Source organism: Panicum virgatum, chromosome 7K, assembly GCF_016808335.1.
Source record: "Panicum virgatum strain AP13 chromosome 7K, P.virgatum_v5, whole genome shotgun sequence".
Lineage (NCBI taxonomy): Eukaryota > Viridiplantae > Streptophyta > Magnoliopsida > Poales > Poaceae > Panicum > Panicum virgatum.
The window spans coordinates 4,013,055-4,085,143 of NC_053142.1; the positions used below are offsets into that span (position 1 = coordinate 4,013,055).

At 44.9% G+C, this 72,089-nt stretch overlaps 2 protein-coding genes and 1 long non-coding RNA gene across 3 annotated transcripts; 1 reads left to right on the forward strand and 2 right to left on the reverse strand.

Moving 5' to 3' along the window:
- Window positions 1–19,906: 19,906 nt before the first annotated feature.
- LOC120639613 (magnesium-chelatase subunit ChlH, chloroplastic) lies at window positions 19,907–25,638 on the reverse strand. Its single transcript, XM_039915480.1, has 4 exons — window positions 23,857–25,638; window positions 23,615–23,697; window positions 21,186–22,988; window positions 19,907–21,078 (listed from the first exon to the last, which is right to left on the reverse strand). Exons 1-4 carry the CDS (start codon window positions 25,295–25,297, stop codon window positions 20,224–20,226), a joined length of 4,182 nt encoding a protein of 1,393 aa, XP_039771414.1. The 5' UTR covers window positions 25,298–25,638; the 3' UTR covers window positions 19,907–20,223.
- Window positions 25,639–27,822: 2,184 nt separating this feature from the next.
- LOC120639615 lies at window positions 27,823–31,448 on the reverse strand. The gene is made up of 2 exons (XR_005661518.1): window positions 29,911–31,448; window positions 27,823–28,118 (listed from the first exon to the last, which is right to left on the reverse strand). It is a non-coding gene; the product is annotated as an uncharacterized LOC120639615 (long non-coding RNA).
- Window positions 31,449–32,898: 1,450 nt separating this feature from the next.
- LOC120639616 lies at window positions 32,899–39,111 on the forward strand. The gene is made up of 2 exons (XM_039915481.1): window positions 32,899–32,979; window positions 36,640–39,111. The coding sequence occupies exons 1-2, from the start codon at window positions 32,918–32,920 to the stop codon at window positions 37,739–37,741; spliced, it is 1,164 nt and encodes a 387-aa protein (XP_039771415.1). The 5' UTR covers window positions 32,899–32,917; the 3' UTR covers window positions 37,742–39,111.
- Window positions 39,112–72,089: the final 32,978 nt, after the last annotated feature.

Sequence of the window (72,089 nt, forward strand, 5' to 3'; positions counted from 1 at the left end):
TGGAAAAATTGAGGGTCAGCATAACCTAAAAGGTTATATCACCCAATTTTACAAAGAATTACTCGGTCCTCCCGAAGAAAATAGTTTTTCTATAAGCGATAGGATGGATGATATCTCTCAAGTCAGCCCTCTAGAACATGCATTCCTCGTAGCTCCTTTCACTAAAAAGGAGATTCGGGATGCAATCTTTGAGATGGATCATAACAAAGCACCAGGACCCGACGGATTTCCAGGTGAATTATATCAGCAGTTTTGGGACGTCATTAAAGTGGACCTCATGCAAATGTTCCATGATCTGCATAAAGGTGTTCTTCCTCTCTTCAGTCTAAATTTTGGTGTCATAACGTTATTGCCGAAAACACAAGAAGCCAGCAAAATCCAGCAATACAGGCTGATCTGCCTCTTGAATGTGAGTTTCAAAATCTTCACAAAAGTGGCGACAATCTGTGTTAACTCGGTTGCTGATAACATAATTAGTCCTTCACAGATGACTTTTATGCGTGGCCAAAATATTTCAGAAGGAGTTGTCATCTTGCATGAAACGGTCCACGAATTACACCGCAAGAACCAGAGTGGGGAAATTTTCAAAATAGATTTTGAAAAAGCCTATGATAAAGTGAGGTGAAACTTCCTGTTTCAGACGCTTAGGCTGAAAGCCTTTTCACGCAAGTGGATTGAGTGGATTAAGTCTTTCATCTTAGGTGGAAGTGTAGCAGTAAACGTCAGCGATGAGGTGGGTCCATTGTAAGGATCACCGGGGTGTCCGACCCTAGAGGGGGAGGGGGTGAATAGGGTCGCTAATCACTTTCTATCCTAGGGCTCAATCTATTTGCATGAGATAAACCTAACACGTCCTACACATGCTAGTTATGACTAAGGTTTATCTATGCTACTCTCTACTTACCCCTAAAAGACTTACAACCTATAGCCAATCCTAATCAAACTAACTAGGAAAGTAAAGGTACGCAAGATTGAGTAAATGCGGAAACGTAATACGGTAAGTAAAGAGGTAAGGGAGAGAATATGCAAACTCCCGTGAAGACACCAAGACACACGATTTAACGTGGTTCGGTTAGGACACCAAGTCCCCCCACGTCCACGGCCACTTGTCCAACACGAACAAGTGTGATGCCGAGTCTCTTCGCTTGATCACCGTCTTGCGTTCGCCACCAAGGCTCCCGGCAAGCAAAGGCTAACTGACCCCAAGTCACAAAGACAAGGCCACCGCCACCGTCTCTCTCGAAGCGTCACCAACGGCACTGTCTTCACTATTGGAGCTTCTCACCAAGAGGGGTCTCCTTCCCCGCACAAAGTGTCGCTGCCGCTCCACACCAAGTCGGAGGGTCACACGACGAGTACACAAGATGCTTGCCGCAGCAAGACTTTTACTCAAGCTAGTTCTCTCAAGAACTAAGCCTAATCAAGCACTAAGCACTCTCACAAGTGTGCTTAAGCCTATATGATGTACAATGAAGCTCTATGGTGGTTGGAGGTGTTCTTCAAGTGTAGTAAGCTTTCAGCAACTCCAGCTCACACAAATGACCCGGCCTTGGGGGTATATATAGCCCACACACCCCAAAAGAGCCATTGAGAAAGGCTGAGAAAATTTCTTAACGTCGGTTAAACCGACGCTCCAGGTTTGCCAACACCGGTTCAACCGGTGAGTGTACTTTCCCTTCTTCTAGCCGTTACAGTCTTCCAACGGCTACTTGATCAATCGACCGACGCTCTTGAAATCACCGTCGGTTTAACCGGTGAGTGCAAGCTAAGAAACCCCTAAAAAATGGAGTCTCTGGACAACTGCACCGACGCTCAATTATGAGCATCGTTGGTTTAACCGGTACTAAACCCTAGCCTCAGCTTCTGGGTCCATTGCACCGACGCCTTCATTTTTCCCGTCGTCGGTTCATCCAGTGCATTCTGTTGACTTGGTCTCCTCTGAGCCCATTGCACCGGTGAGTGTAATTTGCCTCACGTCGGTTTAACCGGTGAGTGCAAATTACCTCTATCTTGGTCCTTTTGACCTGATTTCTTCGGGTTTTGTATCTTTTCACCCCTTGGACCTATAAGCCTGATAATGATCATCTTAACACACATTTTAGTCCAAGTGTTGTGCGTGTCATCAATCGCCAAAACATTATATTGAAATATGGCATGAGAGGCCATTTTCGCTACAATCTCCCCCTTTTTGGTGATTGATGACAACACAACCAAAGCAAGCAAGATGAATTGCAAGAATATGAAATTGATACCAATTTGAAAAGTTAGAAATTACTTAGCTTGTTCGGATGACATTTCAATGCTCATTTTAAAAGCCACCGGCATTTGATTAGCCCATAGGACGAAATGCTTCCGGCTTGATAGCAATTGTGAAACAATGGCTTGTGGCCAATGTAAGACAATTGTGTTGTTTGAACCATATGAGCAATGAAAATTTTGTACCTTAGTCCATGGGATCATCAAATTGCATTGCATTTTCAATTCCTCCCCCTTGCTAATGGCATCATTTACTCCAAACTATTAGCTTGCTTTTAGGGTACATTTCTCCCCCTTTGTCATCAAACACCTAAAAGCTTCATAACCACTAGGAACAAGGAGCATTAGTAGCAAAAGAAATTTACTAGTGATAGAGTGTTATACCAACTAACTTTGGCATATTTCCCTTTGTTTGAACAAGCTCCCTGTTTTTCAAAGCTTGTGGCACCTCCTATCTTGACACCAATTGTGATGCAAATTGTGACTTGTAGGGGTAGTGTTCAAAAGAAATTGAACTCAAGGAGATAGCTCTAGGTGACTACAACAAATAGCACTTGTAAAGCATGTTAGTCACAAAAACACAAGCTATAGAGTTAGCTCCCCCTAAATGTGTGCAATAGTGTTTGAATCACTTAACCAAATGTATGCACTTGTATTTCACATAATGGGGATCAAACTCTACAACTTGAAAACATGGCACCAATTTAAACAACATACCTTTGTTGAATTTGAGATACCACTTGTAAGATTTTATTTGTGGAAGGTGGTACCATTTTGAAGTGCATGTGCCATGCAAGAGTGGTGCATTTCACACCAAGATTAAGCTCATGTAGAATGCTTCAAGAATAAACATTAGTGCAAGCAAACTACCATATGAAATTTTTAGGAAGGCATATCAAAATAAAGATACCAATAGTAAAGATAAGATCATGCAATCCTAGAGAGGCATTGAGCTACAATGATGCATAAAGGATATCAAATGAAATTAAGATCATTCTTTTACCTTGCTCATTACCTCATATGTAGGGGAGGGGAATTTGGGTCACTAATCTTTCATCCATAACTTGGCTTTACTTCATCTTTGCATGATGCATCCCTACTCATGCATCCCAAACCTTGCCAAGCCTCCAAATTCCCCGATGCACTTGTTTGGTGCCTAAGTCTTAGGGACCCAAACCTTTTGAGAGCCATCCATGGTGTGAATAATATCCTTGGGCACCCAAATAGGCTGGTTCCATCCATATGTTCTCCACCCCATGACATGAGCCACCACCTTGCCATTCTTCTTCTTTTCAAGTATGTAGTGGTTGCTCTTTTGCTTGTTCTTGTGGGCGGGCTTGGTGTACATGTATGAAGCCTTCAAGTATGGAGATGTGTTTTTCTTGATCTCCTTAGCCTTCTTGTGTTCCTTCTTGCTCTTGTTCAAGTTCTTGGGCTTGTCATTTTCTTTGCCCTTTGCTTTGCCCTCTTTCTCCTTGCATTGGTAGGACTTGTGGCCTTCTTTGCAACCCTTGAAGCAAGTCATGGTTTCTCCGTTCTCAAGCTTCTTCACGCCCGCGGAGGTGTTAACTTGAGAAGGTTGGACTTGCTCTTGAGTGTACTTTCCTTTGAGCCGCCTCAAGTCCGCCATTAGCCTTTCTACCTCTTATTTGAGCTCATCATTTTCCTTAGCAATGAGATCATCACATGCTTCTATAATCACATCCTCATTTCAAGGGGTTAGATCACACGAGGTAGACGCATCTACCTTGACAATGGGAATAGCACAAGGAATATTGCAAGGAAAAGATTTATCCGATGATGATTCACTTTTAGATTCAAGACTCTCATATTTCATTTTAAGCTCTTCATGCTCATTGTCTAACAAATTGTATTTGTTTAGCAAGTTCTCATATCTTGAGACAAATGAAGCATGAAGTTTTTCTTTAGCCTTGAGAGTTTTGATTTCTTCATTTTGTTTAGTGAGATATTCTTGTTGATTATGGAGAAGTGTCATCATCTCACTAATTTCATCGGTTTCAACATTGGATTCATCATTGGAGGAGGAGTCATCACTTACATTGTTATTACCTAGTGCCATAAGACACATGGGAGGTGGTGATGATCTCCGAGGGCGATGGGTGGTGGAGCTGTTGGAATTTTTCTTGTGACTTGAGCTTTCACCACTTTTTTTGGGCTTGTAGATGGCAGAGAGAGCTTTAGATCTTGATTTGTTCTTTTTCTTCGCCATCTTCTCCATCCCAACCGCACTCCCTCTAATGAGTGTTTTGTACCCAAGCTCATAGAGCTCATGTACATGCTCGGCAATCTTGCGGTGATGGTATAGCACGGCCCTTGGATATTCTTCATCGCTTGAGCTTGATTCATCATCACTCTCATCCTCTTCTTCTTCTTCACTTGAGCTTGATGAGTATTGTCGCCTTGGTTGATTTTTGCATGAATGCTTGGCGGCAAGACTTTTGCGGCTTGAAGAAGAGGTGGACTCTTGCTCATTTTTTGTCATTCCCATACTATACTCGTGGGCAATGATTTGATTGATGACTTGGTTGGGTGTAAGCTTGACCAAGTCTTCTTTTTGCAAGCGTGTGTTGATGATGTCGTAGTCGGGCTTGCGAAGGCTTCGGAGAATCTTGCGGTTAATTTCCTCATCTTTAACTTGATTGAGACCTAAGGCATTAATTTCATTGACAAGAGTGTTTAATCGTGAGTACATGTCATGAGCATTTTCATTGGGAAGTTGCTTAAAGCTACTAAGCTCCTCGCCGAGAATATGATATTTTTGATTGGCAACATCCTTTGTGCCCTCATGATTCTCGACAATTTGCTTCCATAGCTTATGAGCATTTTCATTAGCAAAAACACAATTAAACACACTATCACATAACGAGAACAATAGAATTGATTTTGCAATGGCATCATATTGTCTCTCGGCCTTATTCTCATTTTTCATGCCTAATTCGGTGACACGCCAAACATCAAGCCCACGGGCTTTGAGATGTGCTTCCATAAGCACTTTCCATCGTGGAAAACTCATGCCATTGAAAAACGGAGCCCTATCGGTACTCATCCCTATCCCGGACATGATACTCACTCGACGGTGAAGTCGACGGGTTTCCTACGAGCTTTCTCACAAATTTACCAATGGAATTGGCTAAACCTCGTAAGAGGTATGAGACCAGGCTTTGATACCAATTGTAAGGATCACCGGGGTGTCCGACCCTAGAGGGGGAGGGGGTGAATAGGGTCGCTAATCACTTTCTATCCTAGGGCTCAATCTATTTGCATGAGATAAACCTAACACGTCCTACACATACTAGTTATGACTAAGGTTTATCTATGCTACTCTCTACTTACCCCTAAAAGACTTGCAACCTATAGCCAATCCTAATCAAACTAACTAGGAAAGTAAAGGTACGCAAGATTGAGTAAATGCGGAAACGTAATACGGTAAGTAAAGAGGTAAGGGAGAGAATATGCAAACTCCCGTGAAGACACCAAGACACACGATTTAACGTGGTTCGGTTAGGACACCATGTCCCCCCTACGTCCATGGCCACTTATCCAACACGAACAAGTGTGATGCTGAGTCTCTTCGCTTGATCACCGTCTTGCGTTCGCCACCAAGGCTCCCGGCAAGCAAAGGCTAAGTGACCCCAAGTCACAAAGACAAGGCCACCGCCACCGTCTCTCTCGAAGCGTCACCAACGGCACCGTATTCACTATTGGAGCTTCTCACCAAGAGGGGTCTCCTTCCCCGCACAAAGTGTCGTTGCCGCTCCACACCAAGTCGGATGTTCACACGACGAGTACACAAGATGCTTGCCGCAGCAAGACTTTTACTCAAGCTAGTTCTCTCAAGAACTAAGCCTAATCAAGCACTAAGCACTCTCACAAGTGTGCTTAAGCCTATATGATGTACAATGAAGCTCTATGGTGGTTGGAAGTGTTCTTCAAGTGTAGTAAGCTTTCAGCAACTCCAGCTCACACAAATGACCCGGCGTTGGGGGTATATATAGCCCACACACCCCAAAAGAGCCGTTGGGAAAGGCTGAGAAAATTTCTTAATGTCGGTTAAACCGACGCTCCAGATTTGCCAACACCGGTTCAACCAGTGAGTGTACTTTCCCTTCTTCTAGCCGTTACAGTCTTCCAACGGCTACTTGATCAATCGTCCGACGCTCTTGAAATCACCGTCAGTTTAACCGGTGAGTGCAAGCTCAGAAACCCCCGAAAAATGGAGTCTCTGGACAACTGCACCGATGCTCAATTTTGAGCATCGTCGGTTTAACCGGTGCTAAACTCTAGCCTCAGTTTCTGGGTCCATTGTACTGACGCCTTCATTTTTCTCATAGTTGGTTCATCCGGTGCATTCTGCTGACTTGGTCTCCTCTGAGCCCATTGTACCGGTGAGTGTAATTTGCCTCACGTCGGTTTAACCGGTGAGTGCAAATTACCTCTATCTTGGTCCTTTTGACCTGATTTCTTCGGGGTTTTGTATCTTTTCGTCCCTTGGACCTATAAGCCTGATAATGATCATCTTAACACACATTTTAGTCCAAGTGTTGTGTGTGTCATCAATCGCCAAAACATTATATTGAAATATGGCATGAGAGGCCATTTTCGCTACATCCATATTTTCAAACAAAGAAAGGATTAAGGCAAGGAGACCCACTCTCACCCATCCTTTTTAATATAGTAGCTAATATGCTCACACATTTCATTAAGAGAGCAAAAGTAGATGGTTTGGTTTGTGGTGTGGTGCCCCATCTGGTAGATGACGGGCTATCAATCCTACAATATGCTGATAATACTATCCTATTTATGGATAATAACCTGGAGCAGGCTCATAATATGAAGACTATTCTTTGTGCTTTTGAGCAGCTATCGGGCCTCAAAATTAATTTCAATAAGAGTGAAATCTTCTGCTTTGGCGAAGCGAAGAATTGCGAAAGTCAGTACATGGAACTATTTGGTTGTAATCCAGGATCTTTCCCAATCTGATATTTAGGTATTCTGATTCATTATAGAAAATTGTCTAATAGCGATTGGCTGAAGATCCAAGAACGGTTTGAAAAATGTCTCAGTAGTTGGAAAGGTAAACACCTTTCAACTGGAGGTCGTTTAACCCTGATTAATTCTATTCTTAGCAGCTTTATCCATGTACATGATGTTCTTCTTTGAAATCCCAAAAGGGGTTCGTAAAAAGCTGGACTATTTTCGATCTAGATTTTTTTTGGCAAAGTGACGAGCATAAAAGAAAGTATCGGCTAGCAAAGTGGGACATCCTGTGTCAACCCAAGGATCAAGGGGGACTAGGGATTCACAATTTGGAATTAAAGAACATAGCTTTACTCAGTAAGTGGCTATACCGCCTGTTAACAACAGATGATACTTGGCAGTAGATCTTACGCAATAAATACCCAGGGTCTAAGCCTTTGGTACAGGCCCAATGGAAGAGCAGAGATTCACTTTTCTGGGCGAGCCTGATGAAGGTAAAACGAGTTTTTCTAAGATTCGGAACATTCATTATAAAGGATGGGTCTCAAGTAAGATTCTAGGAAGATTCTTGGTTAAGAAATAGTCCTTTACGCGATCAATACCCAAAACTCTATAATATAGTCCGGAAGAAGCAGGATACAGTGGCTAATATACTAAGTACACAGATCCCGAACATCTCCTAGCGTAAAGATCTAGTTTTCAATAAGCTAGTGATGTGGAACAATCTTGTCTCACGGCTATCAACTATCGTTCTCAGCCAAGAAAGAGATGACTTTAAATGGAATTTAGACCAGACAGGTGTTTTTTCGGTAAAATCACATTATCTGGGTTTAATCAATCAAAACATTCCTAACCTAAATAAGAGAATATGGAAATTAAAAGCCCCACTCAAGATAAAAATATTTCTCTAGTATCTTAGACGAGGCCTTATTCTTACAAAGGATAATCTTGCAAAACGTAATTGGCAGGGGAACAAACAGTATTGTTTCTGTCATGAAAATGAAACGATACAACATCTGTTTTTTGACTGCCGATTCGCGAGAATGGTATGGGCTACGGTCTATGCGGCCTGGGGTATACCAAAATCTTATAATATGCAAAGAATGTTTGGGAGATGGCTCAATGAAATTCCTAAAGATTATAAGCCACCAGTACTTCTGGGCGCGGCAGCTTTGTGTTGGTCTGTTTGGCTATGCAGAAATGCTGTGGTGTTCGATAACAAAATTTTTTCCTTTTTGTAGGTTATCTACTCAACTACGCACTGGCTCCGTACTTGGTCTATCCTTCAGAAGCATACTTTGCAGGACAAGCTTGTAGCGGCCTCTCATTTCTTGGCACAGGTGGCCAAAGTTTTTTTTGCCCGAGCACATGGGTGGCGGTCTAGTCTTAGAATTGACAGTCATTAGTGTGGAAGGATATATATCAAACTCTGTTTAGGCTGTGTGTCGTTCAGACAGAGGTCGGTAAAATTTCAAGACCATGTATCACCTTGATGTATTGTGCTTGAAATAAATAAAATTTCCCGTTTCCAAAAAAAAAATTTAACCCACACCTTAATTCCCTATCCTACCTCATATTTCCAACAATCTAAATACCACCTACAAGATAAGATTGAAGCACTAGTGAGATTCTAGCATTCTATGAGTACCCATATTTGTTTTTTTAACCTTAAGGAGTGATACAGTTAGCAATGAAAGAAGGGGCTTAGGTAAATCGTAAATCTGAAGAACCAATTCCCAATCTTTTTGGTGAACTAAGCCAGACATGTTAAACGTATATCATAGATGCTCCATGGTCATGAGCCATATGCAAATCACATGCAGCTGAGAGTCATGGACTGCCTATACTTTAAATCATGTCTAATTTGAATATTTGAAGTTAATCCTCTACAATGGTATAGTAAGATTCTTCTTCAATCGTAGTTTCAAAATAAAGGGCAAAATCGCAATGTTAAAAAAATAAGGGCAAAACCACAATTACACTGAAATCAGGGGCAAAAACACCAAAAAACCATTATGCATTTGCTATATTTCTTTGAATGTGTTTAATACTATTAGTTCATGGTCAAAATAGTATGTTGGTGAATGCATTGTTGTCTGAGGTGGCAATTATTTGAAGACGGCTGGTTGTATGCTATGTATAGGCATGTTCACGTACGGGTTTGAAAATATAATGATTTATACAGACCATAGTATAGGTGGTTCTAGAAAAAATATTTGTTTTCCCCCTACTTTACGGTACAATTGTGATTTTATCTTTACTTTTATTAATTTTATAATTTTGCCCCTTGCTCGTAGTCAACTGTCAAAATAGGGGCAGAATCACATTGAATAGCGGTAAAATCACGTTGACTTGTGAATAGTAAGGGCAAAATCACAAAGTTAATGAAACCGAGTGTATAATCAGAACTGCATTGCAAAATAGGAATAAGAACACCAATTTCTCCAAAAACAACCCACATGTGTATCTGAAACTAATTGCTGTACAACGTACGTTTTCACATCAAGGAATCACAGTTTCACTTAAAAAATAACGCATACATATATGGATGTAAGGATCGATGAACTAATTGTGCGTATGCCTAACCTGGTGGCTTCCGAGAAGGTGATGATGGTAACGAACAAGAAGTCCTTCTGCTTCATCAGGGTGGAGAATCCACCGAGCAGAACGGTGGTGGCCCAAGCGAGTGCCAGCTTCCCCAAGCCGCTGATCGCCTTGTCAATGAACGCCCACCGCAGTACAATGACATGGTTAATCCTGGATTCCGGCAGCCGGCGTTCTTCAGGCACATTGGTCGTCGTGCCAGCAACTGCACTCTCCATGGCTTGGCCGCTTTCGTTCCTTGCTTACGGCTTAGGTGCTGGACTGGTTCTGTGATTCTGCTGTCATGGTCGACGGCAAGACAACAACATATATAGCATGCAAAAAGTAATTGTATTAGACCCTGTTTGGGACAGAATATATGCGGCTTTTGCAAATCTCAGGGCGTAACAGTGGCACACAATTGTCAGTTCTGAATGTACCCACTACTGTGATAGTGTGTCTCATCTACTTTAAGTTTTCACTAACAAGCAAGTCTTATTGAAGTTTTACCTCAGTTTCTGTGTTTACCAACCTGCATGATGAACCTTTGCCTATTAATCCTAATTTATGTGTTCTGTTTTGACGACATTATATTATGTTCACCGTCATCTTTCATACATTTCCAATTCTAGCAGTGGCAGTGAGAGCTACTAACGAGAGAGTTTATCTTTGATTAGCTAGTACTCCCTTCGTCCACAATGCAAATATAAGCATTTCTGGTTTTTCTAAAGCCAAGTTATTCTAAGTTTGGCCAAGACTATAGAAAAGACCAATAATAATCATGATATGAAATGATATATTTTGTCATATTTTACTTCATTGATATTGATGTTGTCACCTCCAACATTAATTACGGGAATATCCTCTGGTTTTGGGAGCGATGCCTACATAATTCTTCTACATGGGGCTTATACCTTTTAACAGCCTATACGTTTGGCTGGCTGCTGGTACTGTAGCAGCTGCTCTAATAGTGTGTTGCGAGAGGATGGGACATAATTCCCACAACGAAGAGGATTAGTTACTCCTATTTGGATGGACTATAATAGGACTAAAGTTTAGTCCAATGTTTGATAATAGGCTAAATATGGACTAATTATTCTAGACTAATCAAGGCTAATGGTTCTAACCACCAATTAGCCATAATGAATGCAATTATACATTAGCAAATTAGTCCATATTTAGTTATAATTAGTCCGTGCTAAACTTAAGGATAAAAGATTAGTCCTCGGATTCAAACGGGCCTATAAGTGTATTTGAAGAGAAACCGTACGATTCCAATGGACAATCTTACACGAGAAGTGCGAATGGTGTACGGAAGGATTGCCATTTCGCATGGAACTATAAGGACTTTGCTGTTAGTGCAATCTAAGGATTAGAATTTGCCAAAAGGAGCAAGTAACTTGTAATTCAATCCTGCTAACCACGTGAACCTAGAAGCTACTCTGAAGGTAGTTCATTGATTTTATTTTATTTTCCTCTCTCTTAAAACACTACTAGAATTCTCCGAGTTCCCTACCGTCTGAATATGACCATAAATATTGGTAGATTCCTCCAACGTACCATACCCTGAGAATCTAATGCAAATTAAAATAACGCTACATGTTGAATTCTAGAGTTCTAGGGTTAGCCAAGATCGAGTCTGTGCACTAGATCGGGTACGGGAACAACAAGTTCTTGACTTGAATACACGAATACATAGAGGTTCTTCCCTAGTTCTAGTACATGAACGAGAGAGGGGTGAAGGAGTAGACCGGATCTGCTGGCGGCCGGAGGCGGGACGGAGGCGCTCGAGCTTGGGTCGTCATGGCTCCGATAAAACTTAGACCGACCCGGTTGCAACTAGACGCGAACCGGTTGCAATAGACTAACCCAACTGGACGCGAACCGGTTGGAACTGAGAGGGTGGATGTATTGACAAGGAAAGAACTTTTCCCTATTGGTGCAATTTATTTTCATGTGGGTATTGGCCGACTTGGAAACAATGGCCAGGTCTAGTAGTTTGCAATTTCCCGATGCGTGCTAATAATTTTTCTATGGGTTTTTTGTCAACAGGAAAATGAAGACCAGATCTGGTGGCTTGAAATTTCCTTAACGGAAATTTGTTTTTTTTATAGAAATACTTTAAGGGAAACCCCTAAAGCTTAATTAGATGCGGCACCCCGGGTTTGAACCCTGGGCGGGAGCCCCCCAACCAGTGACCTTCGCCACTGCACCGTGGATAAAAAAACCGACAGGTAAATTATTAATTCCTTGACGTTTTATCCTTGGCGGTTATTCCCTGTCGGTGTACACATAGCGAAATTATTTTTCCTTTTCCCTGTCGGATTTTTGTAATTCTCTGTAGGTATGTCCACCCTCAGGGAAATTCAAGTTTCCAGTAGTGAACCTGCTATAACCTGATCTGAGGGTAGCTTTTGATTTTTTTCTTTGTTTTAAACACAATACAGATTTAAACCATCCTACCTTATTATTGCTGCCCCTTGTGCAGGTTTCACTATGGCAACAGGACGGAGATACGGCTCACCCTCCTTCTCGGTGCATGCTAAGGAAAAGAGCCATCAGATCTAGTAGCTCAGTACCACAGCACAAATCACTTGGTGTAAAGGAGAAGTGGAGAAAGAGACCGTGGGATGTTCCATCGCTAGCTTCTCCTAGATGTCTCCGGAACTTCATATAGAGGTGATGGCAGCCCCCCGCTAGCCGTTTTTGCTATAATTATGCCCCACTAATTGGCAACAATAACCGTTCAATCAATTTGGGATCAAGATATTGATTGCGTACTTATTACATCTAATGACCACTATTTTTTTTGAACGTGCAGGAGAACTGTGCATCAATATATTAAGAAGAGGGGGGGATTTGTAAAGAATCCCAAAATGTTACAGATGTCAGGGCCTTTAACCCACCCTTTTTACAACTCGACAAGGAATCTAACCAAACTCTTAGACACCACTTGACCAGACCAGGAATACAGAACCCCACGCTTAAATGCCTGTAGGTGCTTGGGCAAGGAGAAAAGAAACTCCTCAAGCCCCAGCAAAAGACCACTACAGCCGCTCCTCATTAATAACTGAAACGATGTTGGGTAAACTAGGATTAGCTCCATCAAAAGCACACCGACGATGGTTCCATAGGGTCCAAGCTCCTAAGATGATAATGGAGTTTAAACCCTTCTTTCCTTGACATGAACCCTCTTGCTTATGTTTTCCCACCAATCAACAAATGATAGCTCCACTGCTTGCGAGGCAAGGTCCTGTAAGCCAAAACCTTGCAAGATAGTGAACCAGACTTGCCAAAAAAACAAATGAAACCAACAAGTGGTCGAGTGTCACAGCAGATTGGTCACAAAGTGGACAGACGGCCGGGTAAGGGAGGCCTTTTCTTGCTAGGTGATCATCGTCCAACATTTGTTATGGGCAGCTGTTCACATAAAGAATATGCACTTGCTAAGTTCCTAGCTTTTCCAAATTCGTTACCATGGACTGAAATGAGTAGAACTAATAAAAAGAGCTGCATAAGTTTATTTTGTAGAGTACCGGGCAGTAGAGGTGAATTGTCAAATATGTGTGTCTTCTATGTTCGGCTGCAGCTCCACATTATCGAGGAGCTCCCAAAGCTGTAGGTACTCCAGCAAAACATTTACTGTGAGAGCTCCTTTTAAATCTGAGACCTATCTCCTATTATTTAAAGCATAAAAAACTGTTCTTCCTTTTGCTCTTGCAGCCACATCATTAAATAGGTGCAACAAAGAGTGTTCAAAACTCTGACCAAGCAGTCATGTGTCAGTCCAGAAGCAAGTGTCTTGCCATTACCGACCAAAGACACCACAACTTCAGAAAAGAAAGCGTTGACCTCAGGTGGAGCTTTGATAGGTAAGAATTCCCAAGGTTTATCTGATTCAGTTTTTTGCAGCCAAAGTCATCTCAATCTCAGGGCCAGCACAAGACTGGAGGTTAGAGATGCCTAATCCACCTAAATTAGGTGGACTTGTAACTTTGGGCCAAGCAATTAAGCAGTGACCTCCGCTCACATCCTTTCTTCCCTTCCAAAAAAAAATCTCTTATGATCTTGTCAATGGCTTTCAAAGCCCAAGAAGGGAGGTCCAAAGCCATAACTAGATATATCAACATTGGTGTGAGAACGAATTGAACCAACACTTTCCTACCAGCTTTAGTGAGTAGGTCAAGTTTCCACAATGGCAACTTGTCAGCAATTTTGTCGATGATGGGTCAAATTTGAGATCTGGTAAGCTTGTGAGGTGAAGAGGAACTCCCGAGTTCTGTGTGAAAGCCATTCAACATGATCTGTGTGAAAGCCACACAGGTCTGACAGGGGAGGTGTGTAACAGAACCACCTAAATTAAACCGGTTTAAGTGCGCTAACTATCATCATAATGGTTAGTCAAGTTATAATGCACTTTAAACGGTGTAAATCCGGCAGTTTGTCGGGTCAAGCCCGATAAATTACGATGATTAAGGATCGAAAAATACTGAAAGTCTCACGCGAAGACGAGCACAGATGATTACAAGCAGACAGAAGTTTTCAGTTTTAAATTACAAAGCAGAGCTTTACAAAATAAGTTTAAAGTAATTATCAGAGTTCAACATGCAGTGGGATTTAAATAAAAGCTCAGTTTGAAAACAACGATATCTACGAAGTCGTGAGGACGTCACATCGAGCCCACTGATGTGAATCCTGATTAACTCTAACCATCAGCAGTTATACCTGAAAATATGGTAACAACAAACCCTGAGTATACTAATACTTATCAAGATTTACCCGACTAGTGGTATATACTTAGCCGACTCCTAGACATGCAAAGCTTGTTGGCTCTGTGGTTATTTTGCGAAAAAAACTACTAATAGTGGATCCTTACTTTCAATATTTTAACTCCAGTTTTAATGTAACAAAGAACAACTAAATTTGCAGGGACATCTACAGCAAGCATGGTTGATCACATTAATCTTTCCAGATAACCATCCTCATATTTTCAGCATTCCGATCTCATCCCAATTCTTACTACGATGTGACAAAAAGATCAAGTCTCTCATATCTGCGAGTCATGGCGAATTGATTTGATTTAACCTTGCAAGGTGGACCTAACTCACAAGACACATGCGAGCCACACTGGACCACACATGTCAACTGTTCATATCATTACCACGACATCTGAACCATATCTGCCAAAACCCGGGTGAAGGGCCCCTCTCGATGAACTAGAGAACCCAAAGGCGACATACAATCCAACACCCGCCATCATCCCACGCTTAGAGTAGCAGGTCACGATTCAAAGTATCATTGTAAATCAGCACATAGCTTACCAGTTTCGACTACCTCCTACATCCGGCATGTGGTTAGTACTATTCAATCCTCGATCAATACTGCCGACAACAGTGCTGTCATTAACCGACACAGGTGGAGTCTTACTTTCCATCCATTTCATACCTTAACCCAACTCATCTACGCCCGGTCTCCATTTTTCTTTCTTCAATGGTTCATTCTCAAGCACCTTTCCATAAGTAACAAGGACCTATATCTCGCGAGTGACAGAAAATCACTCGACTTCTACCGAATCCTAATGAAGCATGGCAGTACTAACGACCTACACATACTAGTATAGACCCTCGGTAACTTAGGGATCATGCATCTAAGGTTCCAATCAACTCCTAGAAACATAAATGAATAATATGTAAATAATAACATTGAATACTGAAATTAAGGGTTATGCTCCGGGGCTTGCCTGAGGTGACACTAAATCAGTGTTAGTACTAGCAGGGCCTTGGGCCCTTCCGACCTTGGGTCAGGTCTTCAGTTGCTCCAACTGGTCCTCTCTTCAGGATACGCGCACCAACACCGTCTTGTGGTTCGGCTCCAAAATTGCCCTCCGCTTCCACGCGTCGCACATCTAGCGTACCTAGATGATATGCAACGATACAAGTGCATGAACTTAAAGCAACAACACATGATGCATTTAAAAGGCATACAAGGCAAGCATAAGGTCATAATTACATGGGTGTTGATGATGCAATGTGATGCAATGCGATTTAAAAAAAAGACATGACTGGCAATCATTTACTGAGCAAACACAACAAATAAGTTCATAAAGAACATGGTTTGGTGGTGCAATATGAGAATTCAAATTCAATTCCTTTAAAAGGCATTACTAACTTGTTTAGGCAAAGCTAAGAAAAAAACAGAAAGCAAGAAGGAGCAACTGTAAAGAATTATTTACAACAACTATTAAGGGGAAGCTATAACTAGCAACTAAACAAAAGCAAAAACTTAACTTGCAGGCATGTTCTAGTAACAAAATTTACCAGCAAGACAAGATATTGATAGAGCATCCAACAAAATTTTTCCAATGTTTATTGATAACATAAAGTATTTATTTTGGCCTTAGTAAGACAAGTTGAACAATGAAAGATCGATAAACATGCATACAGATTATGGGCCTGGAAATTTTACTATGAAATACACATGCAAATACTAGGCTACTGCATAAATTTCATAATTTTTGGACATCAAAACTGCAGATATTAAACAAACAAGCTTAAACAAGCATTAATCATGATTATAACAATACATCACAGAAACATTAACCAAACAATAGGTTTAATATTTTTCGTAAGTACTACATGTCAAAACAAGGCTAACCCAACTGGTTTTATATTTTTAGCATGCTCCTAACTCCACTTATGCAATTAATCAGCTACAAAAGCATTTATCTAGCATAATTAAAAGTGCATAGAAAAAGTTATCAAACAACACATTTCATGATTCTATCATATAGAGAATAAAAATACGAAGCTAACAAAACTGGTTTATATTTTTAGCATTTTTTCTATCATTTTCTATGAATTTGCAAAGCTTTAAACGATTTGGTCCCTAGAAGACTATTCATATATGTCTATGACAGTGCAGAAAACCCCCTGGACTTGTCTTAATTGTTGCACGAGATCCTTCACACAAATTTGGTGCACAGGAGGCGCTCAGGAGCTTGGTTTTTGGGAAGGGAAGGGCATGTCGGCTGCAGGGGTGGGGTGGGGTGGGGAAGCACAAGGGGCTCACCTAGGGCCAATTTGATGCAATAGCCGGGGTCAGAGATGGTCGGTAGGGCGCCGACGGCGGTGCAGAAGCTCAAGCTGCGAGGGAGAGCTTGTTCTGGCGAGGGGGTGGCTGATACAGGTCGAGGAAGGGTCCAGGGAGGATGAGGGCGTTGAGGGGGACCTCACTGAGGGCTCGAACCGATAGGGAGGTTGCTGGAGGAAGGACTCGACGGCGGCCGGAGTTGGTCTGGCTGCAGAGCTCCTGATGGCCGGGGAAAGGGTCGATTCGGATGGGGTAGGGCACTCGTGGGAGAGATCAGCGAACGACGGCCGGAGTTGGCTAGAGCGAGTAGTGGAATCGGCTCTGCTTGGCTCGGTTTGAGCCGGAGGTGGAAGAAAGGAGGGGAAGGGGAACGAGGCCGCCCAGAGGGGATAAGGCTGGGGGTTAGGGTAGGGGCACTACCTGGCGGTCGCAGCGTGGCGATCGGGCATGGGCCCGATGGCGAGGCTCCATGCCGGCTCCTGTGCTAAGTACAGGAGAAAATGTGTGGAGGAGAAAGAGAGAGAAAGCTAAGACCGGGCCAATGAAGTTTGACTAGTGAAATCTTTAAATTTCTCATTGAAACTAAAAAATTGGCCCGACTGAAAGTTGCAGAGGATTTCAAGATGTTCAAGATTGTTTTTGGGCGGAAGTTGGTTTGAGCAACGGTCTAAGAGATAAAACAGTCAAATGAAAGTCATGGTTAATTTTAGACTCAGCTCAAAGAGGGTTCAGATATGTTTTGGATGGATTTTGAACTGCGGTTTTGAACATAAACAATGTTTTTTTAAAAACATTGGTCAAACATGTAATTAGTAGAAATTTGCACAAACATAATTACATTTGAAGACAGGTGATGACATGAAATTCAAAATGTAATTATGAATGCACAATTACCACTAATGACAAGGTTTATGTTAATGATCATGTTTAAGCATATGATTGGCGATTAATGCAAAATATTAACACCTGGGGTGTTACAAGGTGTGAAAGCAGGACTGCTCTGTCTTCTTCCAAGAACTGTATGGGTTGGACATTGCTTTTTTGGATGTTGGTTCGAAGTCCCGAGGCTTCCGCAAAAAAGCTACAGTATCTCCAATGTGATGCTGATGTCATTAGTTGAGGTTCGAAGGAAAATGACTACATCTTATGCATATAAAGAAACCCGATGTTGTAAAGCTCTTCTTGCCGAGGGTTGAAGGAGTTCATCTTTTGATGCCTTTTGAATCAAGAGACAGCATACATCCACTACTAATATGAAAAGAATAGATATATGCTATATCCGAACGTGGAGAATTACAGAGGACCAATAGGGCTGCACTACCTATGATCTACCTCTAACAAATCGTAGGATAACCCCTAGCCTAGACACCACATCTACACTATTGATTATTACTGTAGTCTAACTACTAATGGATCCCCGTAGCAAACTACAACACTCTGTATGAATACAGAGCGACGAATCCGCATGTAAGAGAACTGATCTCACTCGACTACAAGCACTACTAATATCTACTGTACCAAGTAAAATACTAGAGATAGGAACCACGAATACTTACTAAAACCAGAAGAATGTAGCAGCATCCATAGAGGTACAAGATGGGAGTAGAGTGCCGACACCCCGACACGTCGCTTGAACTACTCTCTCACTCTTGTAGAGGTACAATTTGCAGAAGAGCGCCGAAGACCGGCTCCCCTCCTGATTACTTCTACCCCTAACCTTTGCAAGGCAACTCTAAACTAAAGAGAAGGCTTATTGAGCACTTGACGGATGTCCTCTATTCTTACCGCCCCTCTCATATTTATAGAGGGGAGCAAAGGAAGCTTCTCAGCCGCGCTTCAACAGGGGAGGCACCTGGAACCGCCTTAAGGAAGCTTCAAGGAAGCTACACGTCGAAGCTCAAGGTCGGTGGCGCAGACCACTGGCCGGGTTCTGGCCTCGAATCGGCCCAAGTTTGGCTGGTTGACTATCATGTGTCCCCTAATCCCATTTCCACGTTCCTAAACTTCTGGTATGTCGGTTTACTTGTGCATGTGGGCCCTTTGATCCATGTGATGCCACGTGTCGTGCTCTGATTGGTCCATTTGCTTTGGACTGAGGAATGTGTTTCCTTGCTCATGGGGTGTGTTTTCTGCCTTATTTCACCTACATACAAATATTTATCAACACTTGTGGAAATAGTTAGTAATAAACCCCTACCACTAGATTGTTGTTCATCTTTTATGCATTTATGCATGATTTGATGGCCTGATTTGGTACTTAAAAGCCTTCGACACTAGGCTAATTTGTTGTGTGCCTAGGTTTTGCCGTGTGCTTCTTACCTAGGTACCCGGCAAAGGGAATCTTTGTGGTGTGCCCTTTTTGTGCCGTGTGTTTTCTTGTAGGCACACGACCAACATTATGTTTGTTGTGTGCCCGTGGTTTTGCGCACGGCAAACTAGCTGTTTCCCGTAGTGTTGACCTTTCACCGAGGTAATTGTAGAGTAAGGATGAAGGGACTTAATATGAGATACAATATAACACAAGTTTCTCTATCACCATCGCTCCAGAATTTGCTAAGCAATAGGTAATCTAATGATCAACTACAATATATCGAAAGAGTAGAAAATAATGAAAAGCCCTCAAATGTAACACTATTTATGATCTATGCAAAAAGCATCTTCCACCAGTTATGAAAGACTATTTATGATCTATGCAAAAAGCATCTTTCACCAGTTAGTTCCTTCTTCATGTCTACCTTCTCTTCTTTTATTTTAATTTCTTCACTTCTTTTCATCGCTCACCTTTATCTTCTGTTTTTTCTCCTTTGCACTATCTGCCCGTTCATATGCACATTGTACAGCATTTTTCATGATCAATAAAACTTAGGTAGCGACCTCATCAACAAAATTCTCCGGACTTCCTCAAGGAAAGAAAATAATAAAAAGGACAAGCTGCATCACAACTGATGATGAAGTATGTGAACTGGAAGAACAGGGGACATTTCAAAGCCAAGTGAAGTTGAGGCTAAAATATGCTCCATGCCTCCATCTTTGTTACTCGTTCTCCATAACAAAATTGAGAAAAGCGAGAATTAAGAAAAAAAGAACTCTCTACACAAAACAACTTCATTTCTTCAACTCATGCTTCTTCTTTTTTTCCCAATCACGGCCACCCTCTTTGTTAGACATTGTATATCGATCCTCCTGTATTATTACATGTTACAACTTTATATAAATCACACAGTGTACAAGTGTCTCAACTCAGTGAGACAGAAGAGAGCTCCGACGAGCTTGGAATGCTGGAGCCGATGAATCAATTTACCGGTCAATTCCCTCGATCTTGTCCTCAACCTCCGAGTAGAGCTCCCGGAGCCTCTCCAAGTTCTCCTCCGATGTCTCCCAGTAGCCTCTGCCGCTGGCTTCTAGGAAGGTCTGGACCAGCTTCCTGAACGAGTTGGGGTTGGTGTCCATGAGCCTCTTCCTCATCGCCTCATCTTCGATGAACGTGGAATTGGCCTCCTCGTAAACCCAGTTGTCCACCTGTCCGGATGTTGCGCTCCACCCGACAGTGTTTGTGAGCCGCTTCTCGATCTCCCTGACTCCCTCGTACCCACTCTTCATCATCCCCTCGTACCACTTGGGGTTGAGCAGCTTCGTCCTCGCATCGAGCCGCACCGTCTCCGACAGCGTTCTCACCTGCGCATTCGCCGTGGTGGTGTCCGCGATGTACGAGGAAGGCGCCCGGCCATCCTTGCGCAGGCCTTGCACGAGCTTGGTTGGGTCGGAGTCGAAGTAGTGGCTCACGTCCGTGAGTGAGATCTCCGACGAGTCGAGGTTCTGGAACGTGGCGTCGGCGGTGGCCAGGGCAAGCTCGAACGCCTTGCGCTTCTCCTTCATGCCTGCCCCCGGAGCGTCGCTGTCGAAGGCGAAGGACTTGCGGCTCAGGTACATGTCCTGGAGCTGCTTCTCGTCGGTCCACGATGCGTTCTCCACTGCCAGGTTCACATTGGATGAGTAGGAGCCGGATGCGTTGGAGAACACCCTTGTTGCTGCCTCTCTCAGCGAGACGCCCAGCTCCTCTGCCTGCTCCTGGGCATGCTTGCGCACGTAGTTCATCTCCACTGGCTCATCCAGTTCGGCGACCATCTTCACTGCACGGTCCAACAGGTTCATCTGCACGCCACGCATCAAATAAAAAACATTGTTAGTTAATTAGTTGTTCTGTTCCATAACTAAGTGAATCATTCAGTTGTTCAGTGCAGCAATGCATCAATTCGTACCTGGTTGATGAAAAGATCCCTGAAGACACCCGAGCAGTTGACGACGACATCAATCCTGGGGCGTCCAAGCTCCTCAAGGCTGACAGGCTCCACACGGTTGACACGGCCAAAGGTGTCAGCCACAGGCCGGACACCGATCATCCACAGCACCTGGGCCAACGACTCACCGTAGGTCTTGATGTTGTCAGTGCCCCACAAGACAAGTGCAACCGTCTCAGGATACTTGCCACCATTGTCAACCTTCTGCCTCTCCAGCAGGCGGTCAACAACAATCTTGGCACTCTTCAGGGCAGCTGCAGTTGGGATCGCCTGCGGGTCAAGAGCATGGATGTTCTTCCCAGTTGGGAGAACCTTCGGGTTACGGATCGGATCGCCACCAGGGCCAGGCTCAACATAGCTTCCCTCGAGGGCAAGCTTCAGGCTGCCAAGCTCATTGTCCTGCACAACGAGTTTCAAGCACTCCCCCAAGAATCCAAACAGGACCCTCAGCTTCTCTCTGTCTGCTCTGATGAACTTGGTCGTGGACAGGTACTGCACCCACGGTTCTGAGAGACCAAACCCAAGAATGGTGCTGAGATTGTTAGCCACATTGACGACTTGCCCTTTGCTGTTTGTGGTCTTCTCAACAAAGGCAGTGATGGCACCACGTGAGGCTTCAGTTATCTGCCTCAGAAGCTCAACATCAGCCAGTATGCCCTTGTCACTTCCCCTGTACACATCTTCAATGCCCCGGCCCACTGTTGCAGCAAGGATGCCGGGCAGTGAGCTTATGCCATCCTCCGGGCGGTCAAGGGCGGCAATGTTCACCAGTGTGGCCACAGCCTCGATGGCGCTCGGCGGCTCACCGATGACGTGCAGACCGCAGGGCAGGAGCCTTGATTCAATCTCCATGATCTTGGCGTACACCTTGCCAACAATGAGGTCACGCTCCTTTGCTGGGAGCTCCTCGCCTTCCTCAGGCAACGGGACATCCTTGTCAAGGTTACACTGCTTTGCAGTGCTGATGATTGAGCTCACAATCTGCGCACCACGGCCGGTGTCCTTGAGAGACTGGTAAGAGGAGATGAGCTCTGACAGCTGCTTGAGCCCCTTGTAGAGACCGGCATTCTCGGCCGGTGGTGTCAGGTAGCTGATGGTGTTTGCGTAGCTCCGGCGCTTGGCGACGGTGGCCTCTGAAGGGTTGTTTGCGGCGTAGTAGTAGATGTTGGGGATGTTGCCAATGAGACTGTCAGGGTAGCAGGTGTCACTCATCCCAACCTGTTTGCCCGGCATGAACTCAAGGGATCCGTGTGTGCCGAAGTGCAGAACAGCATCTGCCTGGAAGATCTTCTCAACGAAGGTGTAGTATGCCGCGAAGCCATGGTGAGGGCTGGCAGACTTGGAGAACAGGAGCCGCATCGGGTCACCTTCATACCCAAAAGTGGGCTGCACGCCAATGAAGACATTGCCATACTGCTTCCCATAGACAAGGAGGTTTTCACCATCAGAGTTGAGGTGACCCGGTGGCTTGCCCCAGTTCTCCTCCAGCAAGGAGGCGTAGGGAGTGAGAGACTGGTACTCCCGCACATTCATGCGGTAAGCGACATTGAGGTTGGGGCTGTTGAACTGGGCCTCCTTGTCATGGATCACCTCCTCGATGAGGGCTTCAGGTGTATCCGGAAGACCCTCAACGTTGTACCCATCCTTCTTGAGGTCTGAGAGGACAGAGTAGATGGAGTTGAACACATTCAGATAGGCTGCAGTCCCAACGTTGCCCTTGTCTGGTGGGAAGCTGAAAACAGTGATTGCAAGTTTCTTCTTCTCCTGCAACGAACAGACAAAAAAATCCGAGTTAATTTCAGATATGCATTTTTCATTCTCACTCATAAAAATGCAAAGCTTACGCTGAGAAAAGAAAATAGCACAAAACAGGCCACTATGCAACCAAAGTATTAATCTTTTCCGTATGTACACAATCCATTGATGCTCTTGAGTTACCAGTTGGCAGCTAACGGTTGTCATTACAAGTTACCTGTTTTAAATAACATGCTCTTTTGTCACGAGATGCGATGCGTTGCAGAGTCTATATCAGGGGTTTTGTCAGTTGTTTAAGAAATTCTTCAGTTTTCAGCTCCGCTGCTTCAGTGTCAATCTGAAAACCTATCATAGCATACTACTTGTGGCATACCCATTATCGCTACTAGTTAATTAACATGTATCCTAGAATGTCATTGGCATGTACTACTAGGAATTCTTCAGTTCTGATTCAGCATGACAGTGAAGCAGCTGCGGAGTGCGGAGCTAGTTAAATGTTAGCTACGATAAAGCTAATTACTCAAATTTTTGTGGAAGAAGAGAAGAACAGCAGAATTGCCTACAGTACTCAATACTAGAATTTGCAATTCGTGTAGTACTAATGCACAGTAACTTTGAGGAAATGACAGCCGTACCTTAGTTTTCCTCTTGAGTTGAGCCCATCTGATTGCTCTGGTGCAGAGCTGCTCGACCCTCTTGTGCAGTGCATGTGATTTCCCTGCATGCAGCACAAGTAGAAACATTTAAAACTCTGCCTGCTTCGACGAGTACAAACGAATAAGACCAACCAAGAGAATCTCTCTCTTTATATATGCAGAGTTGCAGACATTCAGAATCAATCAGGTAATATATGTAGCAAGGAAGAATAGCGGCTTGCCTGTCCTTGGGTCCCTGCCGGCGAAGACGATGGGCTCCATCCCTCCGTCGAGCTCCGGCAGTGCGACCTGCAGCGCAACCTGGATGGGGTGCAGCCCCAGCGTGCTGTTGAGCCACTCCTCCGTGGTCTGGAACACGAGCGGCAGCGCGACAATGTAAGGCACGTCGAGCTTCTGCAGCGCGGCGATGGCCTTGGGGTGGTCCTGCCTGGCCGGCCCGCCGACGAGCGCGAACCCGGTGAGCGAGACGACGGCGTTGACGAACGGCTTGCCGGTGACCAGGTCGACGAGGAAGCGCTGCGTGGGCCCGGAGAAGTCGAGGCCGCCGGCGAATATGGGTATGACCCTGGCGCCCCTGGCCTCGAGCTCCATGATGACGGCCACGTAGTGGGCGTCGTCGCCGGTGACGATGTGGCTCCGCTGGAGGACGAGGCCGATGACGGGCGCGTCGGGGTCCCGGAGCCCGTCGCCGGCGTCGCGGCGCGTGCCGTACCAGTTGAGGTACTCCTTGACGTCCTCGTACATTTGGGGCGCGAGCGGGTGCCAGATGCCGGCGTCGAGGTACAGCACGGGGTCGTCGTAGGCGATGCCGCCGGCGGCGCGGAGCGCGGGCACGTAGCTGCCGGCGACCATCTTGAAGAGGTTCTGGAGGTTGTCCGGCGAGCCGCCGAGCCAGAACTGGAGGCTGAGGATGTAGAGCCGCGCGTCCTGCGCCTTGTCGGAGGGCAGGTACTTGAGCACCTTGGGCAGCGTGCGCACGAGCTTGAGCATGCTGTCGGCGAAGTTGCCGGCGTTGGCCTTGTTGCGCTTGAAGAGCTGGAAGAATGGGCTCTTGGACTGGCCCAGCTGCGACATGCTGAAGGAGCCGAGCTTGTTGAGGCGCATGACCTCGGGCATGGAGGGGAAGACGAGGACGGCGTCCAGGCGGTCGCGGGCCTCCTGGACGGCGTCGCGGACCCTGAGCGCGAGCTCCTCGACGAAGATGAGCGAGCCGATGAAGACGTTGGCGTCGGCGAGGTCGGCGCGGAAGGTGCGGTAGGTGTCCTCGTCGCGGAGCTCCTCGACGAGGTAGCCGACGACCTCGAAGGCGGCGGCGCGGCGCGGGTCGGCGTTGAGCTGCTGCACGGCGGCGGTGACCGACGACTGGTACTGCGCCTCGAGGACCACGTAGACGACCTTGACGCGCGGCAGCCGCGGGTCCGGGCCCGGGACCACGCGCCGCACCTCGGGCTTGGTCTGCGTGAAGAGGCCGTTGCCGGCGCCGGCGACGGCGCAGCGGATGGTGGAGGTGGCGGCGCCGCCGCGGCGGGCGCCGGAGGGGGTGTGGCGGCGCGCGCTGCTGAGCAGGAAGGAGTGCGGCGCCGGCGCGGGCGCCGGGAGCAGCCTCTTCTGCGCCGCCGCCGCCCCGGCGAAGGGGGTGGACACTAGAGACGACGACGCCATGGGCGGGCGACTGATTAATTTAATTTACAGGGACGGATCGATGGAGCCGAGTCAGTCAGTAAGATAATCTACAATCTGCAAACAAAACTGGTAGGGGATGGCTGGCTTGTTCTTGGCGGGTTGGGTTCTTGGCTCTTCCCTCCCTCCCTCTCTCAAGAAGAAAACAGGGGAAGGAAAGGAAGCGAGCGAGCAGGGGAGCGCGGGCGGCGCCAAGATGTATAGGTTGCCTGCCACTGCCAGTGAATGTCCTCCCGCGCAGCTCAGGGCAGGAGAGGGGGGGCTCTTGCTGGTGGCGGGAGCCGGGACACGTCGGCGGTGACGGGGAGGTGGATGTGGAGGCGAAGGTGTTGGGGGTGGGGCTGCCCGGCTGGAAAAGGGGGTGGGGGATCGCGATCGGCGCGGCGCGCGCTGTGATTGGGCGCGGGGGATTGCGGAGGCGATGAGGCCGCGGATAAGTTGCGGTCGCTGTTGGTGCCCTGCGCGTGGCGCCGGCCGCAGCCGCAAGCACAGACCCCCCATGATATTTGTTGCTTTTTCCCGTGCCCTTTGCCCTGCTAATTTGCTGGGCTCGGCGGCAGCAGATGGCATCATGCGTGCGTGAGGCGCCCGTGAGCGCGTACGCGGACAAACTCTCATCAGCGGCCTGCCCTGCTCTGATTTCTCTTCGATTTTGGCCGCTTGCCTCCGTTCATCGTGGGGGATGAATCTTTTTTGGTCGACGTAGCCTGAAACAGGAGTGGCGGACGTGGCCTTCTTTCTTCCCGTACGCGTACAACATGTTGTATGACTGACTTTGTGTCAGCGCATAAGGACATCCACAAACCAATGTAGGACTATTGTGTGACTGCATTTTATTATTAAACTAATTCTAAGCACAGAGTAGGACTGCATGCGGCAATCTCTGGACTTGACAAACATTATAACAGATCCAGACCTCCGAATTCTTTCATCAACGTTGTCTTTCAAGGCACAGAGAGAACATACCCCACCTTTGTCATCCGCAGGCAACCAATGATCCTAATCACGTCAAGTAAAATGGAAAAGAACCTATGGAAATATTCTTCCAGGCAACAAAAAATTATCAGAATTACAGGTACGGAGTGGAATGATGAGCTGAGCCAAGCTTACCAACAGTGGGACCATATGAGTGATGACTGGAGATTTGCATTTTGGAATTGTGCTACCCATATTGCTTAGACCAGCTCCCTACTACACGAGGTGAAATTTAAATAATGAAACAACATACTACGGAATTACAGATTTGGGCTGCTAACAAAAGGATCAAGGAATTTTGTTTTCTTCCACACCGCAAGGTTCAAGAATGAAGACGAATAGTGAGGCACTCGGATTGAAGTTGCATTGCTTGCTATTTATGGCTAGTGAATGTGAATCAATTTCATCTTGCAGCATACCCGATAAGAACATCAACAAACTTTAGACATCTAAGGTTCAACCAACTTATGACAGTGTGTATGCAGCATTCCTACACTGATAAACACGACAAAGTAAGGGAGGCTAACTTTTTATATATGAAATATGTGCAATGTTAATTATGCGTACCATCAAGATAACATATACACGTCGTATCCCCGTAAAGGGCTTGAGGTAGCAATACCTATCTGAAAACAGGGGATTACATCTGAATGGAGCTGCTGTGTGCAAAGGGGATCTAGTGTTTGCTTTGTTTCCCTTTCGGCCACATCATCCTTAATAACAACCAGAAAAAAACCCCAAAGACAACAAATTAGAGAACTATATACAGCAGAGCTTCATATAGTGATGGCATTTGGAAAATTAAAGAGATCCTATTGCACAAACTTAATTGTACGTGAGTCCACATTGCTAAATGCAACCCAATCATTACTTCCCTGGGTGCATAATATGCAAATAGAAAAAAAGTCAGGTGACTGGGTGACCATTGTTTGTGTGAGAGCACTAATCAGGAATACAGAGTATAGGTAGTTCCCTGACATTGATCACAGACAGAACATTACCAATTTCGACATTTCGTACTGTTGATTGCACTTGCACCAAATGTGATTCCTTATCAACTGAATTTGGATGCAATTCGTATTCCCGATCAAACACTCGAGTCAGAGGAGCCCAAACAAACTCACTAGAGTCATCACGCTGGACTACCTCTTGCGCTGACGCGTTCACAGTCTCCTATCCTTACGAGCCAGAGCCACCACACCACTCCTGGTGGCTATTGTTGGGGACATCACCTTCATGCCTTCGGCAGTTCGCCAAAGGTCAGTGATCCGGTGACATGCAACAATGAATGCAAGACTTTGGACTCTTCGGCAGTTCATTGAAGATCCTCAGGACCGAAGGCCATGCGAAGACATGAACGCGTCCTGACGAGCTTCGACAGAATGCGTCTTCGGTGGAGGACGAAGAGTCGAGAGAGGGTAGCTCTGTAAAGTTGAGCTGAGTTGTAAAGTCGGGGTCTCGATGTGAAATTATTGGATGTCCCTAGAATATTCGAGGAATATAGTTGATGAGGGTTATAAAGGTATAAATGATAGATAGGGTAGTAAACAGTCACCTATAAATACCCGTATAACAGTCCATTGGTGGGATATTGAATACAAAATTAATACATTTTCGGACACTTGTTCGAAGGCGACCATTAACTACCGTGTTTGTCACTGTGCTTTCTGAAGCTATTGTAGTGTCCGGCCGTCCCGAAGGCACTATCTACCAACGGTTTTTAGCGCCCATTGGCAGGATGAATCATTCTTGGTCAACGTCACCTGAAACAGGAACGGCAGACATGGCGCTCCTTTCTCCCCTATGCAAAAGCACGACCGTGCGGTACCTGTTGTGTGAGTGTCAGGACATAAGGACATCCACAAACCAATGCAATGTACTGTACTGTGCGACTACATCATGCATGCTTGGTTTAGGGCTGCTGTAGGGCTGCATTTTATTAAGCTACTACTAAGCTCAGAGTAAAAGAGTGCATGCAGGAGGAGAGCCAGTGTTTTAGACTAGTGAGCAACAGTACTGCCTTTCATCCGTGCTACCCTCCGAGTCCCCTCCTAATAAACGTACTAAACACTAAGGCCTAGTTCGTTTTGGCCTGGAATGGCCTGGAACGCGGTCTGTTCCACCTGGAATAATTCGGCCTGGTTTGAAATCAGGTCCGACTTGGAACCTTAGTTCGTTTAGGCCCGATCCGGAATGAAAACAGGTCATTCCAGGCCTTTCCACCCCATCCTCAGCCCAGAACCGATTCAGACCTCGAGGCTCCAGGAATCGATCCAGACCTCACGGAGCCACGGAGGGACTAGCGAGTCCTGCGAGTTCAGGCGGAGGCGGCCCAGCGCCACAAGTCCGGTGGAGGCGGAGGCGGAGGCGGACTGGCGGATTTGAGTCCAAGGCGGCGGCTGTCCACTCCGGCAGCTCCCTTCTCACTGGTAAGTTTCCCGTCGCTCCTCTCCTCTCTCATGTCCTAGGTTTCTTGTTGCCATCCCTCTGTCAATGCAAAGCCCCTAGATCCCGTCGTACTCATTCCCCTCCTCTGGATCGATGAGCGAGAGCGCATGCAGGTCTAGTCTAGACAGAAACTTGCAAGGCTTTTCGTTTTTGCAGTGCAGTAGTCTGCACGGGATGCATGCATCAGGATCAGGTTCTTGCTTGCATGCTTTGCATTCAGTGCAAATTTAGCAAACAAATCACAGATTAGATAATTGCAGATTAAGTAAATAATGAAAATCTGTGTTGGTTAGCATCAGGAACTTGTTGCGGTCTTAAAGAACAGTATCTTTCTCTTGGTTCAGATAAATTTATATGACTGTTCTTGGTGTTCCTTTCATTCAATTCATAAGTAACCAAGTTGGAGTACATTCCTTTCAGATCAGTTTTCTTGAATCGACGTTTCTGCTTATAGACTGTGAAACTTCATGGCATAAACATTGTAACTAGTTGTTTTTTTGTATTTTTCCTCATAGCTGCACACTGTTAATGGTGTCACATGGTCACATGTTAGCCTGACAACCTGCATGTTTTCATTAATCTTGCACCAAAGATGCTTAGTTTTAACACCATGTTAAAGATCTTGGGTTTCTTATCATTTCACATTATATAAGTGCATCAAAAAAGAATATCCTTGGTATGCACATCTTGGTGTCAGGGCAAAGGAGGGATGGGCTGCCCATTTGGGTTCTTTTCTAATCTGCCATGACTTTCAGTTTGAGCCATGAGCTTCCCTGGTAATAAATCTCGCACCAGGTATAGTGCGATATCGATGCTGTTGCTTGTTAAATATTTCCCTGGTAATAAATCTCGCACCAAAGGTATACCTGGCGCGAGATTTCACAACAGCTTAGAGACCACTTGAAGTTTGCATGCGTGAGTAGAGGAAAAGATTCCTCAATTTGCATGTTGCTAATGCAATTCCAATATTGTGTAGACATATCGGTTTCTTTTTTTTGAGCTCGCTGTAATTGCTTTCCAAAATAATGCCTAATACAGAGTGAACTGAATTTTCTTTACTGCAATTTTGCTATGGCATCACCAGTATCTTCAAGTTCAGCAATTTTCTTATCACAAGCACAAACTCGAGACACAAGATGCAACATGTGATTGATGAGTTTGTCTTTGCTCACCTTGTCAAGCTCGGGTAAGGGATCGACGATCGAAAGCCCATCCTTCAATTTGAGCTCCACTTGATCCATCACATCAAGATCACTCACAACTTTATTTGGACAAGGAGCATCATCATCATCATTGTCGGAGTCACAAATGATGTCGTCGAGGGAGGTAGCGTAGGCACGCTCCTTAACCTTGGCAAGCTTACGGTGCTTTTGTCTCATTACCGCTCGATCAATCCTCTTGTTCCTCCACTGGCGGTCATTTCCGGTTGCAATCACATTTTCATCAAAATCTGTGAAAAAAGACACACAAATAGAGGAACTTGGTGCCATTGCTGAAAGCACCGATTAGTGTTAGTGAAAGCGAGCTCAAATCGTGAAAATTAAATCCGCAAGCAAAAGCATCTTCCCGTTGTCGCCCTGTGGATCACAGAGACCGGTTAGGGCAAGGAGTGATCCCAACCGACTTTGATACCAATTGAAGGACCAGATAAGCGATCAGAGGGGGAGGGGGGGGGGGGTGAATGGGAGCCTTTAAAAATTCTCCAAGAAAACAAGGCCTATATCCCGAATTCAACCCGACGCACCTCTCTTTTAATCGCCAAGGTGACACAAGCCAACTTGTGACGAGCTCACCCTAGGAATGGTTAGAAAAATCTCGACGCAAAGCGGAAGCACGTGAAAAGCTATTTACTCGAGCAAGGCACAATAGAAAGCGGAAGCGACGATAAATCAAAGCGCCGAAAAAGCTTTTCAAACTAGACTCGTAAAAAGCTTACTTCAATGAGCATATAATGATTTCATAAATATTAGCAAAGCTCAAAGTAAGCAAAAGCAAAGCTCATCCAAAAAGCTAATAATGAGTCTCACCAAAAAAAGGACTTGCACTAATCAACCTCTTGCACTAATCTACCTCGATCAATAAAGCATGCAAAGACTAAAAGATATAGCTAACTAGCACAAGGCACTAAAGAGCAAAATTACCATGAGCACAAATTCCAGCTAAATAAAAGGCTAGTAAGCTAACGGATAATTAACCATCTGAGCAGCCATTGCTTGAATAAACAAAGAAGGAATTTACCTTGCTGCCGATTCCTACACTGAGAAGAACTAACAACTTGCTGACGAGATGCTTCTTGCTTGGTGCCGTCGCTGCTCACCTAGTGCGTCAGGCATGCACCCTGAGCTGCTATCGTTGCTGTCGCCTGGGATCAGTGGAACCTGCACACAATCAAGAGCAGAACATACACAAACACAAGTATCATGAAGTTACAGAAGTAAATTGCTTGTCCTAGGAGCCGGCCAAGAAATAATTCAGTAAAACACGTGCACAAGCTCCGGTGATTAATGACCTGCAAAATCAAATCATAAACAAAAGCAAGACACAAGCTGCTAGTCTGATTCGCCCTCCTGTTTGCTGCTGCCGAGAGCACCCCCTGCAAAAAAGCTGCTGCTGGCCGCCGGCCGCCGGCACTGGCCGCCACCCCTTGCTGTGAACACCGGAGCTGCTGGCGCAAGCTGCTGGTGACCGCCGTGCTGATCTGCACTAGTGCTTCGGGCTCCCAGCTGCTGGTCACACACGCACCCGGCACCTTGGTCACACAGCTTCGGGCGCCAGGAGGGGATAAGGCCGTGGCAAGCTAAGGAGAGGGAAGGAGAGTAAGCACGCGAGGGAGGGGAAGGAGCAGCGCAGGGACTCGGCCCCTGCCTTGTCCGTGCGGCAGGGGCGGGGAGCAGCGCGTCATGGTGTGGGACGTGTGTAGCGCGCAGCGCGTGCGGGCGGCGTCGGGGCCAATTTGGCCATGGTGACACGCACAGGGAGGGGAGTGGAGGAGCCTGTGCATGGCGGTTGGGGAGGACAGAACCGGGAGGAGTGGGCATACCGGGGAGGGGGGGGGGGGGGGGGTAGGCTGAGGCGGAGTGCAAGGGCGAGCGGGAGCGCCGGGGAGGACACAGCAGCGGTGAGGCAGCGGCATACGCAGGTGGCAGCATTGGTGGCAGGTGATGGCTGTGGGGCCGGCAGCTAGCTGGCCGCCGTGCCCGTCGCTGTGCCTTGGCCATGGCATGGAGAAGAGAGGAGAGGTAGATGGCCCACCTGTCTTTGAGAGAAAGAGAGAGGAGAGGTGCCACGTTGGACGGTGATGTGGACCAAATCTGGGTGGTGTAGACCAAAACCGAGTGACGTGAACCAAAACCGGGTGGTTTCAGTTCGGGGGGGGGGGGGGGGGGGGTAATCTGCACGGTATTGAAGAGTTGAGGGTGCAGGATGTCCGGTTTTGTAGTTCTGGGTTGAAAATCGGACGATCGTGATAGTTCAGGGTTGAAAAATAGATTTTCCCCTTATTTTTATGTCATCAATCTTTATGATTTTTTTGTTATTTATAGTCAAAATTGAAAATGTTTTACTCAGCATAAACCTAAAGCTAGCTATATTAGAGGATGGAGGGTGTTCGTAATTAACAAAAACAACCGGTGATGAGAGGATGAAGTGATGGACCAGTATTTTTATGTCAATATTATTCTCCATCATGCATGCATGCTCATTATATTTTCACCAAATGCAATAGTTACACTTGTTGTATTATAAATAATTGTATATTTGTTGACAGGATTGTACTCGATCGAGATCATTTTTTCTTGGCTATTCATATTATAAAGATGGACCATTCAGCTGCATAGAATCTAGTATTGTTTGATGAATGATCTTATCCTACACGATGAATTATCTTATCCTACATGTAGCAGTATTCTTATTTTACTTTGTAATTTGATTTGATTTATCATATATATAATTCTCATGCATGCAGCATTTATGCTTACTTATATGAAAGTTGTTTTCTGTCAAAGAAAGCATCTTACTTGCTTATAGACATATATGATCGCTGGCACTCTTCGAATGAAGCATATCCCATTGTCACTTAAAGTACAAACTTGACATTCAATTCATCACTACAAGTATATTTAAATAGAAGTGCGGCAAAGCAACACCATCCATGTGTTCTGCTTGCGTATCCCCATTGAAATGAGGCCACTAAAAATGAATCGAGAGGAAGTTAGCAGGGGCGATCCGATGGGGAAAAACAGGTAAGACAAGATGCAACTTCTTGCTTTTATTAGTTAATCTATGTAAATACTCTATAGCACACTCTGAGTCAATATATTAAGGTCACTTCACATTTAGTGTATATATTAGTTCATTGCAATTTTAAAAATTACATGTCCCAATCTTTATTAATATATATAAGGCCATTCTCAGTGCAAGGTTTCATCGTGCGGTTACCAAGAGTGTAATGTCATCTAAGGATATTTGAAAATGATGAATGAAACAACATCTCTCAATACAAAGTTTCAATTCATGGTTTCATATGTTAGCATATCACTTAAATGCTGCATCTAATTAACAAACAAGAGGTCATTAAATTTGTGGACATCAAACAAATTGTTCATTCCAGTTTCATAGTTTAGGTAACTGTGTATACAGAGTTTCATGATTCATCCCATGAAATCCAACTTCTCTTTCTCATCATAAATTCTATGTCACGTTATCATTTTTACCTATGTGATGTCACTTAATGAGATTGAAACTCATATAAGGTCATTCCCAGTGAGAGTTTCATGAAGGTTTCATGCACATTAAATAGGGTGACACATCAGCATACTTGATGACATGGCAAGCTAATTATGAAGAGAGAGATGGAAGGAGTTTCATCAGCATGAAACTATGTCTACACTGTTTAATTTCCAAGACTATGAAACCCTTTGAAACTACCATCGGGGGTTTGAGAGTTTCATTTCATTCATTTGTGTCCAATCATGTGCATCGTAATTCAATGGTATTCTAGCATATGAATCTACAACATGAAACTTTTCATTAGGAGACCATGTTTCATCCATCATTTCAATTCTAATTAGATGATGTGGCACTTTTGGAAACGGTGAAACAAAACACCCCATTGGGAATGACCTAAAACTTGCAACGAGAATGGCTTAATGCCTCTAATTATCAAAAAAAAAAAGAACGGCTTAATGCCTCTAAATATATGACATCAGGACAATGTGACACCCACCACCTGTCATCATTTATTCACGATGAGTCAAACCTGCGACTTGCATGAAGCCTCCTTGTCATGCATGCGGGCTTAACACTAATTGCTGATAGTGACGCAATATAATAGTTTTTTTATTTCTTTGTTAGTTAAAACTATATTAAATTATTTGGTCATCTAAATAAGTTGAAATAGTAGAATTTTTCGATGAAAACTACAATATTTATATAACACATGCATGTCTCCTTCCCGAGTGAAAAAGTTATTTGGGCCACAGAACGGATACCTCATTGTGTATCCATGTCAGCACACTTTTTAGGGAATAAATATAGGTGTCACTGTGAGAAGTTTTGTAATTATAGTTCAAAATATGTCAATATTTTTGTTCATGCACAAACACAACACACATAATAGTAAATAACTGAGGGATCTTCTTAGCTAAATGATCGACCTCTATATTTTTGTTCATGTGCAAGTTAATTATCCCTGGTAAAAGAATCATTAACATTGTCTTGTCCATCTTTCCAAGTTTTCAATCTTCAGTTAGAGATGCTTACTCTTCGCCCTGTGCCTCTGGCGCTGCTGTCTGTGACTTCATTGAGTGACTTGAGGATAATGAAACCACTATCTGTACACATATGATTCCCTCTGCATAAGATTTTCTTATTAGTACTTGAAGCTTAGTAATGGCATTGGTATTTATTAGCATTTAGCAGTATAGTTCTGGTACCACAGGTTTCTAAATAGGAGCTAGGTAGGCAATAGGCACTGTAATATTTGATTCAGCCAACTTTAATTTCAAAAAAAAAATTTGATTCAGCCCCCTTTATCATTGTGCAAGTAGTCCATGGAGAAGAAATAGCAAAAGCTACCCATAGAACGGGCGGGCCAAAAGACAATAAAATAGTATAGTAGCACTAATGCACCATAGAAGGATGGATGAGCGATGGTCTGGGATGATTTCTTTCACCTTTGGTGGGAACTAATTTATTTGCAACCATATAGTGCACTTTTCCATAACCAAAGACTCCCAACCGATGACCCCCACTACTGTAGACCAGTTTGCCGGATACATTTTGGTCACCCAGGCATGGCCCGGGTTGTGTGATTTGAACGACCAATTAATGGGTACACAAGACCTAGGTCCACTATAAAAATGAATTTGTTATTCATAGGTGCAATACTGGTGTACCCACATGGCTTATTAGGCCAAGTTGTTGGTTTCATACACTACTGTTTCTAAAACTGGCTTTAGTCCCGGGTGGAAACTGACTTTAGTCATGGTTTCCTACCAGGGACTACTTATCCGGGACTAAAGCCTTTTAACCATTTATCCTGGCAGCTATACAACCACGACTAATATATTTTTTTCCAAAATAAAAAAAACAAATCAATCTCCCATCAGCTTCTTTCCTCATGCCGCTCGCCCACACCCCTTACTAGACTCGCCCTGCTCACTAGGCCCACATTGTTTGCTGGCCCTGAGTCGGCCGAGCCACTCACCCATGTCGGTCACCCACACCGACACCACTCCCACGCGGGGTGGCTCTCTGGCTGCTTGCCTGCCCGCATCGAGCTGCGCGTGGGGGTCACCGGCCGGCTGCCCACCCACACGGGCAGTGTGTGGGGTACTGGGGTTTAATTTGACGGCAGGTCACGTGTGCGGGGCCTCGCCAAATGCCCGCCCACCAGCAATGGTCTCTCCCGCTTTGCCCGCAGGGGCGCACGGCGGGGTTGATGGTGGAGGGAGGAGCTGAGGGATGGGAGGAGGCTGGGTGAGAGGGAGATAAAGGATAGAGAGAGAGGGAGGAGGCCAGGCGAAGGGGACGGAGATAAGGGAGAGAGAGAGAGAGTCGAAGAGACAAGGGTGAGAGAGAATGAAATGAAGAGAGAGCCGAGCCAAAATCATTTAGTCCTGGTTCCCATACCAAGATATGTACTGGCCAAAACTAATGGTAGCCACCATTATTAGTCTTGATTGGAGCTGCCAACCGAGACTAATTAAAGAGCCCACTGTGCCCCTAGGCGTTGGACCTAGGGCTAATACCATATTTGCCCTGCACCCTAACCCGGCCGAGACATAATGTGTGCTTGATGGATGTGTCTTTGTGTAGTACTGATATGACGGATTGTGGCATTGTTCAATCTAACTTCTTGAAGTTCGCTCATGATAAAAAATAGTATGGTAATGAAACATAGGAGTTATATATAAAGATTAAGAATAAAGATCATGAACTAATTAATGTAAATTTGTCAAGAATGCTCACTAAAATCTTGGTACAAGAAAAATAATGTGTGAATAGAAACATTACGTAGTGTGACATATATAACAATATTGTATTAGACTGACATAGATAATAGATAAAATGTGTTTTTGTGCCTTTAATAACCTTTTTGTTTTATCTTTTTTATATTGCCACATTGCTACACATATACTAAGTACTCGTATGACTTCTGAAGCACAGGGAGACCATTGCCGCCCTAGCTCACGTTGTCTGCCATTGGGTTTAACATACAGATGTGTCATATGTGTAGTAGGCCATTGGCCATTAAAAAAAAACTAGGAAAATCTTGTAGGGGGTAGGAGAAAACATATGTAGGATGTACGATGATTTGTATGGTTTCATATACATGTTTTGTCAGTTTGTCTCGATAGATGTTCTTTGACTTACCATCTTCTTGTTGAACTTCTCATCAGCTTGGTCCCTGCTGTGCAAGAGCTCTGGAACGCTTGGGAGATCCACTTTCTGATCCTCCTAAGTCTTTCCCTGCAAGTCTTCCTCTTCCTGTTTGCAGGCATGCGGAGGCGCAGTTCATCACGCGTCCTAAGCATAGTCCTATGGCTGGCCTACCTATCAGCGGACTCTGTTGCAATCTTTGTGCTCGGTCACCTCGCGGTTCGCGCGGGCGAGCCGGGGCACCAGCTCATGTCCTTCTGGGCGCCCTTCGTGCTCATCCACCTGGGCGGGCAGGACACCATCACCGCCTTCTCTCGGCAGGACAATGAGCTGTGGCTGCGCCACCTGCTGAACCTGGTCACCCAGGTAGTAGTCGCTGGCTACGTCGTGGCCAAGGCGTCTTGGCCGGACAGCCGGCTCAGGGTTGCCATGGTGCTCATGTTCCTCTCCGGGTGCTTCAAGTACGCGGAGCGTACGCTGTGCCTTTACTCCGCAAGCCCAGCGAGGCTCAGGTCACACAATATTGGTATAATGTCACGGAAGCTACAGGCATTTCAGTGGTTTCTTAAGAAGGATAACGACTCTAGAGTTGTGGCTGATAACGACCTGACCCCAAGACATATTTTTGATTATATGATGAAAGAAGCAACGAGTGAATCAAGCAGCAGTACTGACATCATGTCAGTGGATGCCCCCATCAATGAGACAGAGATCATTATTAAATATTTGGACAAACTACCAGACACTCACAAGGAGTTTCTGTCTAATCCAGATCGCTACGACCCCTATAAGTTTGTGGGAGCATGTCTGCTAGATTGGTACGAAGGCCTCTACACCAAAAACCCATTTCGTCAATCCTTTTTTGAAATCTATCAGGAATGCCTTTATCCATTCTTCCGTGAATGCTTCCGTGATTGTCTCTATGGATGTCTCCGTAGTTGTCTTGGTGAAATCCGTGATTTCCTCCGTGATATCTTCCGTGACTGTGGACTTCCAAGCTGCAGTGTTGAGTTGTTGACACTTTTAAGAGTTGTCTTCGAATCATCTTCTTGTCTTGTCTTTTTATCGTCCTCCTACCCCTGTTGCTACTATACCCTTTGTTCCAATATGTCTCAGCCCTAATAGCCCTTGTGCTCTTCATGGCATCTGAAAAGGGGGGCCATCTCCATACTAGCCAAACTGACATCACCGTGTCCTACATATTGCTTGTAGGAGCAATATTCCTACTTCCTAGATGTGTCCTCTGTTATCATCTCCATCTTTTCCTTCATGGTCTCCAATCTTCGGGACAGCGGCGGCATGATCAAAAGTGCAATCTTTCGTGTAGCCAACTACATTCAGCAAGCTTGGAGTAGAAAACAGTGGTCCGAAGAGCTAGCACAATACAACATGATCAAGAGGCATGCCACCCAAGATACTTCAGGCATGGCATTCATCTGGCAATGGATCGGTAAGCTCTTGGGTTCCTGTGGCCTCGAGTTGTTTGATGTAACACACACACCCATGACCAAAGATAATAATGCACCCATGAAGGAGTTCGTCCTTGCCAATCTGTTATACTCAGGAACAAAAAAAGAATGGAACATTGGTAGTTCCCGCGGCCATCTAGCAGTCCAGAAGTGGATGGTGAAAAACCATCATGATCCAAATTCTGCAGCGACAGGAAAAGTACTAGAGAAGATAATCACAAGTGGTCTTGATTTTCCAACAAGCGTGCTCACCTGGCACATTGCAACAGACATTTGCTACTTCTGGGAAGGAGCCAGCACCTGCAGTTCTGGTGTTGAACTGAAGAAGCACAAGGAGATGAGCAGAGAACTGTCAAATTATTTAATGTACCTTGTCTTCAAGTGTGGTGTGATGCTTAGTAGCAACTCACAGATTGTGCATGATAAGGCACATGAGGAAATTTTGACAACTTTGTTTGAACATCAACAGAGTCAACAGGTTACTCTAGATGAGAAAACAACAGTCACGAAGATTTTTGAAGCTTTGAAGAAAAAATCGCTGGTTGGTACACAGAAGAAACATGAAGAACCATCCGAGATAAAAGATAATGCTGCAGATAGTCATCTGCAGAAACTCTTGCAGAGCGCTCAAGCTACTACTTCTCCGGTGTTGCCCCATGCAGGCGAGGTGGCTCAGGCGCTCATTGACATCCAAGACGAAGCTAACCGTTGGGAGCTGATCGCCTCGGTATGGTCGGAGATGCTTTTCTACACTGCGCCTCGTTGCGGTTGTGCTTTCCACTACGAGCATCTAAGCACCGGTGGGGAATTCATCACCCATGTTCTCCTTCTCATGAAATTTCTAGGACCTTTTCTACCACCCCCTGGTGCTTGAGCTTCACAAGCTGTGGCATTCTAGTCTTTACACGACAAAGCCATTCTTGGCTCCTTCCTACATATGATTTGTATATATCTTGTATAAGTGCCAGTAACTCGTACTGGCTTTTTAAGTGTAGTCACCAAATGTAATAAGTTCCGAAATTCCATCTACTGTGTGCTAGGATGGAATAGAGACATGGACGGAACAATATAATTGTGCCTGTATTGTAAATTGAAGTTGCGTGCCATTTAAGATACTGTTACGTCTGTACTGTGATTTCATTCTTTATGAAGAGAACTGTTTGGATTAAAATATTATGACCATCTCGGTACCTATTGTAACACCTCTGGTGTTAATCACCTACAATTGTGGCTAATCACAGCCATTAGTTTATACCTACACGACAAACCACTAGGTAAACTTTGCTATCAATTTTTGTCAGTTTGGGCCGGACCGGTCCGACCGGTGTTGGATACCGGTCAGACCGGTTGATCCGGGTGACCCACCCTCATTAAAACAGGTGGTCTCTCTCATTCTCTTCCTCACCTGTGCACTCTCCCTCTCTCTCAAGTTCACTCTCTCTTTCACTCTCGTACTCACCGCGCCCTCCCTCTCCCTAAAGCCCTAAACCTCAAATCCAACTCCCAACTTGATCTCAAGTCCTAGGGAGCTTCAAATCGGTGTGGGGAACCTTCTTCTCCACGTGCTCCTCCCAGGGGTGGCTTTGGTTTCAAGTTTTTGGTGCAAGATAAGTTTGCTCAAGGTACTCAAATTTGTTCAAGGTCCAATCTATCTATTTAGGATGTTTTAAGTGATTTCTCTTGGTCAATCATCTCTATGTGTATCCCTTAACTAGGATCCAAAAGGGTTTTTGTAATTGGTGGGCTAGTCTTGGCACAACAAGGATTTTTGTTCTTGGTAGTATTAGGGCCGGGTAGGACCGGTCTAACTGGTTTGGTGCACCAATCTGACCGGTAGGGTTTTTGTTTTGGCAGAAAATGTACTTGCCGGAACTTCCAACGCTTTTATTTGGGTTAGCCGAGCACCCTTGCCGGGAACTTCTGGAACTTCCGATCAACCATTCCAGTGTCATGGTCACCACCGATTTGACCGGTTTTGAAAACTGGTCTGACCGGTAGCGGTATCGCAGGTGGGGCTAGTAGTAGTAAGTTGGTGGAAATTGTTAGCCTTTGGTTTCGGTTATTGGTCACTTTGTAATTGTAAAATCTTATTGCATTCACGCATATCATATGCATATGTGTAGAAACCGCAATTGAGGAGATTGTGTACGAGGTGGTCGCACAGCCACAGGAGCAGCCGGCGCAAACTCAGGAGGAGATCCCCAAGAACTTGGCCCAAGGCCCAATTGACCCTAGCACTGAGCAGCAGCCAAAAGGCAAGCCCAGTGCATAACCTACTAATTTAAATTATGAATCATTATATATTTATTACTTGTGCATTGCATTTTTAAAAGTTGTTTGGAATCTTAGTTGCATGATCTCTAGGTTTCCTTGAGTCTTATACTAGTATGTGTAGGTCGATAGCACTGTCATGCTAAATAGGACTCAGTAGAAGTCGAGTGATTTCCTATCACTCGCGAGTTATAGGATTCAATCATGTAACTTCCAGTTACTCATGAGATATAGGGTGTAGTTATATGTCAGCATATGAGTTATTAAATTCAAGATGGAAGAAAATGGAAATTGAGACCGGACGGGGATGATGAGGTGTAGGTATGGCAACAGGACATGGTTGCTGGTGTCTAGCCCCGTCTGTGTCGGTTAAGGCCCATTCGTTGTCTGGCCCTGCTGATCGAGTTTGAATTGTACTAACCGCATGCCGGGAGTAGGAGGTAGTCGAAACTGGTAAGCCTAGTACTGCTTTGCTTCGAAAGTACAGGAACCCACACCTAACTCCTAGAGTAGTCGAGTGGCCGCAGAGAAAAGGGTTGCATGTATTACTTTTGGTGGTCTCTCATAAGGCTTGGCTGACTATATGTTGTTGGGCTGGTTCCTGTAGTTCAAGGTGGGGAGGGGAATAGTTGGTGCGTATTGGTTAAGTCCTCATTGCAAGGTTAAATCATATCGATTCGCCGTCAGTCGCTCTCGGATATGAGCACCTTGATGGCAGCACCGAATCGTAGTATAATGAGATGGAACGTGGACTTATATGATGATAATTACACTGAATTGTTATTTAATACTCTACCATATTTGCTCTAGATATGCAAATATTAGCGGATGGTTAATCTACAGAGAATCTTGAGCTAAAATATTGAAAATAATGATCCACTTTTAGTGTTTTTTCTGCAAAACAAACTACCAGCCAGAAAGTTTTGCATATGTAGATAGTGGACTAAGTATACCCATAGTCTATCAATCCGAGCACGGGTTGATAAACTAGTTTACACAATTTAGCAGGTGGATCTTTCAACTTTTAAGTTGGGGTTCAGGTTCTTTCAATTCAAACTTGAACTCATAAAATGAAATTTGATACATTTCAGCGTATAAAAAATGACTTTCTGCTAGATATATTTTGATGTGGAAATCTCATAATTACTTCCACGCAAGGCAATAGCTGGAATTGCCTCCGTCCCAGGGCCCTTGTTATTAATTAATTAATTAATTAATTAATCAAAATTTCGTATGTTTTGTGTTGCATCATTGGGCTCTAACGAACTTATGATATGATGCACTCAGCAGCTCGGTGCCTGCTCTAATGGCCCTGTTTAGTTACTTGTGATAATAAACAGTGATTCGTGCTAATCTTTATGCATGGGCAACTAAATGAAGTCTATTTGCAAAACCTCTTCACGGATGGGTGTAATTTTTCGCGACGAATCTAATGACAGTAATTAATCAATGATTGGCTACAGTGATGCTTTAGTAACCATCCTCTAATCATGCGGTCAAAGGTCTCATTAGATTCTTTAGGGTTCCTAGCGCAGAGGTTGTGGAGTTAGTTTTGCAAACTGCCTTTATTTAATATCTTTAATTAATGATTATAGTTGCTACAGTTTTTAGCATATCACAAACCACACAGGGCCAATATAGATCTAGAACCTGTGGGAGATCCACTGCCTGATTCCCATAATATGATTAAGCCTTCTTTTGCAAGTCTTCGTCTTCCTCTTTGCGCGGGCGCATCCTGAGCACTGTTCTGTGGTTAGCCTACCTGTCAGCGGATTCGGTGGCCGTCTTGGTGCTCGGCCACCTTGCAGTCCACGCGAGCGAGACAGGCCACACTAGCTCATTCATGTTCTTCTGGCCACACTAGCTCGGACACCGTCACCGGGCGCCTTATCAAAGCAGGACAATGAGCTATGGACGCGCCACCTCTTAGACCTGGTCACCCAAGGATCAGTTGCCGCGTACCTTGTGGCCAAGGCATCTTGGTCAGATGGCCGGCTCAGGGCTGCCATGCTGCTCATATGTTTGTCTCTGGTCGCAACAACTACGTACAACGAGCGTAATCTGGATAGTTTGAAGCCGCGTCACAGGCCGTTTAGGTGACACCATACCAGTGGGTCTCTATGACCTGCTATTACGTGAAAAAAATAGAAATAAAAAAAGTACAACAAGTGTCCCTCTTGCGAGTCCATTAAGCCTCAGGTCGGGTGCTCTGGATAGTTTGGGACATGTGGCACAGTTACTGCAAATACCCAAAAGTAGGAGTGCCAATGATTAACTCTTAGGGGCACCTCCAACCCTCTTTAGTTCAAAATTTTGTACTATTTCTTCAAAATAATATTTTATTTTAAAAAACTAGCGTTCTCCTAGTGACCCTTAAGGGCACCTCTAACCCTCTTCTTCAAAATAATATTACTTTATTTTGTGACCCAAGGGTTAATCCAAGATGTTTTGATCCAATCCTCCGTGCTTTTATTTTGTTTATGTAATACTTCTATTCTATAGCACAATCTGAGTCTATTGAGATCCATATATTACTTTATTTTTAACATATATTGTTAAAATTATTTTTGAGTATATATATTTGAGTCTACAAAAACGTTGATTTGTCCCGGTTGGGAAACCGCTGTTGTCCCGGTTTCCCAACCGGGAACGCCTGTCCGGGACAAAAGGGGGTGCCCTTTTGTCCCGGGTGTGGCAACCGGGACAAAAGAGAACCTTTTGTCCCGGTTGGTAACACCAACCGGGACAAAATGTCTCTTTTTTTTTCATGTTTTTCTTTTCTCAATTCTTTTTCTATTTCAATTATACTTTTGCATTTCAATTAAACTTATGTATTGGAATTCAGTGTGTATGATCTCCACTAATATATACATATATATATAGTTACTTATATAATATTTGTCCTAGATAGTTTTCATATATAAATTAATTCACTTATATATATATATGTATACACATATCTATACATGTGAATTCCTTTACATATGAAAATATCTAGGACCAATATTATATAAATATATATATACACATATATATTATTGGAGTGCTTATATATATAATACATACATACTCCATCATATTTGCATAGGTATATTCGTTCTTAATTACATAGTAGAATTCGCCTTTTGGAAATTTAATACATACATACATACTCATAAATAGAAATTTAATACATAGGCACACATATATATTTACATAGTTATATTCGTTCTTAATTACATATATACGCGTATATTGTCATATTTACTGTGATTGTCAATATTAGATATTCCATCATAGTAGAATTCGCCTTTTGGATCGAGGACTTGCTCAACAATAAATCCAGAGAATTGTTCTTGAATCGCCATAATCTTTTCCTCCGGTATGAGTTTATCGCGCATCTCCCCGACCAATGGAAAAAGGGGATAATTAATTTCGACTAATTAAAATACGAGTTCAAATATTAACAAGTTTTTTACTTACTTCCTCCTCCCAATCTGTCCAGCCCTTTGGAGGACCTACCAGACCATGGATGTTCTCGCATATATAGTATGCGCACAATACAGTGCCTGGTTTCTGCCTCATACACTTTAAGAGAGAAGAAATTATCAGGTATTTACATGAATATATAATAAAACTAATGAATCGTGCAACGAATCATCCAAGCGCGTACCGGAAAATCTGTATTGATCTTCAATTCCTTGTCAAATTTGCCTGGATGATTTTTAGCGAATTCTTTCCAAACCCTGTGCATGATTAGAACAATTATAGTCAAGTAACAAAGTGATTCAAATTATCGGTCATGGACGGAGTAGTGGTAGAATTACTTTTTCATCATGTTAAGAAGATTTTCGTATTGTTCTGGAGGTCTCCTCAATGAGTCCATAACCATGAGTAGGCTCTTCTCGGGAATTATGACAATTAGGACAAAGTGTTCACTGCAAGATTATACGGAGGCAGTTCTTGGTAGTTAAGGTTTAAACAATTCGATTATAGAATAGAAAGAGTTAGACGGAAGGAATCACTCACGCAAAGTTGTAAGGAAACAATATCATTTGCTTGTTGTGATGAACGCTTATGTACTTGAACAAGTTTTGGAATATGTCATCGGGATTGTCCCGTAGAAGCCTCCAATTACAAGTAATTGGGTCGATGAAGCCGAGGTGAGAGTATCCCTTTCTTCTGCAAGTATGTATCTCCATTCTACATGATACCGAATAAATCAAGAGATCAGTATGTTGAGATCATGCAAAACAATACGTAAGGAGAGTAAAATACTTACAGAACCCACAAGCCGACCATAGAGATGTCGAGGGCCTCCTGATGGAATAGTTGGTAAATTTCTTCCCAGTTTATCCATATAATGGCCTCCCCCCGTAAGAAATCGTCATCTTTAATCTTTGCGCCCTGCATGAAGATGCAATCGGCCATCGCACGCATGTAGTGCTGGTGCAGCTTATACATTTGCGTTGGAAGCACAGACACTACTTCGGGGGGTACAAGAGTTTTGCCGATCTCAAACGTCCATTTGACGACCATATCGGCCTTTGGAATATCTTCTCCCCCTGCAATCTGAGCGGCCGTCAGGTTTGATTCTTTCAGAAATGTAACAAAGTCTTGTTCTTGCGTCGTCTGTCCCACTACGAGAGGCTCTATTGATTGTTTCTTTTGGGCTCCGAGCTGTGGAACGTCGGACGACGACGACTTTGATTGTCTCTTTTTTTTCTCAGTAGTTTTGATAATTGTGCGTTCGTAGTCTGAAGGGGGGTCTCTCGGAATGAATTTTCTCTTATTTGCTTCGCACATTCCCTTAAAAAATTTCAAATCTATCGGATTTATGACTTTCTCGGGCTCCGGCTTCGGCTTCGGCTTGAAGTGCTCTTTAACTCTTTCTTGAGTTATCCGATCGCATTCTTCAAGGCTCATGTCCCAGGGTTTAATAGGAGCCTCCTTGGTTTTCTTCTTCTTTTCCTTCTTCTTTGGAGGCTCCCTAGCCGGTGCAGCTACCTTCTTTGCCGGCGGCCGTTTCTGCTTCTTTGCCGGCGGCGGAGGGGGTGACCATGGAGGCGACGGTGACGCTTGAGTGTTCATCGGCGCATGAGATGATGGTGATGGAGAATGTGCCGGTGAACCTTGCCGAGACAGTGCTGCCCTTGGGGAGTTTTGCGGAGATGCCGGTCTTGGAGAGGCATGCTGAGATGCCGGTCTTGGTGTTTGATCATCCGACTTTAGGACAATGTAGCGCTTATCCCATAGGATGTAGCCATGAATGGCTTCTGCTAGTGTCCTCTCCCCATCGCCTCCAGGAATATCAAGCTCGAGCGTCTCCCAACCCTGGCACACCTGCTCCACGCCAACTCTTGTGTATCTAGGCGGAATTTGCTGCCCGTGGTACACGTCGCCTGGTTCGGTTGGCATGGCGGTACCGTACGCAACAGTGAACATTAAGTTCTTAACGGCAGTCTGCAGGTCACAAGGTGTCCGGTGGGTGATCTCATCCACTGGAAATCGCTGCGGGGCCGACGCTTCAACTGCGGCCTGGATCCCCGTGGGCTCGGCGGCGGCGACGTCTGTGGAAGCGCAACTGCTATTCCGCTGAGACAGGTGATCGGCTGCGACACTAGGCTCTGGAGGCAACGTTTGCGCTTGCTGTTGCTGGCTCATTGCTACGGCCACTTGGCGTTGAACCTCTTCCTCCAGTCTTTGATCGTGTGACATGAGCCGTTCCTCTAGCCTTCGCAGGTGCTCCCGCTCATCATTCTTTCTTCTTTGCCGGCTTCTATATGAATCAATGTAATCCCTGAACCCATACTTCCACGGAACCACGCCTTTGCCTCTTGTGCGGCCCGGATGCTCTGGATTCCCAAGGGCGTAAGTCAGCTCGTCCCTCTCTCTATCCGGCTGGAATGTTCCCTCGGCCGCTGCTTGTATGGCCTCCTGTAGTCTCTGGGCTTCTCGCTGGATGTTTGGCCCATAGATGCAGTCACCAGTCAATGGGTCCAAGCTTCCCCCGTGACCATAAAACCAGGTCCTTGACCTTTCAGGCCAGTTCATGGTCGCAGGTTGGATGCCTCTGTCAAGCAGATCCTGCTCCATCTTCTCCCATTTGGGTACTGCAAGCTTGTAGCCTCCTTGGCCTAGAGTGTGATGGTACACTTTCTTCGAGGCGTTGTCTTTGGCCTTCTGCACCTTCTGAAGCCCAAGCTCTGAAGACTTGTATTCCACAAATGCATCCCAGTGATCCCTGAGCTTTTCGAGCTCGCCGGTAAATACGGGTGTGGTCCCGGTCTTGATATATTTCTTCGTCAAAATTTTCTTAAATGATCGCAGTTGTTCGGCCATCTTACTCAGGGTCCAGCGCTTGCATATCTCTTCGGATTCAGCTGGAACCGTGAAGTTTTTCTTAAGCTCCCGCCAGCACCATTCTTTTTCTCTTTCGGGTACCGCATCCCGTTCCTCGCTTGGATTGGAAGCTTTCCAGAGCCTGAAGCTGATCGGGATGTGGTCCCTGACAATACATCCGGATTGTCTTATGAATTTTTTGGCGGCAGCTTCTGGAGCGATCGGTTCGCCATCTGGACCAACTTCCGTTATAATGAACCGCCCTTCCAGTTTTTTTGTTGGGCCTCGCTTCGTCTTTTTCTGCTACGACGATGATCCAGACGGCTATAAAAAACATTCATAGTATTCATATAGATTCAGATGAAAATATGATTGTCACTACAAATAATTATAGTTGTGATATGTACATTAGCACTTTATTCAGCAGCAGCGTCATCCTGAATAGATGGTGCCTCAATTCCATCACCGGACATATTCAAATATATGTCGGTATTGCTGCCATCATCAGCTTGTTCAGCGACATCTCCTTGAACTTCGCCAATCATATTCAACAAGAACTGTTCGTCTTCCGCGTCTGTGTGTCGCGGGTCCATCGTAACTAAAATATGAATACAAATAAAACCCTTAAAAAATTATCTAAATAATCCACATATTTGCGAGCATTTGACTAAGTACCGATCGATGGACGAGGTCGAGTAATATTCTCTAAGTAATTCAAGAAATGAACTTGAAATATTCTATCGATAATTTCACTAAGTACCGATCGATGGATGAGGTCGAGAAATATTTCACTAAGTAATTCAAGAAATATACATGAAATATTTAAAAGAAATTTAAACTCACTTTACACATACATACATACATACATACATACATTATTCATACATTTAAAAATTTGTAAATATACCTTTATTTACACAACAAATTATAATTTCACTCTTAACAACAAATTATGATTTCACTCTAAATAACATGAACTCTAAATTATGATTTCAAATTATGAGCATGTCCCAAAGTTACATGAGTGTAGCTTCCTAGCTACTGAAAATGAGCCATAATTGGTCGACGATGTCGATCTCAGTGCTGCAAACACTCGACACACTCTGAAAACTAAAAATTAAAGAACATTGTTGAACTATACAGAGGCAGGAGCTTCCCAACGTAGCGAGAGGTTCTGGGGTTCAATGGAATGGAGAAGGTGTTGAGGGGACTCTCGTAGTAGGACGATCTTTTAGGAGATGAAACCTCGGTGTCAAATGCAGTGGGATTCGGCCTTTCTCCAGTATGATTCCATCTATTTTTAGGTACAGGCAGCTTTAGTAGTTTATGTACCAGGCTGCTGCATTACTTTTACCTTTTAGGTATAACAAATGTATTGTTGAATGATTGATCGCTCTTATACTAGTTTACCATGCTTCTTAGTACACAATTCTCGTAATTTTCTAGACCTTCATTGATCCTGTACAATGCTAAATTAACCATATAATTTGCTACTTTCTTTGAATTGTGCCGATTTCATCAGGTTCTTTTGTTGTGGTTGATTTTATGGACTTAGGTCTAAGTAGCACGAAACTAAAAGTTTTTTTATTAGTAAATGTTATAGAAAATTTATGGATCCATGTTACTTACTTGCCAAGAGTTTTCTTTCTAGTAAATCGAAGTCAGCAATTTACGTCAATTAAGTTGGACCCTGAATGTTATTATAGTAAATTCATAGATTCATGTCAATTACTTATCAATAATTTTTCTCTCATGCAAATCATAATTAGAAAGTTATGTTAGTCATTGTTGTGGTACTGTAAGTTTGACAGATGATTTACACGGTGCATTTGTGTCGATCCGTGAGCTTATTTCCTTCCATTTCCTATTTGTGACAGATGATTTAAGTCAGATTCAGGGTGAACACTATAATAGTTTTGTGAAGCCTCATTTCCTATTTGATGACCAAGCATCAATGCACCTACATTTGAGAGCATGCAGCAGACAAGCATGGTGATTCTGTTAGTGCTCTGTGTTGGAGGGGACGAGATCGAGCTCTACCTTTGGGTACGCGGCGTGGGCTGGGATGGCCTGTAGCGGCGGGTTGACGGCGAGCAGGGGATGGTGGCGAGGGCGGTACGGCGGCGGCGGTGGCTCTGGGCGGCGGCGTGAGGTCGGGGCTCTGGGCGGCGGCGACGTCGATGGCGGCGGTGCTCGGCTCGCGCGGTGGGGGGAGCAGGACGGGCGCAGATGAGAAACCAAGTGTTAGGAGAAGGGTGAAGGAGGAAGGAAATATATGGGGGGCCTTTTGTCCCGGGTGAAGCCACGACCCAGGACAAAAGGACCTTTTGTCCCGGGTGGTGGCTTCACCCGGGACAAAAGGCCCCCCCTTTTGTCCCAGGTGAAGCCACCACCCGGGACAAAAGGTCCTTTTGTCCCGGGTCGTGGCTTCACCCAGGACAAAAGGGGTTTTTGGGCGGGCCGGGAAAATTCCCAGCCCGCGGCCCACCTTTAGTCCCGGGTGGATCTACCACCCGGGACAAAAGGGGCCCGTTTTCCCTCGTTTCCGCCTAATGTTATGTTTGTTTTTGTTTCTTTTTACTTCTCTTTTAAAATTGGCTTTCATTTGTTAATTCAGTTAATAAAATTATGATTCCAAAAATTATGGAACAAAATTTCTTATCTCTATATAAACTTGATACACGCAACAAAAATAATTAATTTTCATTCAAGTGATTGGGTCAATGAAATATCTAACTTTTTTGAAATCATATTTGTTATTTTGACCATGCAAAAATATATTAGGTGAATTTTTTTTTCAAACTGTTGCTTTTCGATAGAAAGTGGATTCTATCACGATATTAACGTTTAAAAAGTGAATTTTAGATAAAATTAAGCAATTTCATGATATTAATGAGTAGTGTGTGAGTTTGAGAGATAGTGTGTGTTAGTGAGATTGTGTGTGTTAGTGAGAGTGTATAGTGTGTTAATGTGAATGTAATTTCATGAAATAAATAAAATTAGTTGAGTAATCCATTATTGAATGAAAATTATAATTAAGTCTAGTAATTAAGTGAAAAATATATAAAATAATATAAATAACAGATAAAGTATAATTGTACAGTACATATATAATAAAAGTATTCGAATTGCGATTATGTTTTTATACAATAATATAAAATGATTCAAGTATATGAAGGATTAGCGGTAACAGACTTTCTCTTCACAAATGTCTCTTGATTATGATCATGGCGCAAGTATGGAGCATCATCATTGGCTAGCAGGATGCATGGATCAGCATTTACTTCGAAAGGTGGAATGGCAACAAAATTATTATATTCTTCTGAAAAGTCTGTCTTGTCCTCCACTCCAATGATGTTTCTCTTTCTTGATAGAATTATGTGTCGCTTAGGCTCATCCTTTTGCTTGTTGATCCCCTTCTTTGGCTTGCTGGACATGTCCTTAATGTAGAAAACCTGAGCGACATCCTGGGCTAGGACAAATGGCTCGTCTCTATACTCAAGATTGTTGAGATCAACTATTGTCATCCCATACTCATCTTTTGTTACCCCTCCTCCAGATAGCCTAACCCATTGGCAACGAAATAGAGGCACCTTGAAATTGGGACCGTAATCCAGCTCCCATATCTCTTCAATGTAGCCGTAATATGTGTCTTTTTTTCCATTATTGTCCGTGGCATCCATACGAACACCGCTGTTTTGGTTGGTACTCTTTTTATCTTGGGCTATCGTATAAAATATGTTTCCATTTATCTCGTACCCTTGGTATGTTAAGATATTCCAAGATGGTCCCCTAGCCAATAAGAACAGTTGTTCACTTATATCCATGTTATGCATTAGATGCTTCCGCAACCAGCTGCAGAAAGTGTTCATGTGCTCACGTGTAATCCATGCCTCAGACTTTTTCGGGAAATTGGAGAGCAGAATTTTCTTGTGTTCCTCGATATATGGGTCAACCAAGGATGATTGTTGAAGAACCGTATAATGAGCTTTCTTGAATGAGAAATCATCTGTGCAGACATAAGATTTCTTTCCTAATGTACCCTTTCCAGTTAGTCTCACCTCATATCGCGATTCAGGGACTCCAATCGGTTTAAGGTCATCAATAAAGTCAACACAAAAGTCAATGACCTCCTCAGTTCCGTAGGCACTGGCGATGCTTCCTTCTGGACGAGCTCTATTACGAACACATTTCTTGAGTACCCCCACGAACCTTTCGAATGGGAACATGTTGTGTAGAAATACTGGTCCGAGAATATCAATCTCTTTGACAAGGTGCACTAGAAGATGTGTCATGATGTTGAAGAAAGATGGTGGAAATATCAGCTCAAAGCCAACAAGACATTGCACCACATCGTTTTGCAGCTTTATCAAATTCTCCGGGTCAATTATCTTCTGAGAAACTGCGTTGAGGAAGGCACATATCTTCACGATGGTTAACAGGACGTTATCAGGCAGAATCCCCCGCAGCACAACCGGAAGAAGTTCGGTCATAAGCACATGGCAGTCATGGGACTTGAGATTTGTAAATTTCTTCTCTGCCAAATTTAAGATTCCTTTTATATTGGATGAGTATCCAGATGGAACCTTTATACTGTTCAAGCAGTCAAACATGGTTTCTTTCTCTTCCTTGCTAAGAGTATAGCTGGCAGGACTTAAGTATTGTCGTCCATTATCTCGCTGTTGTGGATGTAAGGCATCTCATTCTTCCATACGTTGCAATTCTTGATGTGCTTCTACTGTATCTTTTGTCTTTCCGTACACTCCCAAGAATGCTATCAGGTTGATGCAAAAATTCTTTGTGAGGTGCATCACATCAATTGCATGACGAACATCTAAGACTTCCCAATATGGTAGCTCCCAAAATATAGATTTCTTCTTCCACATGGGCGCCATTCCGTTTTCGTTCGGAACAGGTTGGCTACCAGATCCCTTTCCAAAAACAACTTCTAGATCTTTTACCATGTTGAAGACGTCTTTACCACTACGGTGCATCGGTTTTGTTCGGTGGTCCGCTTGGCCTTTGAAATGGTTGCCCTTCTTTCGTACCGCATGCCTGATGGGAAGAAACCGACGATGACCCATGTATACAACCTTCTTACAGTGAGTCAACCATATATTATCGGTATCATCTAAATAGTGTGTGCATGCTTTGTATCCCTTGTTCGAATGTCCTGACAAGTTACTAAGAGCAGGCCAGTCATTGATCGTTACGAACAGCAATGCTCGTAGGTTGAAGTTTTCCTGTTTGTATTCATCCCACATCCGTACACCTTCATCGCCCCAGAGCAATAAGAGTTCTTCGACCAATGGTCTTAGGTACACATCAATGTCATTTCCGGGCTGCTTTGGACCCGGGATAAGCACTGGCATCATGATGAACTTTCGTTTCATGCAGAGCCATGGTGGAAGATTGTACAGACAAAGAGTCACAGGCCAAGTGCTATGACCACTGCTCATCTCACCAAAAGGATTCATGCCATCCGTACTCAAACCGAACCTTATGTTTCTCGCATCCAAATCAAATTTAGAGTACGTTCTATCTATTTTTCTCCACTGCGACCCATCAGCGGGGTGTCTCAACATCGAGTCTTTCTTGCGTTCCTCTTTGTGCCATCGCATCAACTTAGCATTATCTTTATTTCTAAACAGACGCTTCAAACGTGGTATTATAGGCAAATACCACATGACCTTCGCAGGAACTCTCTTCCGGGGAGGCTCCCCCTCGACATCTCCAGGATCATCTTTTCTAATCTTGTAACGCAATGCACTGCATACGGGACATGCATCCAAATTCTCGTACTTGCCTCGGTAGAGGATGCAGTCGTTGGGGCATGCATGTATCTTTTGCACTTCCAGTCCCAAAGGGCAAACAAGTTGTTTGGCTTCATACGTTGTGGCAGGCAATTCATTGTCCTTAGGAAGCATTTTTTTAACAAGTTTGAGTAATTCACCAAATCCCTTGTCGGATACACCATTTGTCGTCTTCCATTGCAGCAACTCCAAGGTGGTGCCAAGTTTCTTAAATCCATTTTGACAATCTGGGTACAACAACTTATGGTGGTCCTCTAACAACTTCTGGAACTTCAACCTCTTCGTTTCTCTCTCACAGTCTGCCTGCACATTGTGCAATGCTTGCCCCAGATCGTCGCTGGGATCATTTTTTGCTACTTCTACTTCGGGCTCTTCCATGGGAATATCGTCATCGAATGCACCGATTCCAGCATTCCCGGGAAAGTGGTCGTCAAAATCTTCTTCTTCATTGTCTTCCATGGTAACCCCCTGTTCTCCGTGCTTCGTCCAACAAACATACTTTTTCATGAAACCATTTGCGAAAATGTGGCTGTGTAGGATTCTTGAAGATGAGTAATCCTTGTTATTATTGCAATGAACACACGGGCAGCACATAAAACCATTCTGCTTGTTTGCCTCAGCCACAGACAAAAAATAATGCAGGCCATCAATGAATTCTTTCGAACGTCGGTCAGCATTGTACATCCATTGCCGGTCCATCTGCATTTTAAATAAATCGATTTGAATTCTTTACACGTATCGAATAAATAAAATATATCAAACCTAAATTAAACTAAATGTAACATAACATGAATAATTAAAAGATATGCAATATCCATCATACATCTTGATTAATTAAAAGGAGTAGTTAATCCATTACAGAACTTAACAAAGGAGTACTATACATGAAATTTAAAAATTCGGTCAACAACACATAGGTTTTCAACCGTCCTTGCGTTGGAACGCAGAATGTTCTAACGGATTTCTTGCTGGCGCAGAAGAAGATGGCGGAGCTGAAACCTCCGAGTTTGGTGGTGACGAACCGTAACGCCGCAATAAATCCTCAAGATCAAACGGAGGTTCCTCGCCCCTTGCCATGCATTCTCTATATTCTTTTTTCCAAATAACGGAGCGCTGCCCTATGAAAAGCACTAGGTTTTTTGGACCGATGACCTACTCGAGTTGTGCCCTTCTCTCCAGAAGGACAACGATCACCCCCACCGGCGCCACTCCCTACAGCTGCTGAAGCCATATTTTACTGAAAAATACCTTTATTTTCCACAAAATTATAAATTCTTACCATTACAAAGCAAAAATTATTTACTATTACAATTACAATGATCAGATTAATAACTCTTGCAAATAACAATGATATTATATAAAAAAGACGAAATGTATCATTAATCCTCAAGAAATCTCTAATTAATTGAAAGAAATCTCTATAACTTCTAATTACTTTGACACCCTTCAGTTCCAGGAGTACACTCTTTTCAATATCTAGAAACCCTCTAGAAGAAAAATAAACCTTTATTTCTGAAAATGTATATGTCAGTAACCTCAACCCTGCGGTGATGACACTGCCTTTCGGGGGGACACGGTGCGGTACAAGGATGTCACCAATCGGCTAGTCGCAGCACCAACATTTACGATTAATAGGCACAGCACTTGGCACAGGCAGCATGTTCGTTGATATGCTCTCAGTACAACAACGGGCATGCTGACTGCGTCAAATGCTGTCTTCTTATCAATCGGAAGTGCTGGTGATGCGATCAACCGATTTGCGACGTCCTTATAGCGCATCGTGTATCCCTGAAAGGTAGTGCCATCACCGTTGGATGGAGATTAACGACGTATACTTGTTTCGAAAAAAAGATTTTTTTAGCTTCTAGATGGTTTCAATGTGAGCCTGATTAAATACATCACTAGAGTGTCAAAATAATCCATTCATAATACAAAAAATTCTATAATATACTCATTTCATTAATTCATTCATGAATAAAAAAATCAACTATCCACAATATGGTCATATATATACAAGTACATCACATGAAGTATCTACACTCATTCTAAAAATTTCTACTATCCATATACTCATCTAAATCTAAAAGAAAATTACACCTACATATGCAATCTAGCTAGCTAAATGTCCAAGAAATGAGCTAGCTACACATTTTCTCTATTTCTAAAGTATGAAATGAGCTATACAAGCCAAGGAAGAAGAGAAAAACAAGCCCCAAACCTTTAGAGCAGATGGATGGACGGGGAATCAAAGATCTTCACAAATGTGGTGAAGAAATGAGCAAGAACTCCTCTATCCCGAGCCAAGAACAGCAAGAAAACAAGTGAGCTGAATGGCTCGGGCGGGGGGAGAGGGAAGGGGATAAGGGGCGCAAGGCCTTTTGTCCCGGTTGGAGGCACCAACCGGGACAAAAGGGGGGACTTTTGTCCCGGTTGGTGGTTCCAACCGGGACAAAAGGCTACGCGGGCCTTTTGTCCCGGTTGGAACCACCAACCGGGACAAAAGGCTCCCATTTTGTCCCGGTTGGTGTCTCCAACCGGGACAAAAGGCCCCCGTCCCCCCCGCTGGCCCGGCTAGCCGTTGGACCCGGGACAAAAGCCACCTATTGTCCCGGGCCCAAAGGCTGCCGGGACAAATGGCCAGGAACAAAGGCCTGTTTTGTAGTAGTGGTGCCTGCTCTAATGGCCCTGTTTAGTTACTTGTGCTAATAAACAGTGATTGGTGCTAATCTTTATGCATGGGCAACTAAATGAAGTCTATTTGCAAAACCTCTTCACGGATGGGTGTAATTTTTCGCGATGAATCTAATGACAGTAATTAATCAATGATTGGCTACAGTGATGCTTTAGTAACCATCCTCTAATCATGCGGTCAAAGGTCTCATTAGATTCTTTAGGGTTCCTAGCGCAGAGGTTGTGGAGTTAGTTTTGCAAACTGCCTTTATTTAATATCTTTAATTAATGATTATAGTTGCTACAGTTTTTAGCATATCATAAACCACACAGGGCCAATATAGATCTAGAACCTGTGGGAGATCCACTGCCTGATTCCCATAATATGATTAAGCCTTCTTTTGCAAGTCTTCGTCTTCCTCTTTGCGCGGGCGCATCCTGAGCACTGTTCTGTGGTTAGCCTACCTGTCAGCGGATTCGGTGGCCGTCTTGGTGCTCGGCCACCTTGCAGTCCACGCGAGCGAGACAGGCCACACTAGCTCATTCATGTTCTTCTGGCCACACTAGCTCGGACACCGTCACCGGGCGCCTTATCAAAGCAGGACAATGAGCTATGGACGCGCCACCTCTTAGACCTGGTCACCCAAGGATCAGTTGCCGCGTACCTTGTGGCCAAGGCATCTTGGTCAGATGGCCGGCTCAGGGCTGCCATGCTGCTCATATGTTTGTCTCTGGTCGCAACAACTACGTACAACGAGCGTAATCTGGATAGTTTGAAGCCGCGTCACAGGCCGTTTAGGTGACACCATACCAGTGGGTCTCTATGACCTGCTATTACATGAAAAAAATAGAAATAAAAAAAGTACAACAAGTGTCCCTCTTGCGAGTCCATTAAGCCTCAGGTCGGGTGCTCTGGATAGTTTGGGACATGTGGCACAGTTACTGCAAATACCCAAAAGTAGGAGTGACAATGATTGACTCTTAGGGGCACCTCCAACCCTCTTTAGTTCAAAATTTTGTACTATTTCTTCAAAATAATATTTTATTTTAAAAAACTAGCGTTCTCCTAGTGACCCTTAAGGGCACCTCTAACCCTCTTCTTCAAAATAATATTACTTTATTTTGTGACCCAAGGGTTAATCCAAGATGTTTTGATCCAATCCTCCGTGCTTTTATTTTGTCTATGTAATACTTCTATTCTATAGCACAATCTGAGTCTATTGAGATCCATATATTACTTTATTTTTAACATATATTGTTAAAATTATTTTTGAGTATATATATTTCTCTAAAATTATTGGGACCTCTTGCCTTGGCGTGGTCTGAAATGCCTTTCTACACAGCACCTCGTTTTGGAGTTGCTTTGCACCACGATTATCTAAGCACTGAAGGGAGTTCATCACGCATGTTCTCCTACTCATGCGTACAGTCGTACACTAGACCCTTGTTTTACCACACCCAGGTGCTTGAGCTTCACAAGGTGTGCCATTTTCTATAGCCTTCACAACCAGAATTTGCAGCTTCTCCTAGTGATGTGGGTAGGGTTCTCCTAGTGTTCAATTTTCCCTACCAAATGTCCCCCAATGACGTGCATATAGGAAAAAAAATTAAAGCTTACTAGATTCATGCCCGCGCGTTGCAGTGGTTGAACTTAAAACTATGGCCACGAAAATGCTAGCGTGAAACTTAAAATTGTGGTAATGATAAAAATAGAGCGACAGACACGCATAAAGCCACGAGTATATAAATATTTTAACCGCCCCTACCGAAAACACCGAACACATCCGCCATCACAAACATGAACATGTCGAACCCCGAACTATCTAGCGAATGCCCCGAACACATCCGCCACACCGAACATGCCGAACTTAAAAATATGTAGATAATGGATTCAAACAATTACAGATAATTCAATCAAAATCCAGATCTCTGCACAAAACACTATACCATCTCCTCTGGCGCTCCAAGGGCGTCCCAGTTATACTCTGAAATGGTGAATTTGTTCACCTTCCTGAAGATAACTCTTTCACCCCCACCAGGCCCAACACCGCCCATGTAGCTCTTCAACTGCAGCTGCGTTCGGCAGCTATGCAAATAGGTAATCTGATCGCACCGTTTCATCCTTTACCAGTGTGAACTGGTAGTGCTACAGCTTCGCAAAGAGGCAGACGCTTGTGGTGTCCACACCACAAGCCTACGAGTGGACAAACAGCAGGGGGTCTATCCCCCACAAGCCCACGAGTAGTACGTGGGCGAGCGACAACCCGGCGGGGTCGTGCAGCCGCCTCGCGAGCTTCGAAGTCGTCGCGGTTGGAAGCAAGGCCGCGTGATACTGTAGAAAACCAAGAGCCATCTGCAAAAGGTGCGCCACGAGGTGCGCCCGTTGGCCGTAGCCCCCGAGCCTTGAAGTGATTCCCAAGAAATCGGTCCAATGCTTAGTAGCCTTGTCCCTCTTGAAGTCTTGCAATGTCCCATAAGCACACCGCAAGGTGGGCTCATGGAGCCAACCCCCGAGCCTTAAGTCGGCTGCGTAGGAGTCGGCTCAAGGGTTAGTCTTGCTGCTATCGTCGTCGAGTCCATCAACGGGTGTGCCGCACTAGTGCGCCCGTTAGTCATAGCCCCCGAGCCTTGAGGTGATTTCGTAGAAATCGGCTCAAGGGTTAGGCAAAGAGCATTTGAAATAGCTGTCCCGTGTTGATTTCAATGTCCAGCCCCCGAGCGTGAGGGCCAGCAGAGTCCTTGGAGACATGCCGAGTTGTTGGAGAAGTTTGTTCGGCGTCCAGCCCTCAAGCGCAGAGCTGCGAGGGGCCGTGATAGGCACCTGTCGTGCCAACTGTCAAAGTTGTTTGTCTCGGTGCCCAGCCCCCGAGCGTGAGGGCTGATTTGAGCTGTCCGAAGCGCACCGAGTTGTCTGAGTGCGGTGCCGGCCCCCGAGCGCAAGAGCTGCGAGTGGCCGCCTGGGCCGTCAGAGGCACGCCACGTAGTCATTGTAGAACCCAGCCCCCGAGCATGAGGGCTAGGCCGTGGTCGCATCACCCAACCCCCGAGGGTGAGGGCCGAGTGGTCGTCACCCTCCCCGTGAAGCACAGCGCCAGCCCGAGTACAGAAAAGTACTCGGCTAGCCATCCTCGCGGAGCGTCATGCAGCCCGAGTACTGAAAAGTACTCGGCTGGTGGAGATGGCTGACTGAACCACCCGAGCATAGGAGACAAGCTCGGGGATCCAAGCCTGGGTGCTGAAATAACAACATGAAGAATCGGTAGTATATATTGCCACATATACTAATTTAGGAGAAAAAGCATTCGGTGATGTACGTAAAAGTTTCTAATTCCAGCTCTTTAAGTCTATTAATTTTCTCGGGCAGTTATCCTGTTACGTTTATACACCTGATCCCTGATAGCCATAGTCCACAGCGCAGGGAGCTGGCTGCGTGCACACGTAGAAAGCATAGGCATACAAAAGAGTTGAGGTTTCACGGTTTAAGGTGTGTGCTCCCTGAGTACTTTATCAACTTGTGCAAGATAGAAAAAAGAAAACAACTGATGGAGAAAAAATGCACGTGACACGCCCATTGGCCGTAAGCCACCTGCCTGTATAGCACCTTAAGCTGTATAGGCAGGTGGAAACTTGCCGCGGGCAGGATTATGGTAAATTAGAAGAGCGTCAGAGTAGGACTTATCTTGCCATGCTTTTAAAGTCTGCGATCTTTGTCGCGCCCATCTTGACGATAGTATCGAGCCCCGAGCGCAAAGCTGCGAGGCGTCCGTTGGCCGTTGCTGGCTTTGTGTCATGACCTGGCATGAGCCCCCGAGCGCGAGGCTGCGAGGGGCGCCGTTGGCCGTTCTTCTGGCGTCGTGATGGCACGATTGCGATGCCAGCTCCCAAGCATCAAGCTGCGAAAAGGGCCGCAATGGTCATTCGAGACGTGGCGTCTTGTTTCCTAGCGCCAGGCTCCGAGCCTGAGGGCCGCTAGGCTCGTCAGAGACACACCGGTGGTTTGTGTGAGGTGCCAGCCCCCGAGCACAGAGCTGCCAAGGGGCCCGATGGCCATTTGAGGCACGCCGGCTTGAGTGTTTGTGGCGCCAGCCCCCGATCGTAGAGCTGCAAAGGCACTGCAATGGCCGCGAGGGGCGAGCCGACTTGGCTCATACGCGGCGCCAGCCCCCGAGCATAGAGCTGCGAAGGGACTGCGGTTGCCGCGAGGGCGTGCCGACTTGATTACAGGTCGAGAGGAGACGCGCTCTCGAGTGCTTGGAGATTGAGATACTAGGCCCTGTTTAGTTCGTAAAAAGTTTTCTGCAGTATCAGTCACATCGAATTTTTGGACGCATGCATGAAGTATTAAATGCAGTTAAAATAAATAACTAATTACACAGTATAGCTGATTAGAACGAGATGAATCTTTTAAGCCTAATTAATCTATTTTTGGCGAAGCATGGCGCCTTGTCCCTGAATAGATGCAGAGACGGCGTCAGGGTTTTTTTTTCCATATTTTCCGTTAAGTCTACATATAAAAGGTGAAGTGGCGCAGCGGTCAAAGGCTTCGCTTCCACTTCACCCATTTTCTCCCCATTTCTCGGCGCACTAACTTCCTTCGCTGCCACCGGCGACCTCCCTTGCCTCCTTGAGCCCTTCCAGCCCTCGAGCGAGCTCGCGGCCATTGTGTAGTCCTCGTCCTTAATCTGTAGATGCTTTCCGGAACATCATCCATTGGTAGGATTGCTTTGGGCCTCATGACTTGCTTGGTTTTAAATAGCGGGCTATAACAAATAGTGGCGTGGAATCCTATCCTGCTTGGGCCTCATGACCTGCTACCCCCACGGAACATCGTCCATTGGCAGGCTTGCTTTGGGCAGCTGTTCCCGACGGAGGGGACGAATCAGATCGTCCTCTTCCGGCAGTTCTTTGAATCCGGACTCGGCCTTCCCACCGGCGCCTTCTTCCGCGGACTCCTCCACTTCTATGGCATCGAGGTCATCCATCTCTATCCGAACTCTATCCTCGCGATCTCCATCTTCATCCACTTGTTCGAGGCGTATCTCGGGATCCCGCTACATTTTGGATTGTGGCGGTACATGTACTGGCTGAAGCCGCAGCCGAGCGAGGAGAAGATGATGGTGGTAGGCGGCGCCGGATTCGTGATGCAGCAAGACAAGTTCAGGCGATACTTCGATATCCCCGTGACCTCCTCGAAGAAAGGGTGGCACGAGGAGTGGTTCTTGATTGAGAACATCCTCCCAAAGATCCAATGCCACACGGGGGCTCGCCACGTGGTGAGGGACTGCTGGACGGACCTCCTGGATGTGTAGGAGATGGCACTGATCGACGAGCTCCTCGACATGATCGCGGATCTGCGCAACAACAAGCTGACTACGATCGGCATTGCCTGCAACTTCGCCCGCAGACTGGTCCAGCCAATTAAGGACGGAGCGCATTGACGCCACCCGGGAAGCTATCCGGGATGTTCAGCGGGTGGAGATGGTGGCGTGGCTGGAACCTTTCTTCAAGGAGCCGGTAACTGATCATGAGCAGCCGCGCCCTTTCTCCCTGAAGAGGCCTGCGCCACTGGTGAGTCACCCTCCCGAGTAGCTTGTATGTACATTTTGACGAACTGTTATCTGACACGCCCGTCGGCCGTGTTTCTACTTTTCTTTGGTAGGAGCGTGCCTTTGTTTACTTCTCCCCCCTCCCGGAAACGCAGAGCAGGCTGCGCGCAAGGAAGCGGAGCAGAGCACTCGGCCCCGGCGCACGGAGTGGGCGCCGAGCGACACGCCGACACCGAGGGGTCCTTGAGCCCAAATGTTCTCGTGAGCACAGCGGCATGTACCCACCCGATGTTCCCATCGTCCATCCAAGTTCCGAATCTTCAACAAGTTCAAATGACCTCCACAGTTTACTGTTTGGATCTTTTCTTAGCAGCTTAAGAACGGCAATATCCTCGTCCCAGTTCACACTTGTTCTCATTCATGTGCGAGCTACCTACCTGGCAATATTCTCGAGCGGGGTCGGGGAGCGCGGCACCTGCGGCTGCTGCCCCTGCCCCCCAGTGCGGCGAGAGGTGGTGGCGCGCAGCGCCGGGGTCGGCCGTTAGCAGCTCGCGGGTCGTCCACCGGGACGCGGCAGCGCGGTTCCGGAAGCCCCCTCCTGCAGCAGGAACTGCCGGATGCCGGCGGCGAGCGCGAGGTTGGATTTGGGGGAGGCGACCCAACAGCGGAGGCGATGCCGCCACGGCCTTTGGGTGGGCAGGTCCGGCGGACATCAGTTTGGCCGCAAAGACGTTCACACCCTACATGGGCGGACAATTCTTCGCCTGGTTGCTCCTACATGGGCGTCTGCAGTGCAAAACAAATCTCCTTCAGAGGAGGATCGTTGAAGATGCCACCTGTGAACTCTGTGCTCAAGCAGAGGAGACTGCAGAACATCTACTCTTCCACTGCCCCTTTGCAGCGTCGTTTTGGCAATGCCTGGGTATTCAGGTGGAGCCTGATGTTGCTGTCTGCAATCTTCTCCATATCCCAAAGCCAGAAAATTTGCCGATGGCGCACTTTGATACTTTTACCCTAGTACGCTGCTGGCACTTATGGAAGCGTCGCAATGGGATTGTCTTCAGGCAGGAGAGTGAAAGCGATCGAGTGCTCTAGCCTAGGAGGGGGATGGGGTGAATTAGGCACTCTTAAAACCTTAACCTTTGGCTCCTACTTATGGAGCGTCGCAATGTGATTGTCTTCGGGAGATTGTTAGATTTAGTCCCATATCGGAAATTGATGTTAGGGGAGCACAACATATAAAGCGAGGCAATTCTCACCTATCAGGCTAGCCTTTTGAGTTGAGTTAGGCCTGAGGCCTTAGTTGGTTGGCCTCCGGTAGACCTAGGCCTGGTAGGCGCCGGCTCGTGGGTATAGCGGGCCGAGGCACATTCTGCTGCGCACTCTAACAAGTGGTATAAGAGCCAAAGGTTGAAAAATTTGGAAGATCTTCGGGGTCACATGGTGACGGGGGAGCTCGTGAACGTCTTCGGAAGGTCGTACAGGTTGTGTGTGACTGGAGAGTTAGACTCGGGGCCCTGGTAGAACGTCTTCCGAGAGATCACATGGGTTGTATGTGATGGAAGAGTTGGACCCAATATGTGACGGGGGAGATTGTTAGATTTAGTCCCACATCGAAAATTAATGGTGGGGGAGCACAACACCTGGTAGAACGTCTTCCGGGAGATCACATGGGTTGTATGTGATGGAAGAGTTGGACCCAATATGTGACGAGGGAGATTGTTAGATTTAGTCCCACATCGAAAATTAATGGTGGGGGAGCACAACATATAAAGTGGGGCAGTCCTCACATATCAAGCTAGTCTTTTGGGTTGAGTTAGGCCTGAGACATTGGTTGGTTGGGCTCCGGTCGACCTAAGCCTGGTAGGGCGCCAGCCCGTGGGTATAGCAGGCCGGGCCGGTTTCCGCTGTGCACGCAAACAAAGACGCCCCGCACCAGCGTGCGCGGCGCGTCGTATGCCGCCTTCTCCCTTGCCGCGGCCGCCGTCCCCAGAGTGGAGCACCTCTTGGCGCAAGAACGCGCCCTCCTCCTGCTCGCCGTCCTCGGTGGTGCCCTCCCCACCGCCGGCATCTTCTTGGAGGAGATGGGAACAGGGGACGAGCCGGAGCCGCACTTCTTGGCGGCCTTGCCGCCGGCACCAAGAACTAGCTCCTGCTGCGCCAGTTGATTCCCCGCCCGCGACAATGGCGGCGGCGACACCGTGCGAACGGCCGTCATGCTCCTCCTCCTCTGGCACTCCTCGGAGGACACCGCGGAGGCCGCGAGCTCCAGGGGCAGCGGCGAGCGCGGAGTCCACGAGCTCCAGGCGCGGCGACGAGCGCGGAGTCTGCGAGCTCTAGGGGCGGTGGCCACGAGCTCCAGGGGTGGCGTCTGCGGCGGTCGCGAGCTCCAGTGGAAGGCAAGGAGGCAGGGGGCAGCGGCGAGCTCCACACACTAGCGGAGGAAGCAGGGGAGGCGTGGGGAGAGAGAAAGAGATAGAATGGGAGGGAGGGGGTGAAGGTAGAAGATAACAATTTTAGAGAGTTTTTTTTGCATATATTCATGCCACGTGGCGTCATATCAAGGGGTAGACCTAAGTGGCACAACTTAACAAGTTCAGGGTGCCAGATTTTGATTTAACGAGTTTGTGGACCTAAGTGGCATCTGAGAATAAGTTCGAGGACTGCTGGTGTATTTAACTCTTTTGTCTTCATGGCTTTAGATTTTGAAAGACATGTAAACCTCCTTCGATGTAAAGGCTGTTATATTTAGCCTACTTCTCGATAGAGTGGAAAACCCATTTCCACTCAGTTCCTTTTTTCTCTTGGCTTGGCGAATAATACGTGATGACATGTTCAACAGAAGCTGCTGCATTTAGTACTTGATATTTCTGTCTAGTGCTGTGTGCCTATGTCGCTATGTCGCACTTTCAATGTGGTTGTTTTGTATGCGGTATTATGTGACTTGGTGTTGGATTAATGTACTTCTTATGGGATAGTCTAATATCTGAACCATATTCAGTCCATTGTGGTTTCTTCATTTATCTGGAGTTCATTGCTTGCTGTTCTCATGGTATACTTTCTTTTTTACAGTTAAGTTATTGCACACTAATAATGCGGCATATTGAATACATTGAAATTGCTAATGCATAAAAAATGTCTCTGTCAAGCAAAGATAGGAATTTAAGGTTCTCCTAATATGGCATATCAATTTGCTCCTCATGTCTGCATCTGTAATTCTGTATTGTAACTTTCCAGATCTCTTCTTCACTGGTACATCTTCATCCAATGGATCAGTGATGAGCCGACCTTTAGCTTTATCGGTGACTGAAGACGCCTTCTTATTCGATGTTATGAATTTCCTTATTGATGTATTCGGTGGTCTTCCACCTAAACATGCTCTGACCGGCAGCTTAGATGGTACCTGGCAATCAACCTTTTCAGTTATTGGTATATCTTTTGTTTGAGATGTCTGAACCTGTGATCGTGTTAAGAGAGTCAAGGGCTTTCATTGCCTCTGCAAAAACTGAATCTTCTAATGATGATCCGTTGTTGGCCAAGTCCATTACTCTGTGCAGCAGGATGGTCTTCTTAATCTTATCTGCGTTTGGGAATATTGATTTATTGGGGGTGCGCCAACCATTGCAAGGGAACTTTTTTGTTGCTTGTTTTGTCCATCTCCTCAGTATGTTTCTTTTGTCCATCTCAGTATGTTTTCTGGTGGAATTTCTTTTTGAACTAGGTTGACAAGGACCAGCATTGTATGGAATTCAGGGGTCAAAGAGACATTTCAAATAGAAAACCAAGGTGTTTCACAGTTATATAAGTGATACTTTGAGTGCGCGATGGCAAGTCACTCCTGCACTATATGTTGTCTATGGACCGGCACAACACAGCAATAAAGAGGCCTTTTTAGTGGAGATAGCTCACACCTGCTCGTGGGAGTCTCTACCTTATATTATAGGTGGGGACTTTAATATTATGAGACACCCAAATGACAAGAGCACAGATAACTTTCATAGTAAATGGCCCAACCTCTTTAATGCGGTAATCGAAACCCTGGACCTCAAAGAGATTGTTATGTCGGGTCGTCAATACACTTGGGCTGGTCCAGGAGACGAGCCGACTTTTGAGAAACTTGATAGAGTACTTGTTAGTACTGAATGGGAGGTTAAATACCCTCTATCAATGGTTGAGGCTAGAGATAGAAATATTTCTGATCACACTCCCCTTGTCTTAAACACGGGCTCTTCTACTCACCAAAACAGGCAACCATCCTTCAAATTTGAGAGGGGCTGGTTGATTACAGATGGATTCTTTGATATGGTCGCAGATATTTGGCGAAAGGAATGCCATGGCACCACATCGCTGCAAAGATGGCAAAATAAGATTAGGCCTCAGACAATATCTAAGAGGGTGGGCTAGGCATATAGCTGGAGTTTATAAAAAAAGAAAAAAAGAAACTTATCTACTCGTTAGACGAGTTAGATAAAAAGGCAGAAATTAGTATCCTGACAGATAATGAGATCAATTTAAAGCATTATCTAAAGGAGATATTAATTTTCCTTTCGAGAGAAGAAGAGATTAAATGGTATGAGAGGGTGAAGGTGAAAACCCTTCTTCAGGGAGATGACAACAGTCGCTTCTTTCATCTAGTGGCCAATGGCAAGCACCGCAAACAACACATCTTCATATTAGAACAAGAAGATTGTGTAATTGTGGGAGACCTAGAACTCAAAAAGTATATCACAAATTATTACAAGAACTTGTTTGGTCAACCAGATGAGAATGACATCTCACTTGTAGAAAGTTGAATAGATGACATTCCTCAAGTAACAGAAACAGAGAATGGGATCCTGATATCTGCTATCACTGAGACAGAAGTGAAGGAGGCGGTGTTCCAAATGGAACACAATAAAGCACCTGGCCCTGATGGCTTCCCGGCAGAATTTTATCAAGTATTCTGGGAAATAATAAATGAGGATTTTATGGCACTCTTCAAAGATTTCCAGAAAGAACGCCTATCCCTTTATAGTCTCAACTTTGGAGTGATTACACTACTTCCAAAGATAGTGGATGCGAAACAGATACAACAATATAGGCCAATCTGTGTTTCTAATGTTTGTTTCAAGATTTTCACAAAAGTGTGCACCAACAGGTTGAATAAAGTACCTCAAACAGTGGTCAGTCCCTCCCAAACTGCTTTTATGCCAGGTAGAAATATCATGGAGGGTGTCGTCATACTCCACGAAACCATTCACGTGCTACACACTAAGAAACGAGATGGGGTCATTTTCAAAATTGACTTCGAAAAGGCCAATGACAAAGTTAAGTGGTCGTTCCTTCAACAAACACTAAGAATAATGAAAGGGTTCTCACCTGTAGCGAAAATGGCCTCTCATGCCATATTTCAATATAATGTTTTGGCGATTGATGACACACACAACACTTGGACTAATGTGATTGTTAAGATGACTATTCTTAGGCTTTTAGGTTCAAGTGATGACAAAGAGAAGAGAGGTGTAGCAAGCCCCGAAGGGCCACCCCTACGGGGGTTCCGCTCAAATAAAAGAAATTGCATACATCGGTGCATTGACAGATGAAGACAGAGGAAATTCTATACACCGGTTAAACCGACGATTAGATATTGGTGAACGTCGGTGCAGTTGTCCAGAGAGTTAGTTTTTCAGCAACTACACTCACCGGTTAAACCGACGCTGCATCGGTTGATTACGTCGGTCGATTGATCAGGTAGCCGTTGAAGTATAACGGCTAGTTGGAGAATGCACTCACCGGTTAAACCGGTGATGACAAAAGCTAGAGCATCGGATTAACCGGTGTTAAGGGTTTTTGTCAGCCTTTTTCCAACGGCTAGTTTGAGGGGTTGGGGCTATATATATGCCACCCCACGGCTCATTTGAGAGTGCTGGAGACCATACAAGCATACAAGAGTAAAAGATCATCTCCAACCATCCTAGAGCTTCATTGTACATCATATAGGCTTAAGCACACTTGTGAGAGTGCTTAGTGCTTGTAATAGGGATTAGTTCTTGTGAGAGCTCCCTTGAGAGAAGCCTTGCTGCGGCAAGCAACTTGTGATCCGTCGTGTGACCCTCTGTCTTGGTGTGGAGTGGCAACGACACTTTGTGCGGGGGAAGAGGAGGCCCCCTCCTTGGTGGAGAAGCTCCGTAGTGGATTTGGGCCAGGTGACCGAGAGAGACGGTGGCGGTGCACGAGACTTAGTGTCTTGTGGGCACTTGCCTTTGCTTGCCGGCATCGCCTTGGTGGCGTAGTGCAAGACGTGATCGGAAGAGCCTTGGTGTCCTGTGGACGTAGGCGTTTGTGCCGAACCACGTTACATGACCGTGTCTACTCGGGAGTTTGCATCCCTCTTGCACTTACCTCTTTACTTATCGTATTACGCTTCCGCATTTACTCTATCTTGCATGCCTTTACTTTCCTAGTTAGTTTGATTAGGATTGGCTATAGGTTGCAAGTTTTTAGAGGTAAGTAGAGAGTAGCATTGATAAACCTTAGTCATAACTAGCATGTGTAGGACGTGTTAGGTTTATCTTATGCAAGTAGTTTGAGCCCTAGGACAAAAAGCGATTAGCGACCCTATTGACCCCCTCCCCCTCTAGGGTCGGACACCCCGGTGATCCTTACATCACCCAAATGGTGTAGATGGGTTGAAGGAATGGTTAAGGGGGGTAGTGTTGGGGTTAAGGTCAATGATGACATTGGTCATTACTTCCAAACTAAGAGGGGGCTTAGACAAGGTGACCCTATGTCTCCCGTCCTGTTTAATATATAGTTACTGATATGCTAGCAATTTTGATTAAAAGAGCTAAGGATGATGGACAAATCAGTGGTGTTATACCACACCTAGTGGATTATGGCTTGTCGATTTTGCAATATGCAGACGATACAATCATTTTTGTAGACCATGACATCGAACAGGCAAAAAATATGAAGCTTTTGCTATGTGTTTTCGAACAGATTTCTAGTCTTAAGATAAAGTTCCACAAAAGTGAGATCTTTTGTTATGGACAAGCGAAAAAGTTTGAAGATGAGTATATCGACCTCTTTGGATGCAATGCTGGGGAATATCCTTTCAGATATTTGGGTATCCCAATGCATCATCGACAACTCCGTAATATTGATTGGAGTAAAGTTGAAGAACGTTTTGAAAAGAAGTTAACATGTTGGAAAGCTAAGCACTTGTCATATGGAGGTAGATTAGTTCTCCTCAACTCAGTGCTTAGTAGCCTACCCATGTTCATGATGTCCTTTTTTGAGATACCAAAAGGGGTTCTTAAGAAACTTAATCAATACAGATCGCATTTCTTTTGGCAAGGTGGTTCGGATAAGAAGAAGTACCACTTAGCTAAATGGGACATTCTCTGTCGCCCTAAAGATCAAGGGGGCCTTGGAGTCATTGATCTCAAGGTTCAGAATAAATGCCTTCTAAGCAGATGGATAGTTAACCTGCTTAATGGCGAAGGCGCATGGCAATCTTTACTCAGAAACAAATATTTGAGCACAAAATCTCTACCACAAGTCCAAGCTAAACCGAACTACTCTCATTTTTTGAGAGGGTTAATGATGATTAAAGAAGAGGTCTTGGCATGTGGATCCTTTGAGATTAAAGATGGGAAACAAATGAGATTTTGGGAGGACACTTGGGTGGGCCAAAGGCCATTCAAAGATCAGTATCCAACAATTTATAACATAGCTCGCCAACCACATGTTTCAATAGGGAGTGTGTTAAGTTCTGAACCCCTAAACATTTTGTTTAGAAGGGCTTTGGTGGATGAAAAACTCCAAGAATGGCTTGACCTAGTAGCTAAGATAACAAACATCAATTTAGTTGAAGGGAGAGATCACTTCAGATGGAATTTACAATTTACATAAATACAGAATCTTTACTGTTAGATCTATGTACCTCCACGAGATAAACCAACATGCTCCTTTTCGTCACAAATTGATTTGGAAACTAAAAATTCCTCTCAAGATAAAGATCTTCTTATGGTATCTCCAAAAAGGAGTTATACTAAGAAAAGATAATCTAGTGAGGAAGAATTGGAAGGGGAGTTTGAAGTGTTGCTTCTGTAATTGCAATGAATCAATTACACATCTCCTCTTTGACTGTCACGATGCAAAGGAGATTTGGAGGATAGTCTATCTAGCTACAGGGTTAACTCTGCCAAGATCGATTTCCCATGTGCTAGGAAATTGGCTCTCAAATTTTGATGACAACGAAAAGCGTGTCATGTTGGTGGGGGCAGCCACATTATGTTGGGCTATTTGGAGATGTCGTAATGATATTATTTTTAACAATATCAAGTATTCTTCATTCATGCAGACTGTTTTCAGGGGGACCTACTGGTTGCGCCTGTGGGCGCACCTACATCATGAAGATACGATGAAGGTGTTGTTCCGAAAGGCGAGTCTTGCGTTGGAGACTATCGTCTTGGAAATAGCCAATCGGGGGAAGCATAACCTCAGGATTGGTTTAGATTCTTATTTCTTCAATTTTTCCCCCATTTAGCTAATGGATGGCTTTGTTTTGTAATAATCTTTTAGCCGTACTAGTAGAGTGCACGTGCGACACGCACGTGTTACCAAATAAATTATTTATATTTATAGAAAATATAATAGACAATACTTTTATATTTATATCAAAGATATATTTATATACATGCAACAAGGATGTATTTAAAAAGTGATCTGCCAGGAGCAAAATTCTATAAACAATTCAATATGAGCGTTCACAAGTACATTTACAGTTGCAGATATTCCATTGAATCCAAGCTTCTCAGGTCACATAACTTACTAACAGTTCCCCACCCTCTGTATTCAGAGCACACACCATCTTAATTTATTAATGGCCTGCTAGTTTGCTATGATGCTTTAATTGTGTGGCCAATGAAAACAAAAAAAAAGAAGAATCTCGGTCAATATGATAGTAAACCACAATATATAGTCATATGAATATTATATTGTTTATTATTATTAAATATATTAAATTGTTCGACTCATGCAAGCATGTAGTTTTAAGGGAAATTGCACTAACCGAAAATATGGGCTGGCTATAAGCAATCTTTCAATAGAAGTTCACATAATTCATTATTAATAAAAATATTACTACCCTTACATCTTGAAGGCAACAGATCAACAATTGAAATAAAGAACTATTAAAATGCTAAACAATAAAACATGGCAAAACAGTGAATGCTGATGCAAGCTTCCAAGTCTAGATCATGATGAGCACGAACACGTATGGAAGCTCCTTTCTCTTCATTAGATCTCTTGCGCCCCCTGCTTCAAGACAACCTCAGTAGAAGGCACATCTCAGCACTGGAAAGATGTAGTTACCTACAGCTGCGAAAGGTTGGGCGGCCAAGTTGGCTAGCCCAGCCCGATAGTGTCGCTCCCACGAGGTCGTGAGTTCCAATCCCAGTCGGGACGAATTTCTGCTCGTGGATAAAAAAAATCCCCTTGATGTGCTCGCCGCAAGGCTTGGCCCTCTCGGGCATGGGCCAGGGTTCGGTGGTTTTTTCACGATCGGGAGAAGCTGATGTCGCTTCCTCTTAATGAAAAACGGTGGGGTCCGTTCACCCCCCCCCCCGCCGCGTAGTTACCTACAGCTTCACCTTTTCCAATATGATTACTTGCATTCAGGATGCACAAGGTCCTGGTAGCACAAGCATTTCGATTGAGTAATTTATCTTTCACTTCCTTAAAACCTAGCATTGTATGAATAAACTGAGAGCACGTGTTGCATTCACAGCATATATTATTTGTTCAAACATTGAAAGAACTATTTAGCTTAAAGAACTTACTGAAAGGATACATGATCAGAAAGCAGTAGCGCGTTTCCTCTTTTGAAGTCTGTTAACAATTCCAATTGTGGAGATGTACATACCATTCCTTTGTAAGAAGAATTAAAATGAGAAAAAAAATAATAATGATTTCTTTGCAAGAAAACAAGGTCTTTTTAATTTCCTCTAGAAAAGCTATTGAAATGCTTTAGGAGAAATGTAAAAATTATAGCTTATACTTACTAAGCAACAGCAATCTTTCAGAAGAACTGGAGATTCAGTTGCTCAGACACATGGTTTTATTATTCTGGCCAAACATATCCTTAACAAAATATTTTGAAATTCAGTTTCTGGATGAAAAATACCAAATCGCTGGTTCAGTTTGTACACCTGCAAGGAAATAAGAAACCATTAAATTAATCAAAAGGGGATATATTGTTGCACAATATGATCCTATACGGTTGCTAGAAAGAAAAGAAATAAATGATTGGTAAATTAGAATATGATATACTGCTCTAAATAATACTCTACACTTTCTTTTTAAAAAGAAGAAGGACTTACTTCTTCACCTCTGATTGCATTTACATCCTCGGTAGAAGGCAATAAATACATGTTCCACAAATATAGAATGCAAATAACTGTGTAATTTTCTTATTTTTTGAGCCAAATCTTTCAGCTAGTTCGTTTCATAACTAAAGGCTTTTTACCCATGGTCATACCCACCTGAGTCCTGGCTGTTTTTTAGCTCCTACCTTGTTACTCCAAAAATCCGCATGCATTTAGTTACAAAATCCTGTCCGGTGGCAAAAATCATCAAGACAACATGTAAGATGATCATTGCAGGCATTTTATCAAGCATGTGGTGAGCATGAATGCAGTAGGCAGCGGCAGGGATGGAACAAACTGAATCCAGCTAGCTGCAGCTTACCCATGAATTGGGAGGCGTTCAGGCATCTCCACCAAAAGTCACTCTAGTGAAGAAGAGGAGGAGAACCAGTGCTTTAGCCGGAGCACCTCAAGGCCATTCCGGTGGTTCCGCATCAGGGCCGTGGCATTGGATGCACAAAGGAGGAGGCTTCTGTTCCTTCGCCGAGGGAGGGAGCAGCAGGGGAAGCCTGACAGCTGCCCAGGCTGGGCTCACCATCCAAAAGCAAATAGCACCGGTCGCCGCCATCCCCGCATTCGCTTTCCATCGATGATGGCGCTGCGTTCACCGGAGCCGCTGTCAATCTCTGCCTATGAAAATTGGGGAAGCCGGCTCGACCGCCTCGTCCAATGGCCACAGCCACCACCGAAGCGATGTGAGTGGAAGGAGAGGAGGACCAGCCCCCTCGCAGACGCCACCTCTGCTGCTCCGCTTCCGGCTCCGCGTACGTGCTCACACTTGGACAATGGGCAACAGCAAGGAACAATACGTGGAGAGCAACGGGTTGGGGAGGGCGGTCGGCGGCGTGATGCAGATGGGTGAAGGTGATCAGGCAAAGCGTACTTGGCGAGCGAGATTGAACGTGGGTACAGCGGGCAGGTGAGCGGAGGCGCAGTGAAATCGAGATAGGGACGAGCACCTGACATGTGTA

What these genes read in the sequence shown, in the direction of transcription:
- LOC120639613 (XM_039915480.1), bottom strand. Translation starts at nt 25,297, where the DNA reads ATGGCGTCGTCGTCTCTAGTGTCCACCCCCTTCGCCGGGGCGGCGGCG. An exon ending in CGGCAGGGACCCAAGGACAG is followed by an intron (nt 23,698 to 23,856) that starts GCAAGCCGCTAT and finishes TGCTGCATGCAG; the next exon opens with GGAAATCACATGCACTGCAC. An exon ending in GGGATCTTTTCATCAACCAG is followed by an intron (nt 21,079 to 21,185) that starts GTACGAATTGAT and finishes CGTGGCGTGCAG; the next exon opens with ATGAACCTGTTGGACCGTGC.
- LOC120639616 (XM_039915481.1), top strand. Translation starts at nt 32,918, where the DNA reads ATGAGGCCACTAAAAATGAATCGAGAGGAAGTTAGCAGGGGCGATCCG. An exon ending in GATCCGATGGGGAAAAACAG is followed by an intron (nt 32,980 to 36,639) that starts GTAAGACAAGAT and finishes ACTTCTCATCAG; the next exon opens with CTTGGTCCCTGCTGTGCAAG.